The following is a 72,089-nucleotide window of genomic DNA, read 5'->3' as shown; positions in this document are numbered from 1 at the left end:
GGATGCACCAGCCCCTTGTGGGCTAGTGCGCTCTTCCTCTTTTGGCCCATAAGGCCCAAAAGCCTACCGGGTCTGCCCGGAACCCCTTCCGGTGACGTGATAAGTACCCAGTACCACCTGAAACACTTCCGGTGTCCAAATACCATTGTCCTATATATCAATCTTTACCTCTCGACCATTTTGAGACTCCTCGTAGTGTCCGTGATCTCATCCGGGACTCCGAACAACATTCGGTCACCAAATCACACAACTCATATAATATTATATCGTCATCAAACGTTAAGCGTGCGGACCCTACAGGTTCGAGAACTATGTAGACATGACCAAGACACCTCTCCGGTCAATAACCAATAGCTGAACCTGGATGCCCACATTGGCTCCTACATATTCTATGAAGATCTTTATCAGTCAAACCATTATGACAACAGACATAATTCCCTTTGTCCATCGGTATGTTACTTGCCCGAGATTCGATCGTCGGTATCTTCATACCTAGTTCCATCTCATTATTGGCAAGTCTATTTACTCGTTCCGTAATACATCACCTCGTGACTAACTCCTTAGTCATTTGCTTGCAAGCTTATGATGTGTATTACCGAGAGGGCCCAGAGATACCTCTCCGATACTCGGAGTGACAAATCCTAATCTTGATCTATGCCAACTCAACAGACACCTTCAGAGATACCTATAGAGCATCTTTATGATCACCCAATTACGTTGTGATGTTTGATAGCACATAAAGCATTCCTTCGGTATTCGGGAGTTGAATAATCTCATAGTCGAAGGATATGTATTTGACATGAAGAAAGCAATAGCAATAAACTGAACGATCACTATGCTAGGCTAACGGATGGGTCTTGTCCATCACATCATTCTCCTAATGATGTGATCCCGTTATCAAATGACAACACATGTCTACGATTAGGAAACCACGACCATCTTTGATCAACGAGCTAGTCTAGTAGAGGCTTACTAGGGACATGGTATTTGTTTATGTATTCACACATGTATTTAGGTTTCTGATTAATACAATTCTAGCATGAATAATAAACCTTCATCATGAATAAGGAAATATAAAATAACAACTTTATTATTGCCTCTAGGGCATATTTCCTTCATGAAGAACTTGAGAGAATCCTAAGTGAGGAAAAACCCAAACACCCCAAGCCAAAGTGATTGAGCATCACTGAATAGATTGACCTGTGTGATTAGGCGTCATGTTGTGAGCATCCAAGAAGAATTTGTGGAGTACCATAGAACGAGTTTGTGAAGGTTTCAGAAGTCTACCTTGAACACTTACCATGAGTGATTGGGCGAGGTCTGAGTGACCTTAGCTCAAGGGGGATAAGGTGAAGACTTAGTATGTTCCGAGTTATATCTCGAGCCTCCCTAACCAGACGTATAGTTGACACAACAACTGGAACTGGTCAAACAAATCCATTGTCTTCACCGTGCCAACCTGGTTTCAAATTCCTCAACCCTTACTTTCAGTATTTCTACACTTGAGGAATTTGTGTCTCTCACTCTGAAGACTTTGAACAAATGACTTTCATCTTGATGCTTTTCATTTCTTCGGTTCATCATGTATATGTTTGATTGTTTGTTCTTCATCTGTCACTACTGTGTATGTCTGTCTAGTTTCGCTTTGACCACTTAGTTTTCATCCTATTTTGTATTTCGTCACTCTCTTACTCATAAAAAATCCCCACCTTCGACGAATTTATAAAAATCTCCCATTGACCCCCCTCTGTTTGATAACTTGCATTTTCTAGTTCTCATCAAATCTGTGGCCCAAGCAATACCAACTTTTTCTATGTCTTGTTTCAAGCTACCACGTGGCCTCTATTAGCGCATAGAAACTCTATTAAGAGGATTTTGGTGGGGCAACAAAAACATACAGTGGAAGCCATGCTAGGTTGCATGGGAAATCATGTGCATGGCAAAGTACCTTAGGGGTCTCGGCCTTTCGGATATTGAGTTGTTCACCATTACCTTACTTGCAAAACAAGCCTGGAGAATCCTCATGGATCCTAACTCTCTTAGCGCCAGACTCCTGAAATCGGTTTATTTGCCGGAGCATGATCTTGTGAGTGTTGATCTTGGTGGTTGGCCCTCCCAGGTTTGGAGATCCATCCTTGAAGAACGTGATGCTCTAAAGCTTGTCCTGATTAGAAGAATCGACAATGGTGCTAGTACTCGGGTTTGGCAGGACAATTGGCTACCTCAAGAGTCAGGATTCTAAACTACTCCCCATTATTGGTTTGGCACCTTAGCCTCCTTTGTCGATGTCTAAGCTTATTGACCAAGGACAGAGATGTTGGAATGGTGCATTGCTGTAACAATATTTTCTTCCAATGGATATTCAAATTATCAAGTCCATACAGTTGTGCACGACATATCAAGAGGACTCTTGGGCTAGGCATTTTGAGAAATCAGGTAACTTCATGGTGCGTTCTGCTTATAGGCTCTTGGCTGTGACTAAAAAGGATCGAGAAGATTGGTTGGAGGGTAGGCAATCTTCATCTTTGTCTACTTGTGAACGGAAGAAATGGTGCCATATGTGGAGAACAAAGATTCCAAGTAAAATCCGCGTTTTTCTTTAGAGATTGGCTCATGAATCCATCCTCATAGGGTCTATTTGTCATCACCGTCATATGGCTAACGAGGCACAATGTTTCTTTTGTCATGCCGCTAATGATAACTGGCACCACTCGTTTCTAAACTGCCCAATGGCTAGGAGTCTTTGGGCACTACTTGATAAAGAGCTCGTTGAACACATTTCCATCAACTTGTGTGGTGTGCCAATGTGAAAGCACAAGTGCTCCCTAGGTGGTTTTGGTAATTAATGTCAACATATCTCTTGTTGGACTAACACTTTTACCTAGTATGTTTCAGATAAGTTCAACAATGGAGTGGCATGGACTAGAGGATGTGGAACCCCTTCAAGATGCTAAGGACAAAGGATTGGCTCAAGCTTCAAGACCAAGACTCTACATTTTCTATTTTAGTGATGCAAGATCACATTGAGTCTATAGGAAAAGCCAATACTATCAAGAGGGGATGAGGTGTTGCTTAATGGCTTGCTTGCTCAAAATGCTTAGTGATATGCTCCAAAACCCTCAACTACCTTCCCACATCCACATATGACCTAAACCAAAAGTCAAACTCGGCCCCACCGATTCTTTCTATCCGGCGCCACCGAGTTTCAGATGTCATAGCCACTGCCACAAACCCTAGGCAAATCGGTTTCACCGATAGGGATCTCGGTCTCACCGAGATGGGATGGTAATCTCTCTGTGTATGTCAATTACCAAAATCGGTCTCACCGAGATTGAGCAATCGGTACTACCGAGATTACGATGCAAACTTTCTGGTTAGCTTATTACCAAAATTGGTCCCACCGAGTTTGTGTAATCGGTCTCACCGAGTTTGCCTGACCAACTCTCTGGTTAGCTTATTACCAAAATCGGTCTCACCGAGTTTGTGTAATCGGTCTCACCGAGATTACGTTATGCCCTAACCCTAACCATATCGGTCCTACCGAGTTGCATGTCGGTCCCACCGAAAATCCTAACGGTCACTAGGTTTGCTGAATCGGTCCGACCGAGTTTGACTATTCGGTCCCACCGAGTTTGGCAAATTGTGTGTAACGGTTAGATTTTGTGTGGAGGCTATATATACCCCTCCACCTCCTCTTCATTCGTGGAGAGAGCCATCAGAACATGCCTACACTTCCAATACACATTTTCTAAGAGAGAACCACCTACTCATGTGTTGAGCTCAAGATATTCCATTCCAACCATATGAATCTTGATCTCTAGCCTTCCCAAGTTGCTTTCCACTCAAATCTTCTTTCCACCAAATCCAAATCCTGAGAGAGAGAGTTGAGTGTTGGGGAGACTATCATTTGAAGCACAAGAGCAAGGAGTTCATCATCAACACACCATTTGTTACTTCTTGGAGAGTGGTGTCTCCTAGATTGGCTAGGTGTCACTTGGGAGCCTCCGACAAGATTGTGGAGTTGAACCAAGGAGTTTGTAAGGGCAAGGAGATCGCCTACTTCGTGAAGATCTACCGCTAGTGAGGCAAGTCCTTTGTGGGCGACGGCCATGGTGGGATAGACAAGGTTGCTTCTTCGTGGACCCTTCGTGGGTGGAGCCCTCCGTGGACTCGCGCAACCGTTACCCTTCGTGGGTTGAAGTCTCCATCAACGTGGATGTACGATAGCACCACCTATCGGAACCACGACAAAAACATCCGTGTCTCCAATTGCGTTTGAATACTCCAAACCCTTCCCCTTACATTCTTGCAAGTTGCATGATTTACTTTCCGCTGCTCATATACTCTCGCATGCTTGCTTGATATGTATTGTGTTTGTTAAACTTGTGCTAAAACTCCACTTAAACTTAAAGATATTAAAAACTGCAACTTTTGGTACTTAGTGTCTAATCACCCCCCTCTAGACACCTCTTCTCGATCCTTTCAATTAGTATCAGAGCTTTGGTCTCCATTGCCTTGGTTTAAACACCTTTGGAGGAACATGGATGTGTCTACATTAGGGAGTATTAGACATAGAGTGCCTATTCTTGATGGAGAGTATTTTCATGAGTGGAAAAATGAAATGCTTGAGATTTTCAATGAATATAATTTGAACAAGTACATTACTAGCCCTTGTGCACCTCATGTTGATCCTTTGCATCCTACCCTAGATGAAGATATTGACATGGTCCGCAATCTTAGAACTGTTGAGCTTATCATTAGAGGCTTGCCTAGGAACTTTATTGGATGTTTGCCTACTCTCAAGTGTGCCTATACCATATGGAGATTTCTTGAGGAACTATTTCCAGATTATTCCTTGAAAAATTTAGACGAAATTCTCCATAAGTCTATTGCCTTGAGTAAGATGAATTCTAGTGATCCTAGCTTTGGTGATTGTCTATTTGAGCTTACCAATCTCATGTGTGCCATAGGAAATGTTGGGATCATTAGCGATATCATATCCGAAGCTATTAGAATTCATAAAGGTGACCATTGTGATGATCATTTGTCAAATGAATTACCCTCTCTAGGAATTGTTCAATCACAAAATGATGTTGAACATGGATACTATGATGAGGATGATGATAGTGACTATGATCTTGATGATGCAATGAGACACTTTGGTCTTATGGCAAATCTTCGTGGCTACATGGCTGGAGGAAAGGGATGGGTCCTTGATAGTGGATGTACTGATCATATGACCGGAGATAAAGATATGTTCCGTGAGCTTGCTGAAAACGACGGCCCTCGAAAATATGTCACTTTTGGTGATAATTCAAAGGGTAATGTGGTTGGCCTTGGTAAGGTGGCCATCTCACATGATAGCTCCATACAAAATGTCATGCTCGTTGAATCCCTTGGATACAATTTACTTTCAGTTTCTAGACTTGCTTATTTCGGTTTCAATGTCTTATTCACTGAATTAGATTGCCAAGTGTTTCGTAGAGACAATCATAAAATGGTCTTTACCGGTATACGTAGAGGAGATCTTTACATTGTTGATTTCACTAAAAAGGCTCAACCTAGAACTTTCTTAATTGCTAAATCTTCTAAAGGCTGGTTGTGGCATAGAAGACTAGGTCATGTTGGTATGCGAAATCTTGATAAGCTTATTAAAGGTGATCATATCCTTGGAATAAAAGATGTCATATTTGACAAGGATAGACTTTGTAGTGCTTGTCAAGCAGGGAAACAAGTTGGAGGAAGTCACCGCGTGAAGAACATCATGACCACAAGAAGACCACTCGAGCTACTTCACATGGATCTCTTTGGTCCAAATGCCTACAAGAGTCTCGGTGGTAACTCATTTGGTCTAGTCATAGTTGATGATTTTTCAAGATTTACGTGGGTGTTCTTTCTTGATGACAAATCGCAGGTCCAAAAGATCTTCAAAAACTTTGCTAGGAAGGCCCAAAATCAATTTGACGTGAAGATCAAGAAGGTTCGGAGCGACAATGGAACGGAGTTCAAGAACGCAAATGTGGATACCTTTCTTGACGAAGAGGGGATTTCACATGAGTTCTCGGCTACGTACACACCTCAACAAAATGGAGTTGTTGAGAGGAAGAACCAGACTCTTATCGAGATGGCAAGAACGATGCTTGATGAGTACAAGACGCCAAAACACTTTTGGGCGGAAGCGGTTGAGACAGCTTGTCATGCAACAAATCGCTTGTATCTTCACAAGCTACTTGGCAAGACAGCATACGAGCTCCTCATCGGTAACAAACCCCAAGTTGGATACTTTCGAGTATTCGGCTCAAAGTGCTACATTCTTGATAAGCATCGTCATTCTAAATTTGCTCCTAAGTCTCATGAAGGTTTCCTACTTGGTTATGGCTCAAACTCTCACACATACCGTGTCTACAACAATTTCACCCGAAAGGTTGAAGAAATGGTAGATGTGAAGTTTGATGAATCTAACGGCTCACAAGTAGAGCAATTGCCAATTGATGTAGGAGACAAAGACCCTTCGTAAGCAATTCAAGACTTGTCCATTGGCAAGATTCATCCAACGGAGGTGAAGGAGAGTACCTCGTCCGTCCAAGTGGAAGCTTCTACTTCACGACAAGGTGAACCAAGAGTTGATACGGAAGCATCCACAAGTGGGACACACCAAGATGAAGAAAACGAGGAAATACACCAAGATGAACATCAACAACCTCCTTCTCCACCACGACAAGAGAATGACAACGCCAACAATGAAGAAGGCCAAGAAGAAGAACAAGATGAAGAAAATGTTCCACTCCGAGCCAAGCAAAAGCTTTCACGAGTTCGAGCAAGAATTGCTAAAGATCATCCCGCGGAGCAAATCTACAATGATATCCAAACCGGGAGAATCACTCGCTCCAAAACTCGTTTAGCTAACTTTTGTGAACATTACTCATTCATCTCTAGCATTGAACCCATGAAGGTTGAAGAAGCATTGGAGGATCCGGACTGGATAAACGCTATGCATGAAGAGCTACACAACTTTGAGAGAAATCAAGTGTGGACATTGGTCGAGAAGCCCGACAACAACCACAACATCATCGGTACCAAATGGGTGTTTCGCAACAAGCAATATGAAGATGGACAAGTGGTTCGCAACAAAGCACGTCTCGTCGCCCAACACTACTAGGGAAAAGCCTAGCAGCAGCGCGGGTTTTGGGCCTATTAGTAGCGCGGGGGCCGGCGCTACTAATAAGGCGCTATAGCTAACGTATAGCAGTAGTGCTGGTCCACCCGCGCTACAGCTACACAAGTGTTGCAGCAGCGCGCTTAAAGGAAGCTCGCTGCTGCTAATAGCTATAGCGTGCTTCCCCTGTGTGCGCTACTGCTACAACCGCGCTGCTGCTAACTTTTCTCCACTCGCTGCTGCTAATTTTAGTAGTTTTTTGTTTTTTCGGCATATTTGTTTTGTATTTGAACAGGCTTTATAGAAGAATCTTTAGAACATACAAATGTCATCATGATACACATACAAATGCCTGCGAGACCACAAATGTAATCATAGCATATACATACAAATAGTCTCGTCATAATCATCATCCAACACAAAGTGGTATCTTGTCATCATCTCGAAAATAGCGATACATGCAAGTCTCGGATACTTGCAACTACAACGTCATCCATCTAAACAAAGGTATACGCGAGAAGAGCTATCACTATGAGTGAGAGCGGAACTATGCAGTACATGAGATGGCGGTTACGAGTCCTCTCTCGCGCTAGCGTGAACCTCGAGTAACTAGCTTCTCCTTCTTGTATGCTTTTGAAGCCTTTATGGCTGGCGTCCGAGAACCCATTCACTTGCGCCTGACACTCATGCCACTCGTTGTACACCCCCGGAACCTTCCCTTTGTACACGACATAGCAGTTCCATCTCGCCATCAAGAAACTAGGTACCTGTTAGAGATGCATGTTCATGAAGAGGATGTACAATCATATATATGCAACAAAATATACTAGAGAACACCGAAAAAGAAAGGGTTAGCAACTAGATGCAACATACAGTACACAAATTAATTAACTAGAGGTACACAGGTCATCGTACGCAAACTAACAAAGTAGCGTTACGCAAGTTCGGCAGGGATCATGGACATCACAAAGTTTCATCGCTACAAATAGTATACAAGTTCAACCGACACATATCATCATCATCGGCATCATAAATCACTAGAAGTTCCATCCTTCCATATCATCGAGGATGTACCCTAGCTTCTTGAACGGCGTGAGGTCTAGACGTTGCATGCCTATGTGAGTTCGGACGTCAGCTCGCGATATAGGGCTGTGGTGGAACATCCCCTTCTCATCGACGACTTCTTTCATGATGATCGTCGCAATGTCGCTTTGGATGCGAAAGAAGTCATCTCTAAGTTTATAATCCGCTTCTCCATGAGATTCTAGCCACTTGTGGATATGATCATCATTTCTGCTTCTCATGCGAAGTTTTTGGTGATCCGTGTTGAACTGAATCATGAGATGGAGGATGTAGAATCCATCCTTCTTGCTTGGTTTTGGGACATGGATGCAGGAGAAGTTAGTTTTATGCGCGAAACCCATCTTCTTGTTCCTCCGTTTCCTGATCTGCATGTGGCCACCTCTAAAGCTGAAGCCTTGGAGAGCATCATCTAGAATATTCATTATGTGGGTGTAGTATTTTTTCTCGTAGTCTCTGGAAGGGTCAAAATACACGGCGTGGGAGACTTGCGGATAAAGAACGATAAGGACGGCGCGCCCGTTGCTGCAGGGAAAAGACACCTCAAATTATTCCCCATAGAAAGAGAAGGAATGATTGAAATGTATGAAAGGGTTGTTCGAAACTGACTTACTTTGGATGATAAGGCACGAGGACAATTTCCCGGTCCTTATTCTGTACCATGAAGTTTTGGAGGTACTCCCTAGCAGTTTCACGCTCAAAGTCGCCGAGACTCAAGAAAGACTCGTGCATGTAGTACGGATCCGCCACACAGATTTGTGAGACTTCTTCACTGTTCATGACGGAGCTCATATGTAGCGCAAAAAGGCGGACGATTGTAAAATCGAGCCGCCTTGTCAGAAACATCTCAAAGATATGGTCAAACCGCAGGAAGAACACCTCCGCGGGCCGTGTGTCGACGTAGCACTTCCCCTCAGGCACACGAGCCGCGTATGTCGGATATCCTGTATCCTTTGAGGCTAGTAGGCTTTTCTCAGTCGACAGCACATGGTCGTGCAGTCTCCTGAAACCCCTGATAGTGCCTCCAGCGGTTTCGGCGGTAGCATCGGCTCTCCCGTGAGATGGAACATGGCCGCACCTTTCACGGGTACACGCTCTTCAGAATGCATCGTCTGGCTGCTATGTGCTCTGGCTTGTTTGGAGGCAGCTATCTTCCCCGATCTCTTTCTCTCCTTTTTCTTGGGCACACCTTCTAGACCCTTCCTTAACCCCTGCCCCAGTGTTCCCGGGCTAAGTACTGTACGACCCTCGCGCCGGGATAGTTGAACCTATGTTGAGGCGGCATCTTCAGGCGTGTCCTGTGAGGATTTCATGAAGAGAGACTTTTTGCAATCCCTGCTACGACCTTCCTGCAAGGGCATATCATCCATATCCTCATTAGCAAGCTGATAGCCCGATTCTCATATGGTTGACTCATCAAATCTATGTCACAGTCATACGCGTTTGTATTAAGGAAATCCATAGGGTCGACCTCCGTCTCATCATCCATTCTCTGTTCAACAGGACAAATTACATTAGCCAGCACTATTGCACCCCCTTCATCATGTAGTCCGCCGCTCTCACCCGGCACTACAGGAGCTGGTAATTGCGTAGGCGGGGTGGTGGTCTCCGCACATGCTTGTTGATGTGTGGTTATTGGTGTGCTCTCGGCCGGATCCAGACGAATAAGATTCTTCGGCCATAGCAGCACCCAACCCTTGCACCTTCCAATCCGCGGCGGGGTCTCGTCGTCCGCTCCCACATGCTGTACTGGAGGAGGAAAATCCTCGTGCCCCGATTTCACACTGGACAAGCTAACCCTGAAGTGCCCAGCAGGGATCGGCTGGTTGTGGAACATGGGTTGCAAGGGGTCCATTATCATCCCCTTTCCCACGTCCACCTTCTGGCCTTTGATCAAGTAGAGTATGGTGCACGGGGTTTCTTTCGCCTGCAAACACATATGTCTGTGGCGTAAAACATCCGAAAGGCAACAAAAATGGAATATTATATATATATATATATGGTGGTCCGACATGTAATTACCGTGATGGCGTCGAGCTCAGCCAAAGACGAAGGCCCACCGAGCGTGCCAGAGACTGAGGACGGGCTGCTATGAGCGGGAGCAGCTGCGAGAGGAGGCCCGGTTGCGTGGGCAAGTGATGGTGCGATGATGTTGTTGTTCATGGAGTTGCTCCCGATGAAACTGGGAAACGGGAAATCATGTACTGTCTTGTCTGGATTTTCCTTCGTCCAGTTGATGATAACTGGAACCAAGTTAGTAGCAAAATCATTTATGCAGGCAGTTACAGCTGCATTGACTGCCTGCTGTAACAACTCATATTTGTCCTTGGCTGCTTTTTTCGCGTCTTCAGCTGCTTTTTTCTCGACCGCAAGCTTCACCTTCGCGTCGATGTCCGCCTGACTAAACTTCTTTTTCTGCTTCTTGGCCTCCGGACCCTCGTTGTAAAACACCTTCCATGTGGCGCCGTCTCCAGCGCCGTGCACACGACCATATTGCGGCCGCTGGCCCAAAGGGAGTCCCTTAAGTTCGTTCAAGGCCCGGTTGAGAGGGGTGTCCCACTTGGGCCTCATCGGAGAAGTAGGGCTTTCGGCTGCAAGCTGGTGTTGCTTCTCTAGTAGTCTAATCAATTTCCTCGTGATCTGGTCCGTGTAAAAAACCTTTTTCTCCTTGTCCCACTTGTAGCGGGCCCTGATGAAGTCACGCTCCAAGGGGTTGGTGAACTTCGCGAAGGGGTCTGGGAGACCCGCGGCTTCACGTTCCGCGTCCTCCTTATCCCATATGGGCCTTTTACCGAGGTAGCCACGGCTTCCGAGGCGATGCTTCCCCGTGTTCCTTTGCTGAAGGCTCTTGAATTTCGCAGCCTTAGCCTTGGCTGCCTCGGTAGCGCAAGTGTCCTTGAACTTTTCGAACTCCTCTTCCGTAAGTGTCGGATTTTCCTCCAGAATCTTGGACAGGGGTTCATCAGCCTCAATAGCTCGTTTCACCCTCCCTTTCCAGGAGGCCAAATCATTGCTGAACATGCCCATGGCGTGATTGTTAATCTTTCTCATCTTCGGATCATCCCACGGTTGTTCTAGGTTATCATCCCGGTCGGGGAACTTGAATCTCTTGTGCAACTTTGTTAGGAGCAACTATGTCAAATGTTCTTTACTCCTTAAGTCATCGTCGTTGTTGCTCGCGCATTCCCGTAGGATGCATCCTACTTGGTTCCCATAGCACTTGCGAGGTTCTTCCGGCTCTAACGGCTCAAATTTGCCAGGTGCCATCTTTGTGATCACAAGTCGTCCAATCCCTAGTTTGTTAGGTTTTTGTATCCTCTGCTTCTTATGCTTCCTCTTTTCGGTAGCGGCATCGGGGCCGGTACCTTCCCCGCCGGTATCTTCCCCGCCGGTACCTTCCCCACCGGTCTCGGCGCCGCCATCGGTGCCGGCGCCGTCGGTGTCGATGTCGGCGTCAGTACCATCATCGAGGCCGACCTGCAAACCTTGCTTAGCAGTCAAATAGTAGAGGTACTCTTGTTCACCCTCATAATCCATCTCGTCTGCATCTTGGTCAGAAGGCCCAGTTTCTTCGTTGTTCGACATGTTTCCTATGATTAAGTGTCCTCATTTATTTCTAGAAGTATGAATAAATGAGAAATGGCATAAAAAAGAAATCTATGTGCCAGCACTCGATATGCCAACTATGTAGCACAAATCATGCCTTTATTCACGGGAAATTTCGGCATGACCTTTGCTAAAAAAATGGACATATCGAGCACCTGAAATTCACCGGAACGGAAATGAATCAACATTCCGGCGTAACATAGGCCACTCGGATCATTTACCAAAACATGACATGTCCAAAACATGACATATCCACATATGACATGTCCAGTTCAAATTTGCATATAAATTCAGCTAATTTTGAACCTATCTAAATTCATAACTAAATAGATAACCTAATTAACATAACTAAAACCTAAGTAAATTAACCCTAGCTAGCAGAGAGAGAGGGGGGGAGGTGGTTTACAGAGGGTGCAGGGGCGTGGAGGCAGGCCCGGCGACGGTCGAGGTTGGGAGGGGAGGAAGCAGAGGAGGGAGGCGATGGCCGACGGGTCAGGGGCGAGCGCGCCTGGGTCGGGCGCGGCGGGGTCGGGGGCGAGCGCGCCGGGGTCGAGGGCGGGCGCGGCGGTGCGATGGGGCCGGGGAAGAGAGTGGGGATTTGGGGGAAAAGAGGCGGGATGAAGCAGGGAGAGTGAGAATTTTGGGTTAAGTGGACGTAGCAGTAGCGCGTTTGGACAAAACGCGCTGCTACTACCTTCAGTAGCTGCAGCGGTTTATACAAAACGCGCTGCTACTACCTTCAGTAGCTGTAGCGGTTTAGACAAAACGCGCTGCTACTACCTTCATTAGCTGCAGCGGTTTACACCAAACGCGATGCTACTACCTTCGCTACTGCCAGCTTTCCTTTTTATTTTCCTTTATTTTCTCCCACTTTTATTTCCCGAGAGCAGTGAACTAAGGGAAGGCGATATATATTGCATCATTTGACGGTTAAATATGTATGCAAAATAGGAACATATATATCACATCATTGGACCCATGCATAATAATGGCTAAGTGTGTATACAAAATAGGAACATATATATATATATATATTACATCATTTGACCGATTCCTCAGCGCTGACATTTTCATTTTTGAGTCAGCTTCTTTCCCTTCTTGTTCGTCGAAGAATAATTGAGCCCCTCATTGTGACTTTGCCTTTTCCATGGAGTACGATTTTTCTTTGGTAATGTAGTATTGATTCTTCTTTTGACGTATACTTCATCATCGTCGTCATCTTCCCTCATTGGGTTGCCGTACTGATCATAGTCTTCCTTGTTGGTGACTCCATCCATTCCAATGATGTTTCTTTTGCCTTTCCACATGACAACACGACTGGGATTGCATGGGTCGGTTATGAAGAAGCATTGTGTCACGTGCTTAGCGTGTACCCATGGCTCATTTTTTGCGATAGCGTTCACGGTAGCGCTCTTGGCGTCGGGTATAGTCATGGTAGTGAAAATCCGGCTTTCTCTTTCGACATCCTTAGCCCATCTGACACGGAACATCGTCGTGTTGTGCAGTCCGGAGTAGTCAAGCTCCCAGATCTCCTCGACCCTTCCATAAAATCGTTCAGTTGCGCCGTTGTCGCTGCCGGTCATGCATTCCATCGTCACCCCTGAGTTCTGATCATCAATGTTCATATCTTTGGCCTCCGTGTAGAACGTGTATCCGTTGATATCATATGCCTGATAGGTTACGAGGTTGGGCGAGGGGCCATGTGCTAAGGCGTATATGAGCAATCCGTCCTTAGAGCCCTCCTCCGGGGGATTAGCAATAATATGCTCTTTGAACCAATGCAGGAAAGTGGAGTTGTGCTCTCTAGTAACTTCGGCGTTTGTCCTGCATACCCCTCGGTCACGATACTTCTTTGCGATAATTTCTTTGTGCAGTGCCATGAAAGGATCTACCTCATCTAGGTGTTGTAGCACTACCAAGTTTGCTCTGTCAAAGTCGCTGCGTCGATCAGAGTATGCCACGTGCAGTTCCCTGCGATCGTTGCAGTGACCTTCTCCTTCGAGCCTCCCATCGTGCTTGTTAACGGGCAAACCAACACTAACACCAGGCGGCTGGTCTGCGCCATATAGAAAATTCTCACAGAAAGAGATGCACTCTTGTGTCAAATAGCCCTGGACGATGCTTCCATCCGGACGGGACATGTTACGAACGAATCCTTTGATGATCCCATTCATCCTCTCAAACGGCATCATGTTGTGCAGGAATGACGGCCCCAGGTCTATTATGTCATCCACAATATGGACACACAGATGCACCATCACGTCAAAGAACGCGGGCGGGAAGTACATCTCAAGCTCATTCAGTATCACAACGATCTCTTCATGTAGCCTTCGGAGCTGCTTCACACTGATCGACTTTCGAGAGATGACGTCGAAAAAGTTGCAGAGACCAATAAGCGTGTCACGGACGTGCTTGTCCATTATCCCTCTAAGGGCAACAGGTAATATATGCGTCATCATCACATGACAGTCATGAGACTTCATCCCGCTGAACCTTTTCTTGTCCATGTCTAGATATCTACTTATCTTGCCACAGTAACCGGAACTAACTTTGACTCTGGTAAGGCACTTAAAGAATTGATTGATCTCAGCCTGACTTAAGGTGAAGCAAGAAGGGGGGCAATAATCCTCATTCTTTATTTTCTTGCCCTTCTTCTCCCATGCCTCTGTCTCCGTCTCTGTCTCGTCTGACATTTTACGGGGCGGCATGTGCAGATCTTCCCTGATTTTCAAATCTTGCAAGTCTTTTCTTGCCTTTGGCCCATCCTTGGTCTTATCCGGCATGTTCATCAGTGTTGCGAGCAAGCTCTCAAGGACATTCTTATAGATATGCATTTGATCAAGGCAATGAGGTGTATCGAGTTTGTGCCAGTACTCCAAGTCCCAGAACACAGACCTCGTCTTCCATACCTTCATCAGCGGCTCTGGCGCCTTTCTCATCGTCTTTCCCGGCGCAGGGCACTCCTTCCAGTTTTCAACAGCTCATCGATTTCGGCACCACTCCGCTTACGTGGAGGTCCTCGATGCTCAGCATGACCATTGAATAGATCTCCACGGTTTCTCCACGGGTCGTCCTGTTCGAGCCATCTTCGATGCCCCATGTACACGATTTTCCCAGAACCGCCATCTTTCCTTGACGTTAGCTGCTGAGATGTCGTATCATCCATGCACCGCGTGCATCCGCAATATCCATGGCACACCTGGCCTGCCGCATATCTGTAACCAAGATAGTCGTGCACTGTCGTGATCAGCGCGGCTCTCATGTTGAAATACTTGCCTTTGCTGGCGTCCCATGTCTTGGCCGGTGTTTTCCATAACATGTCTAACTCCTCCTGAAGTAGCCCCAGATACAAATTAATTATTATTTCCTGGTTGTTTCGGCCCTTGAATAAGCATGCCCATGTGAATGTACTTCGATTTCATGCACAACCAGGGGGGAGGTTGTACATCCATACAAACACGAGACATGTGCTATGGTTGGTGTTCTGGTTGCCAAACGGATTCATGCCATCGGTACACGCGCCGAGCACGATGTTCCTTGCATCACATTCAAAATAACAATAGAAGCTGTTCAATGCTCTCCACTGGCTTCCATCCTTGACGTGTCTCAGCTTCGGATCATCTCCATCGTCGGGCTTCTTCCTCTCCGCGTGCCAGCGCATTAGCTTTGCTTCCTTGGGATCTACAAAATACCTCTGGAGACGGGGAGTGATCGGTAAGTACCATACCACTTTCTGGGGACATTTCTTCCCGGCCTTCTTGTATCGAGAAGCATTCACACCGGACAACTTGTTTTTTCCGCGTGCTCCTTCCGATAAATTATGCAATCGTTGATGCATGCATGGTATCTAACGTGTGGAAGATCAAGAGGGTACACGATCTTCTTGGCCTCATCAACACTACTAGGACATAGATTACCCTCGGGAAGAACATCCTTTAGGTACTTGAGATGCTCATCGAGGCTAGTGTCGGTCCATTTGTTTTTAGCCTTCGTCTTCAGGAGTTGGAGCGTGAAACTCAAGCGGGTCACCTCAGGATTGCAACCATCATACAATGGAGTGTTCGAGTCTACCACCAGTTGCTCCAGCTTAGCCTCCTCTCTTGAAGCAGCTCTCTCAGTACTCGTCTCCTTGCGAAGCAATGCTTGAACATGAGGGTCCCGCACGATTGAACTTAGTACTGACGAACTCTGCTGCGTGGAGTCCATGTCGTTCTCTCCACCGCCATGTCCGGCCCCTTCTCCGCCGCCATGTCCGGCCTCTTCCCCGCCGCCATTATCGATCATCTCTTCGTCTTGCCCCGTGTCATCATTGCCTGCCCCGTCGGCATCCTCAACATCGTCATCCTCATCTTCAATTATCCACCGAGTATAGCCATCCATGAAACCAGTCATGAGCAGGTGCGCTTCGACACGACCATCGACATGGGGGTCAAGCCAAACTATTCCTTTGCATTTTCGACACGGACATAAAACCTCTGTCAGGTTATTTTCCTTCATGTCCTGCACCGCCGACCGCAACCACCTTTCCACCATCGTTCCACTGACCATCGTCAACTCTGCACGGTAATAATAAACAAATTGATTATAAAAATGCGTGCATTCATCAAAGTCATACAAAAATTCGGCATGACCTTCCTTAAAAATAGGACATATATAGATCTAGAGTTTGCCCAGAATTCGCTGAAACGGAAATAAATAGACATTTCGGCAAAACATAGGCAACTCAAATGCACAATTTGGTGTCAACTCATGCCACACACACAATTTCCATAAAAATATCACACACACATGCATAAACATATTTCCATTTTGCAAAAGCATGAAATATTAATCACACCTCTATCTCGAGATCGAGCACACGGTGGAGATGATGATGTAGGGAGGTCAAAAGTGCACAAAGCTCTTCTTGACAAAGAAATATCTAGTTACACTAGTGCAGAACCGGGCAATAGCACCGGTTCGTAAGGCCCTTTAGTGCCGGTTCCATAACCGGCACTAAAGTGTGGTCACTAAAGCCCCCCCCCCCCTTTAGTACCGGTTCAGCACGAACCGGTGCTAAAGGGCAACCACGTGGCACGAGCCAGCTCCGGGGGCCAGGAGCCCTTTAGTACCGGTTGGTAACACCAACCGGTACTAAAAGGTTTGGGTGGGTTTTGGTTTTATGATTTCTTTTTCATTTAATTTTGTGTTTTCCATTTTAATTCTTTTTCGTTTGCTGGTATTTTACGATACTACACATTGTACATGTTATGCATATATATATATATATATATATATATATATATATATATAGAATTTCTAGTAGAACCAATCATATATATATATATATATCATCAATGTCTCACAAACCACCATATTAATTCACACATACACACATGTATAGCTATATACAATTTCTCCTACATATATGCATGTTGCCTTCGGAGCCAGTGGCATTAGCCTAATTGGTGCCTTTGGAGCACGATGACAATTGGAAGTGTGGTTCATGGGGGCGGTAGCGGGTAATAGTATTCTCCCTTCGGACCTGGTCGAGCAAAAATCCCGCTTTTTCCTCTTGAAGTGCTTCTACGCGCTCCGTTTCTAGGAGCTTGTCCCGCACCTCTTTGAACTGTTAAGAAGGAGATCAATATGCATGTGTATTATTAGTTGTGTGACTGGATATCGATAATGGTGTAAAAATTGTGAATAGTGTTCTGACAAGCGTACCCATTCCTGTCTTAGAGATCTGCTCCTTTCGGATGCCATCATGCGAATGTTCTCGCAAACGCAGAATGCACACAGATCAGTCCCCTGCGCCTGCTTCAGGGCCTTTACGAGAATGGAATTTGATCAGATAATAATTAATCAAGCATGATAATTAAAGAGATGGCAGCTAGCTAGCTAGCTAGTACTACTTAATTACTTGCCTTGGGTCGAAACCATTGCAGCTTTTGTTTCCATTCGCCTTCCGTGACGCTGATGAACCTTGCCCAAGCCCTGCCCGCCGACATAGAAAATGAATAAAGGGGTTATTAAATAGTTCATATCATGAAATGACGAACTAAATAGGCCGAGATATATAGTTAATAATGATTGAAATTACCTGTTGACTATCCCAAACAAGATGTTATAGTCAGCATTTTCCTTGAGTAGTGAGTCCAGTATTTCAACAGTTCCGGCGTCAACTTTAATGATACACAAGATCCAGTGATATTTGCATGCACACACGTTTGCATGTCTTAATTAAGCGGGCATATGTGTAAGCAAAAAACATGTAGCTAGCTAGTAGGCAAAAACAGAGAATTTGTAGTACAAGACAGTGTGACTCACTGGAAGTTGTAAGGAAGTAGTATATCTTCATTGTATTTGAGGCGCTTCAAGAACTCTAGCATGCTGTCCTCTACATTCTTTTCATGATGTTCATTTATTTTCCATGTGTATTCATTAACGGTGTTTGGGTCAATGAACCCAATGCCATAGTGTCCACATATTCTCATTTCATACATCTTCATCCTGCATAATACCACAGAAAAGACTATAGTGAGGATAATTACAGGTAATGATTGATCAAAAGGATCACTAAGCTAGCTTGAGACTTAAATTACAGAAAGAAATCACTTACAGACAATAGCAACTGACGATAGATTTGTCGAGTGCGTCTTGATTGTATAACTGAAACAGTTCAGAATACTCAACGGTCAGAGCTTTCTGATGGTAGTAATGATCCTTCTTGACTTGCACCATGAGGGACTCTCGATTGGATCTCTTGGTAATGTCCATGTACCATTTATGCAATTCATACATTCTTGTCGGGAGCTTCTTGACCTCTTCTGGCTTGACCAAAGGTTCGCCCCGGACAAATTTCCGTTTTATTTCCTCCTCTCTAAGCACAGGCATGGGCTCGATCTCGAGGAGTTGTCCAACAGTGATGTTGAGAATTTTAGCCTGCATTATATGCTCCTGGGTTATTACCACATCGCCCACCTCGGGAACGTAAACTTTTTGCCCACAATAATATTGGGCGCGCGTACTGTCACGTGTTGTTGGCACAACAAGTGGGGGGATCGATTGCGCCGCCTGTTCTCCCAGCTGGGCAACGGTTTTCCCGCATTTTTTGATGGCTTTACGTTGTTTGCTCGAGCTCGAGCTCGCCTCCTTCTGTAGACGTGCTCGATTTAACTTCCTGATGTGGCACTCATAGTCTGTGTCAACAGGCTTGGGAGCTGGTGGTTGAGCCATACGAATGAAGTGGTCAATCTTTTCCTCAGGCACTTTCTCCCTTGGCGGCGGTGGCGGTTTCGGTGCAAAATGGGCGTCCAATTCTGCCCGCACTATGGCATTGTTTTCCTCCTCGGTCTTGTCGTAAGCCCGCTGAGGAAGAGGAGTGATGCTTGGACCATATTTATATCGCTTGCCTCCGCCTGTACTTCCTGTACTACCTCGACTCGTACCGCTATGCACCATAGCTGCGGGGTGTCTCTTCTGCGATTGCTGAGGCGGCGGAGATGGCTGACCTGGCTGAGTTGGACGAGGAGGAGTGGCCTGAAGCTGTGCCGGACTTGGAGGAGGAGTGGCCTGAAGTTGTGCCGGACTTGGAGGAGGAGTGGACGTCTGACGCTGTGTCGGACTTGGAGGAGGAGTGGCCTGACACTTTGCCGGACTTGGAGGAGGAGGAGTGGCCTCACGCGTTGGTGGACTTGGAGGAGCGGGAGTCTGCTGACTCGGTGGCGGACTTCGATGAGGAGTCGGGTGACACGGTGTCGGTGGCCTTCGAAAGACGATGCAATCCTTTCTCCATAGGATGACACGATGTATGGCCTCTCCCAATGTGTGCTCCTCGTCACCTCCAGGAATGTCAAGTTGTAGCCCCGAATATGGGTCCACCACCTCATCAACCAAGACACGAGCATAGCCCGCTGGAATCGGGTTGCAATGGAAGGTTGCCTCGGGGGGATTTGTATAAGCAACGGCGTCCGCCACCTTCATGGATATGTTCTTCATTTTGAAGTGTAGCTCACAGTTAGTGTTCTCCATGATGTCATCCACGGGGTATCTATCCAGCATTGCGTCGCCCGGGGCGGAACCCATGCTGCTTCTCGGCATGGATGGGGCGGTGCTATCCAATGTTGGACCATCCGCTATCTGCTGCAGCTGCTGAGACCCCTTTGCTGGCTAAGTGAGTCGATCTGCTCCTGCTGCCGCTGGAATTTGACTGCCAAGTCCGCGTGCACTGATTCTAGGCCTTGAAGGCGTTCATAGTCCAGCTTCCTCTGCTCCTCCTCCATCTTCCTCTTCTTCTCCTCCGCAATCTTCTTTCTCGCACGGGTTCTGTAGTCGGCGTTCCAGTCTAAAAACCCCTCATACCACGGAATAGCGCCCTTGCCTCGTGTTCTTCCCGGGTGTTCAGGATTTCCCAGGGCACGCGTAAGCTCGTCGTTCTCTCTGTTGGGCTGGAACACCCCCGATCGAGCCTCTTCTATTGCAACAAGTATCGCATCTTTGGCTCCGTTCAGACATGCCTTCTTCGAAACTTTGCCTGTCTTCGGGTCCAACTCCCCCCCATGCGCATAGAACCAAGTCCTGCACCTGGGGGCCAGCTCCTAGTAACTGGAGTGACACCTGCATCCTCCATCTTTTTCTCAGACTTATCCCACTTAGGCATTGCCACCGCGTAGCCACCTGGCCCCAGCTTATGGAATTTATCCTTTTTTCGGCATTCTTCTTGTTTATTCTCGACCGTTCCTTAGCTAATTATGAATCCTTGAATTTCACGAAATCGTCCCAATTTGCACTTTGATTCTCTAGTGTTCCCTCGAATACTGGAGTCTTCCTTCCATCCTTGATGTACTTGTCCCATACACGATTCTTGTGGTTCTTGAATGCAATCGCCATCTTCCTAAGAGCGGCGTCCTTGACTTTCTCCACATCTGCATCTGTGAAATGATCTGGTAGGGTGAAATGTTCCATGAGAGTATCCCAAAGCAGACGTTTTTGTCTGTCGTCGACAAAAGTAACATTTGGACGTGGCTTTGCTGGCTCTCTCCATTCTTGAAGGGAGATCGGGAGTTGGTCCTTCACAAGAACTCCGCACTGACGAACGAACTTGTCCGCAATCTTCTTAGGCGCTAATGGTTCGCCATTAGGTCTGATTGCCTCGATATTGTACTTTACGCCCTCCTTCAACTTTTTGTTCGGGCCTCGTTTCGTCCTGTTGCTTGAAGATTTGCTTGATCCGGATGGCTGAAAGAAGAAAGATCGATTCGTTAATATATCTTCAACTCATTTAAAACATGTGATGATCATCAGATGCCTGCTTATATAAATATATATACCTCGCCGGTCTTTGTTGTTGCAAGATCAACATTTTCTTCGTCATCATCATAATCGTAGTTCATGACTTCATCAATTCGGTCGTTGCGATCGAATATCATATCACCCTCTCCGGTGTTGTTTAGAAATTCGGAGCCGTCATAATCTTCTTCATTCTGATCATCATCTGGCCCGCGAGGATGGCGTATCATATCGAACAGGGTCTGTTCTCCCTCTCTGTCGGTATTGTCCGCCATAGCTTTTAACTAATCCAAAAGAAATATAACACAATTTAGTATTCAAATTACATCGTCTCGAATAATAGATATAATCTCGAATACACGTCTCGAATAATAGATATAATCTCGAATACATCGTCTCAAATAATAGATATAATCTCGAATACATCATCTCGAATAATAGATATAATATTGAATACATCACTGGCTAGGTAGCTAATAAAGATCGAATACTACAGAAGAATCTAGGACACTCGCGGTTCCTGCGGCGCGTGCGGTGGACACCCAAAGAGAAGGAACCCTCACAGGATCATAGCTGAAGTGAGATCCCTGAAGAAACTGCCAGGTATTGGAGAACCTGCCGCCCTCTAATGCAACCATGTAGCGATGGACGTGCTCGTCCTCCTCCCTGACACGGCGACGTACCACCTCCGGCGGGGCCGGCTCCCTCCGCACCGAAAGTGGCCCACGCGAACGCCACCAAACAAGATCAGGGTCGACGACGGGACCCGGGGCCGGGTTCCTCATCAAGCGGCGCGCCCCTCCAGGCAGCACCTCCCAGTGCCAGCCCGGCGGAGCCCAGTCCCGGACATGGGTGAGCCGGACGTCGTCGCAGACGTGTCGACGGCGAGGATGCGGGCCGGGCATCGTCGAGAACAAATACTAGCTATATGCCCGCAAAAAGTGACATTTTTTTAATGATTGGATTGTGATAACTGAAATTCTATATGCAAATTCTAACAATTTGACATTAATCTAATTCATCTAACTAAAACAAATTCTAAAATTTCTAACATTTCTATATATATATATAACTAACATTTCTATAACATTTCTAATATTTCTATAACTAAAAAATAGGAAAATTGCTAACATTTCTATAAATATTTCTATAACTAAAAAACAGAAAAAAAAATTATAACATTTCTATATAACTAACATTTCTATAACATTTCTAATATTTCTACAACTAAAAAACAGAAAATATTTCTCACATTTCTATAGATATTTTAATAACTAAAAAACAGAAAAATTTCTATAACAAAAAAACTAATGTGTGTGTGTGTGGACATGGCGGCCGGGGCAGGAGCTCACCGGCGAGGCGCGGCGACGGGGGGCGGTGACGGGGACGGAGACGGGCAGTGACGACGGGGATGGGGACGGGCCGGCGACGACAGGGACGGGGACGGGCCGGGCGGGGACGACGGAACGATGGGGCTGGGCGCGGCGACGGGGACGGGGACGGGGCGCGGCGACGGGGACGACGGGGACAGGGACGGCCGGGGCGGCGACGGCGACGGGGAAAGCGACGGACGGCGACGGGGATGGCGACGGGGGGGCGACAGGGGCGGCGGCGACGGGGCAGAGGAGAAAGAAGTAGAGGGAGAGATGAGAAACTGAATTTTTTTGAAGTGCTTTCTTATATAGAACACCCCTTTAGTACCGGTTGGAGCCACCAACCGGTACTAAAGGTATGTTTTGGCCATGCCAAGCGGCGGGAAGCGCCCCCCCCCCCCCTTTAGTACCGGGTTGTGCCACCAACCGGTACTAAAGACCCCCCTTTAGTACCGGTTGGAGCCACGACCCGGTACTAAAGGGTGTGCGCTGCCAGGCGAGGGGCGGAGAAGTTTAGTCCCACCTTGCTAGTTGAGGAGCGCCAAGACCAATTTACAAGCCCCGGCGCGGGCACTGCATTGAGCTACTCTCAAAAGCAGGCCTTCTGGGCCTACCTCTCCTAATCTGCCTGTGGGCCTACTGGGCTTGCGGGCCTGCATCTTGGCCCAACTACATGTTGGGTTGCTAGTCGTATGTAGGCCGCTTTGTCCCTGTAGGTGGGCTTTTTTATTTTTGGTTTATTTATTTTTGAGTTGTTTTTTGCTGTATTTAGAGTTTCTTTGTGAATATTTTTTCTTTAGGTACAAAAAATTACAAACTTTCTGTTAGTGCCGGTAGTTTTCAAATTTGAATAGTTTAAATTTTGAATTATTTGAAATTTGTGTGAATCACTAGTTTGTGAATAACTTAACTTTGAAAATAGATTTATCAATGATTCTTTTTTCTTCTATTTAATATTAGTGTGTTTTATCATTATTTTCAATTTCAGGGTCATTTAGCTGAAAAATTCAGTAAAGGCATGAAAGAATTTGTTTGCACATAAAATTTCTTCGCGTTTCAAATGCCAAAACACATAACTACCCTAACTATTACAGAGATTCCCTTCTGGGTGTGAAACACAGAAGAAAGTGATGATAGTGAAGCCGATCACATCCCAAATCTTTGGGTGTGAAACTTTTTCTTTGTGTGTGTCCCTTTGCGTCGTAACCATGGAAAATCTTCATCATTTAACGGGATGCTCGGGTCAATATTCACTGTGAATGGAGCAATTTCATCAAACTTTTCATAATCTTCTGACTTGTCTGTCTTGTCATCCACTCCCATGATGTTTCTCTTCCCAGAAAGAACTATGTGCCGCTTTGGCTCATCGTACGATGCATTCGCTTCCTTATCTTTTCTTTTTCTTGGCTTGGTAGACATGTCCTTCACATAGAAAACATGTGCCACATCATTGGCTAGGACGAATGGTTCGTCTGCATACGCAAGATTGTTGAGATCCACTGTTGTCATTCCGTACTGCGGGTCTTCCGTTACCCCGCCTCGTGTCATATTGACCCATTTGCACCGAAACAAAGGGACCTTCAAACCACGTCGATAGTCAAGTTCCCATATATCTTGTATATAACCATAATATGTTTCATTTCCCGTCTTGGTTTCTGCATCAAAGTGGACACCACTGTTTTGGTTGGTGCTCTTCTTATCTTGGGCGATCGTGCAAAATGTATTACCATTTATCTCGTACCCTTTGAAAGTCATTATATTCGAAGATGGTAACTGGGACAGCAAGTACAGGTCATCTTCAATAGAGGTGTCATGCATGGTACGTGTCTGCAACCAGCTGGCGAAACTCCTGGTTTGTTCACATGTAATCCAGTCATCAGACCGCTCCGGGTGTTTGGAGCGTAGCAAATTCTTGTGTTCATCCATATACGGAGCCACCAAGGCGGAATTCTGTAGAACTATGTAGTGTGCTTCAGTGAAAGAATGTCCATCCATACATATTATTTGTTCCCCTCCTAGCGTGCCTTTTCCATCCAGTCTACCCTTATGCCGCGATTCAAGAACACCAATCGGCTTAAGGTCAGGAATAAAGTCAATACAAAACTCAATGACCTCCTCATTTTGATGGCCCTTGGAGATGCTTCCTTCTGGCCTAGCACGGTTATGAACATATTTCTTTAAGACTCCCATGAACCTATCAAAGGGGAACATATTGTGTAGAAATACAGGACCCAAAACGTTAATCTCTTCACATAGGTGAACTAGGACGTGCGTCATGATGTTGAAGAAGGATGGTGGGAACACCAACTCGCAACTAACAAGACATTGCACCAAATCATTCTCTAACCTTGGTATGATTTCTGGATCGATTACCTTTTGAGAGATTGCATTGAGAAATGCACATAGCTTCACAATGGCTAATCGAACGTTTTCCGATAGAAGCCCCCTCAATGCAACCAGAAGCAGTTGCGTCATAATCACATGGCAGTCATGAGACTTTAGGTTCTGAAACTTTTTCTCTACCATGTTTATTATTCCCTTTATATTTGACGAGAAGCCAGACGGTACCTTAATACTAAGCAGGCATTCAAAGAAGATTTCCTTCTCTTCTTTGGTAAGAGCGTAGCTTGCATGACCCTGATGTATGCCGTCTTTTCCGTGCATACGTTGCTGGTCCTCCCGTGCCTCAGGTGTATCTTTTGTCTTCCCATACACGCCCAAGAAGCCAAGCAGGGTCACACAAAGATTCTTCGTCATGTGCATCACGTCGATTGCGGAGCGGACCTCTATGTCTTTCCAATAGGGCAGATCCCAAAATATAGATTTCTTCTTCCACATGGGTGCGCGTCCGTCAGCGTCATTCGGAACAGGTTGTCCACCAGGACCCTTTCCAAAGACCACCTTCAAATCCTTGACCATATCATGTACATCAGCACCAGTACGGTGGCGAGGCTTCGTCCGGTGATCTGCCTCACCTTTGAAATGCTTACCTTTCTTTCTTACGGGATGCCTGCTCGGAAGAAATCGATGATGTCCCAGGTACACATTCTTCTTACAATTAGCCAAATATATACTGTCGGTATCGTCCAAACAGTGCGTGCATGCGCGGTATCCCTTGTTTGTCTGTCCTGAAAGGTTACTGAGAGCAGGCCAATCATTGATGGTCACGAACAGCAACGCCTTTAGGTCAAATTCTTCCCCCTTGTGCTCATCCCAAGCACTTACACCTGTTCCTTTCCACAGTTGTAAGAGTTCTTCAACTAATGGCCTTAGGTACACATCAATGTCGTTGCCGGGTTGCTTAGGGCCTTGGATGAGCACTGGCATCATAATGAACTTCCGCTTCATGCACAACCAAGGAGGAAGGTTACACAAACATACAGTCACAGGCCAGGTGCTATGGTTGCTGCTCTGCTCCCCAAAAGGATTAATGCCATCTGCGCTTAGACCAAACCATACGCTCCTTGCGTCATCTGCAAACTCCTTCCCGTACTTTCTTTCGATTTTTCTCCACTGCGACCCGTCAGCGGGTACTCTCAACTTTCCGTCTTCCTTACGGTCTTCTCTGTGCCATCGCATCGCCTTGGCATGCTCTTTGTTTAGGAACAAACGTTTCAACCGTGGTATTATAGGATCATACCACATCACCTTGGCAGGAATCTTCTTCCTGGGGCGCTCGCCCTCGACATCACCAGGGTCATCGCGGCTGATCTTATAGCGCAATGCACCGCATACCGGGCAAGCGTTCAAATCCTCATACTCACCGCGGTAGAGGATGCAATCATTAGGGCATGCATGTATCTTCTGCACCTCTAACCCTAGAGGGCAGACAGCCTTCTTTGCTTCGTACGTACTCTCGGGCAATTCGTTGTCCTTTGGAAGCATATTCTTTATCATTACCAGCAACTTTCCAAATCCCTTGTCAGATACAGCATTCTCTGCCTTCCATTGCAGCAATTCCAGTGTGGTGCCCAGCTTTTTCTTGTCACCTACGCAATTCGGGCACAACAATTTTTTGTGATCCTCTAACATGCGCTGCAACTTCTTCTTCTCCAAATCACTTGTGCAGTTTCTCTTTGCATCGGCAATGGCCCGACCTAGATCATCAACGGGCTCATCTGATGCCTCTTCTTCAGCTTCTTCCCGCATTGCCGGCTCAGCTTCTTCCCGCATTACCGGCTCATCTTCATCCCCCATTGTTGTATCATCGTATTCAGGGAACCCATGGCCAGGATAGTTGTCGTCGTCCTCTTCTTCTTTATTGTCTTCCATCATAACCCCTCTTTCTCCGTGCTTGGTCCAAACATTATAGTGGGGCATGAAACCAGACTTAAACAGGTGGACGTGAATGGTTCTTGACGAAGAGTAATTGTAACCATTCTTACAGCCAACACATGGACAAGGCATAAAACCATCCGCCCGCGTGTTTGCCTCAGCCGCAAGCAGAAAAGTATGCACGCCCTCAACGAACTGGGGAGAGCATCGGTCATCGTACATCCATTGCCGGCTCATCTTCATTACACAACACCGAATAGACCAAATTAATACAAGTTCATACATAAAGTTCATACATAAAGTTCATACAACACTTAAATGCAACAAACAAATAACTCTCTAGCTAAAGCATTTAAATGCAACAACAAATGCGATCAAGATCGCAACTAAGGTAACAATTGATCCAACAGCATAATGATACCAAGCCTCACTATCGATGGCATATTTTCTAATCTTTCTAATCTTCAAGCGCATTTTCTCCATCTTGATCTTGTGATCATCGACGACATCGGCAACATGCAACTCCAATTCCATCTTCTCCCCCTCAATTCTTTTCAATTTTTCTTTCAAGTACTCGTTTTCTCTTTCAACTAAATTTAACCTCTCGACAATAGGGTCGGTTGGAATTTCCGGTTCACATACCTCCTAGAAAAAATATCTATGTCAATTTGATGGGCATAATTTGTCATAAACACGAAATGCAACTAGTTTTAAAATAGAATATATATACCACATCCGAATCATAACAAGGACAAGGGCCGACGGGGACGGATATCAAAACCATGGCACTATATGTATAACAAACAACGTACGGGTAAGATAATTATACGAGTAACTATATATCCAAATCACACAAACATCAATTTTTATATAAAATTTCATGAACAAGAGGCTCACCACAAGGTGGTGCCGGCGACGGGACGGTGCGGGCGATCGACGGTGGTTACGACGGAGATTTAGAAGGCACTAAGAAAACCACACCTACATATGCAAACTAAGTGTTATTTTTGACCTCAAATTGCATATAAATCAAATACTAGCACATATATATATTTCCTCCCAAATTACTAAACTCACAAATTAATCACTATATAAAGCATTGCAAGAGCTAATCTAGCAATGAGAGATGAAAGGACAAAGTTGCTAACCTTTGTGATCATTTGAATGGATGGGGGCCTTCAAATCTTGACAAATTTTGGGCAAAATGTGTGATGAGCTCGAGAGGAAGAGGGGAAGAACAGAGCGAGCGCGGGTGGACGAAGGGTTTATGTAGGACGACCTTTAGTACCGGTTCGTGCCAAGAACCGGTACTAAAGGGGCTGGAGGAGCCCCAGTCTGACAACATCCTGCCACCACTCTCATTAGTACCGGCTCGTGGCACGAACTGGTGCTAAAGGTTCGCCACGAACCGGTACTAATGAGAGCGACCCGGCTAGCCGTTGGAACCGGCACTAATGTATACATTAGTGCCGGCTCAAATTCAAACCGGCACTAATGTGCTTCACGTATGACCCTTTTTCTACTAGTGTTAGGGGGCAAATAGGTCACTTAACTAAATGCTACATCTACCTAGCTAGCTAATTTGGGAGGAGACAACTTCAACTAGTGGAGGGGGAGGAAAAAGAGAAAGGAGATGCATTAATGGAGGTGGTGTAGTTATAGCTAGGAGTAATGAAGAGAGAGAAAGGTAGGTAGAAGAGGGAGAGTAATGGGGGGAGAAGTATTGAGGAAGAAGAAGAGTGAGAGAGGGAGGATGTGGGAGGTAGGGGAAAGGGAGGAGAGGAGATGGGGAGGGGGAGGGGAAAAAGGTGGTGGGTGCTGCGTCTTAGCAGTAGCGCGGGAGAAAAAGCGCGCTGCTGCTAAGAGCGTAGCAGCAGCGCGCTTTCCTGTCACGCGCTACTGCTTAACGGGCCAACCCTGTGCACAATTTCAAAATTAGCAGCAGCGAGGTGACAAAAAAGCGCGCTACTACTATGTAATTAGCAGTAGTGCGCTTCCTGGCGCCGCGCTACTGGTAAACTTATGTCGTTGTGTACTATCGGTGGATTTTTGTAGCAGCGCGGTTTAAGGGTCACGCGCTACTGCTAAGTTTGCACCAGTAGCGAGCTTTCCATACCCGCGCTACTACTACTTAGCAGTAGCACCTCTTTTTGTGCCGCGCTGCTGCTAAGATTCTGTGTATAAGGTTTTCCCTAGTAGTGCAAGGCTACACACAAGTCGAAGGTATGGACTATGGTGAGACATATGCTCCCGTTGCTAGACTTGAGTCCATTCGCATCTTACTTGCTTATGCTAATCACCATGATATCACCTTGTACCAAATGGACATTAAAAGTGCTTTTCTAAATGGTGAAATTGAGGAGGAAGTTTATGTTAAGAAACCTCCCGGCTTTGTCAATCCTAAGAAACCTAATCATGTCTACAAACTTCACAAAGCCCTGTATGGTCTTAAACAAGCTCCTAGAGCATGGTATAAATGCTTGACCAAGTTCCTTATTGAAAAAGGCTTTGAAATTGGAAAAATTGATTCTACTCTTTTTACTAAAAGGGTTAATGGAGAACTATTTGTGTGCCAAATTTATGTTGATGATATCATATTTGGTTCAACTAACCCTCATTTTAGTGAGAAGTTTGGAAAGCTAATGTCGGAGAAGTTTGAGATGTCTATGATGAGTGGACTCAAGTTCTTTCTCGGTTTGCAAATCAAGCAAACTAAGGAATGTACCTTTGTCTCTCAAACGAAGTACACCAAGGACTTATTCAATAAGTTCAATATTCAAGAATGCAAAGGTATGACTACACCCATGCCTACTAGTGGACATCTTGATTTGACCAAAGATGGTGAACCGGTTGATCAAAAAGTTTACCGCTCAATGATTGGTTCATTACTATATCTATGTGCCTCTCGTCCCGACATTATGCTAAGTGTGTGCATGTGTGCACGATATCAAGCTGCTCCTAAAGAATGTCATCTTAAGGCTGTGAAAAGGATAGTGAGATACCTAATCCATACACCAAATTTTGGCATTTGGTATCCTAAGAGGTCCTCTTTTGATCTTGTTGGCTACTCCAATTCGGACTATGCCGGAGACAAGGTTGATAGAAAGTCCACTTCAGGTACTTGTCAATTTCTTGGTAGATCTCTTGTGTCTTGGTCCTCCAAGAAACAAAACTCGGTATCCTTATCCACCGCCGAAGCAGAATATATTGCCGCTAGTTCATGTTGTGCTCAATTACTTTGGATGACCCAAACTCTTAAAGATTATGGAATATATGTGAAACATGTTCCATTGCTGTGTGACAATGAAAGTGCTATTAAGATTGCTCACAATCCCGTGCAACATTCTCGAACTAAGCATATTGAAGTTCGTCATCATTTCATTCGAGATCACGTTGCTAAGGGTGACATAAATCTTAAGCATGTTCGCACCGATAAGCAATTAGCGGATATATTCACTAAACCACTTGATGAGAAAGTGTTTTGCAGGTTAAGAGGAGAATTGAACATCATTGATGCTTCAAACTTGGAGTAGAACTCCATTTGATACATGCAAGGCATGAGCCTATGACTAATCCTTGATATTTCTCTTATGATGCTATTCATATGTCTTGGATATATTTGCACCTTGCATGTTATCTAACCCGTGTAGGTACTTGGATGAATCTAAGTCTATGAGATTGCAACACACTCACATCTTGAGCAATTTCTATATCACCAAGTCTCTACACAATGGTGGTTGAAGATAAGGAAGCACGAAACCTTTCAGACATATCCTTTGACAAATTCTATGTTGAGTTTCATGATTGTCATGTTGGATACACAAGTGCTCTTCCTTGCGAAAACTAACCCATGTAGGTAGATGAACTCAAAATCCAAGTGGTGCTCCCAACTCTTGATGAACTACATCAACCTTGAGCAACCCACACAAGTTCAACTACATGATCAAGATCAACACCACCACCCAAGGTATGTTATTCCATCTTAGAGAAGCTTTACTCCAAGTCATGAGTCAAAGCAACTCGACAAGATGTGAATACATCAAGATGCTTAAACGAAAAATGGAAACCCCATTTTGAGCTTAAACGATGAGTATGACCTATGATCAAGTGATCTCACTTGACTCCTAAGTCGATATACTCTAACATAGGTGACTTTGTCACCGCCCAACTCTAGATGAAGTTCTCTTGTGTTCTTTTCTGTGCTCTTGCATTTGTCTCATGCATATTAAACTTTATCTAGATCTTTTAGTTTCTTTTCCTTCTTTTTTTGTTCTGCATTCTCTGCATCCAATTCATTGCAAATCTTTCAGTTAATTCCTTGCAAATCCTTGTTAGATCTTATTCGTCTAGTGAGCTGAGGTGACAAGTGGTTTCACTTTGATGAACTCGGTCACACCGGTTTGTTTTCTTCGGCCCAACCGAAATCTTTCGGTGTCACCGAAGCACACAACTTGGTGTCACTGATTCCACCACAGGAAAACCAGCTTGCCACTTATTCCTGATTTCTGTTTGCTCCAGCTCCACTCAATGATTCTTGTCCTCTACTAGCATCATATTAGACATGCTGCTTTGCTCTGTGACTCAAGGATCAACCCATTTGTATCCCATGTCTAGAAGAGCCCTTCTTGGAAATTGATGTCAAAGGGGGAGAGAGAGATCACATCAAAGCTTAATCTTTCCTATAGGGGGAGAAAGAGAGAATACTCAGGGGGAGAGAGTTTCTCAACAAGGAGAAAGTGATATCATCAAAGGCCCCAGATGCTTGGTGTTCAAGAGGAGAGAAGTCACATGTCTTTAAGAGGGGAAAGACATGTTTGTTTGCTTGCATTAGCTCAAGCTCTGTTGTTTCTTTTCTGTTGCTCTGTTTTTCTGTTCCCTATCTTCTCCCAATATCCCATGTTAGATTCAGGGGGAGCAAGACATCTAAGGGAAGAAAATCTCTGATTTCTTTGCATATCTTTACCTTTGGGGACATGTCTATATCCAATGCGGTACTTAGTACTCACTCTACATGTCATCCCAGTCTTGGTTCTCTTGTGGTTTCTCTTGTTTGCTCTGGTCAGTAGGTGTATCTGTGTTATCTAACCTTGTTTACGCAGGTTCATCCCTTCCTAAGCCAACTCAAGACCACAAGGTAAGTATATGCATCACAATCATGTGAATGATAAGTTCTTGCTGATGTACATACTGTTTGCAAGAAGGACTCATGAGCATGAAGGTACATTTCTCCTGTTCACATCATTTGCTGTGATGCATATAGCCAAGATACATGTAACACATTGCTTACTCTGTCATGCTTATGCATTCACATGCTCCTATATTCAATATTCACATGATTGCATACATGTAGGGGGAGCCTATGCATGTTACATGTCTTTCCAAAGCTTTACTTGCTATTCTCTATATCTTTATCTAAAGCTTTGATGTATGTTGCCATCAATTACCAAAAAGGGGGAGATTGAAAGCACAAGTGCTCCCTGGGTGGTTTTGGTAATTAATGTCAACATATCTCTTGTTGGACTAACACTTTTACCTAGTATGTTTCAGATAAGTTCAACAATGGAGTGGCATGGACTAGAGGATGTGGAACCCCTTCAAGATGCTAAGGGCAAAGGATTGGCTCAAGCTTCAAGATCAAGACTCTACATTTTCTATTTTAGTGATTCAAGATCACATTGAGTCTATAGGAAAAGCCAATACTATCAAGAGGGGATGAGGTGTTGCTTAATGGCTTGCTTGCTCAAAGTGCTTAGTGATATGCTCCAAAACCCTCAACTACCTTCCCACATCCATATATGACCTAAACCAAAAGTCAAACTCGGCCCCACCGATTCTTTCTATCCGGCGCCACCGAGTTTCAGATGTCATAGCCACTGCCACAAACCCTAGGCAAATCGGTTTCACCGATAGGGATCTCGGGCTCACCGAGATGGGATTGTAATCTCTCTGTGTATGTCCATTACCAAAATCGGTCTCACCGAGATTGAGCAATCGGTACTACCGAGATTACAATGCAAACTTTCTGGTTAGCTTATTACCAAAATCGGTCCCACCGAGTTTGTGTAATCGGTCTCACCGAGTTTGCCTGACCAACTCTCTGGTTAGCTTATTACCAAAATCGGTCTCACCGAGTTTGTGTAATCGGTCTCACCGAGATTACGTTATGCCCTAACCCTAACCATATCGGTCCTACCGAGTTGCATGTCGGTCCCACCGAAAATCCTAACGGTCACTAGGTTTGCTGAATCGGTCCGACCGAGTTTGACTATTCGGTCCCACCGAGTTTGGCAAATTGTGTGTAACGGTTAGATTTTGTGTGGAGGCTATATATACCCCTCCACCTCCTCTTCATTCGTGGAGAGAGCCATCAGAACATGCCTACACTTACAATACACATATTCTGAGAGAGAACCACCTACTCATGTGTTGAGCTCAAGATATTCCATTCCAACCATATGAATCTTGATCTCTAGCCTTCCCAAGTTGCTTTCCACTCAAATCTTCTTTCCACCAAATCCAAATCCTGTGAGAGAGAGTTAAGTGTTGGGGAGACTATCATTTGAAGCACAAGAGCAAGGAGTTCATCATCAACACACCATTTGTTACTTTTTGGAGAGTGGTGTCTCCTAGATTGGCTAGGTGTCACTTGGGAGCCTCCGACAAGATTGTGGAGTTGAACCAAGGAGTTTGTAAGGGCAAGGAGATCGCTACTTCGTGAAGATCTACCGCTAGTGAGGCAAGTCCTTCGTGGGCGACGGCCATGGTGGGATAGACAAGGTTGCTTCTTCGTGGACCCTTCGTGGGTGGAGCCCTCCGTGGACTCGCGCAACCGTTACCCTTCGTGGGTTGAAGTCTCCATCAACGTGGATGTACGATAGCACCACCTATCGGAACCACGACAAAACATCCGTGTCTCCAATTGCGTTTGAATACTCCAAACCCTTCCCCTTACATTCTTGCAAGTTGTATGCTTTACTTTCCGCTGTTCATATACTCTCGCATGCTTGCTTGATATGTATTGTGTTTGTTAAACTTGTGCTAAAACTCCACTTAAACTTAAGATATTAAAAACTACAACTTTTGGTACTTAGTGTCTAAGCACCCCCCCTCTAGACACCTCTTCTCGATCCTTTCACAATGCCCAAAAGAGTGGATCTTTTTCCTCATTGAATCATTAACATGGTCAGTTTACCAAAACTGTAGTAACTCCATGGGCAAGCTGGGCAGTGAGAGGCAAGGCTATTCATGAGAATATATTTCAGAGTCCATCATCAGTTTACTCTTTTAGTGGAAGTTTTTTTGGCAGATTTGGAGATCGTACACGAACGAACTCAACACCCAGTAAGGGTCCAACATGCTCCATCGGCCCCTCCAAGATGGATACCCCTCCCTAACATATGATGAAGATTAACGTTGATGCACCTGTTTCGAGAAGCGATAATAGAGGAGTGGTCGCAGCTATCTGTCGGTTTTTTTTTTGCGGAAAAACTTCCAATCTATTCATCGTCAATCATGGCAGTACAACGAATACCAGAAATAAAAATTACATCCAGATTCGTATTTATGATGGCATATATCAGGGTTCTTCAGTGCTTGCTTGTTTTGGAGTATTTGACCCTGCCACTCTTGAATCTTTGTCCGAGAAGCCTCTCTCTAGCGGGTGACCTCCAACTCCGATTCTGTCTTTATTTCGTCAGATTGCCTGCATGTGATTAATACCATCAACAAGGGTAGCTGCCTCAATTATTTCTCTGTCCTCATGGAGACCCATCAACGATAAAGAGATTTCAGCGAAATTCGTTTCATACATGATGGACATGCATCAAATACACATGCTCATAATCTAGCTCGCAATTTTACTGTTGTTAGATATGGTCGTTTCATGTGGCTTCTGAATTCACTATATCCCTTTTCTGTCGAATAATAAAAGCGAGTTAGATTTTTCCTAATAAAAAATAAATAAATACATAAAATTCCGGACCTGCCCTAACGAAACAAAAAACAGCCAATAGGCACCCCCACCCATCATCTCATCATCAATCAAGAAAAAAAGGAAAATAAACCAACCGCTGCTTGTCCAAGCTTCATACTCCGTATGTCCCATATATTACCAGATAACGCACGCACTCGTCTCCTGGTGTTATCCGAGGAGACGCCACCGAACCCTAGATCCGCCGCCGCCGAACCGAGCTGATGCCGCCGCGGCGCAAGATTTCGCTGCTCTCTCCGGAAGCCGTGCCGCCGCCGGCTCGGCGGCCGCGCCGCATGAGTCCGCGGCTCTCTCCGGCCGCCGAAGCGCAGACATCGCAGCTGACGACGCCGGGAGATCGAAGGGGGCTCTTCTCGTGCTTGTACAGCGGCGAGTGCGACGAGCCCCCTGACTTCTGTCTCAAATTCGATCTCATGGAGACCATCCCCGACTATTACGAGGAGGCGATCGACCGGCTGCCCATCGAAGACCTGCCAGCGGACGCCGCCGACAAGCTGATGACATCCATGGGCAGATCCGCCCTCTCCCTCGGCCTCCTCGACCCCGCCTCCAACATCATCCTCAACACCATCGCCCTCCTCCGGCGCGACTTCCCGGATCCGCCTCTGCACGGCACGAGGAGGTCCAGCAGGCTGGCGCGACCCAGCCGGCACACTACTCTCTCCCGCAGAGACACCTGGGCCAGAGTTGCTGGGGCATCCTACCTCGCTCTCCGCAGCTTCATGGTGAGCTACTTCGGATGCCTTAGTGAAGAACAGGCCACACGCTACCTCCACTGGGCACGCGGTGATCTCGTCCGGGCCGTCCTGCTGGTCGAGCACGATCTGTACAATGCCGAGCTTCCGATCCCCAACCCGGCCTCCCAAAGGACGCAAGCCGCCCTCAAGTGTGCCGCAATCTATGTGTCGCACCCTGCGCCTGATGTCCTTGTGCGGCTCCAGGCGTCGCCCCTGCCCCAACAGTGGCTTGACGCCGCCGCCCCGTTCCTCAAGCCGCAAGGGCGCAAGCTCACCCTCGATGATGTTGAGCTCATCGTGCGTATGCTGCGCCACCAGGACGGTGCCCCCCTTGATCTCCAGGTCAAGTTGCTGCCAGACAGTGGTGAACTCACCGTTTACTATCGCAACTTCAATCCAGACGAAGCACATCTATCAACCCACAACACAAACTCTGTGAATCATGGAGGTAACTTCTCCCTGGTCACCTACAAGGTTGAGCGACATGGAAACCGCTTGGCATCCCTATTCCCCCAGTCCCCCCGGGACAGGAGATCCATGATATCATCTTGTTTGGAAGATGCTGAGAAAGCCTATCGAAGGGGCGGTCTGGTGGAGAGTTGCTGTGGCGATGCCTGCGAATACACCGAGTCTCTCAGGATGCGGCTTCACAGCACGATCCACGCCATCTATCTAAAAGTGTTCACCATGCTGCCGCGCTCTATGCGGCTCATCCGCGACATCTTGTTCGCTGGCCACTGCTATGGCCCCATGGACCCTGTCTCCAACATCATTGTCAACTCCATTTGGCACAGCATTGTCTACCCGCTACCCTTGACCGAAATCGAAGAGTATCACATCATCGACGCCCTATCTATGCTTCGCGTGGAGGTCCGTTCCTTGGAAGGCCTCATCACCCTTGTCCGAGGAAACTTTGATTCTGGCTGCTCGACGCAGCAGGTGATGGAGCACCTCTCCTTGAAATGCTGTGACCTTTCCCAGGAGACGCACACCTTGCAGCAGTTTGCTGCCGCAGCCGCAGCCGCTCGACACCCACAACATGCTGCACTAGGGTCATTCCTTGCGTCCCTGACGCCCAATGTGCTGTATGACCTACGGCGTTTATTGACGACTGGCACCAATGGTGTGATCTCTCCTGAATCTCTTGGCCAAATAGAGCAGTTCCTCCGATATAAAGCAGTGACGTTGGATCCCGAACCTCGCAAGGTGTCCGAATTGTGCGAGGAGGCTAAGGTGACTCTGCAAAGAATGAAGTCATATTATGACAGCATGAGCTTGTACCTTTGCTCTAAGCTTGAACAACTGCTGCAGAAATATGCCTCTGAGCATCCTCTGGTACGTGGCTTTGCTTTTATTCATCCTTGTTTACTTGGTACATATTCATTACATCTCACTGTCAGCTGCTTCATTTGACATTGATGTTGCTTGTTTTAGGAACCAAAATATGTGCTAACTGTTATCTGTGGTATGGTGGCTGGTTCCGAGTCCTTAGACAGGGAGTGCTACCACGTCAATTTTGTGGCTGCTTCCAAATCAAGGACTGCTGGTAACAAACTCTTCTTCGCTGAACTCAATTGGTCGTGTCCTGGTGAGCAGGCAAAACCAGATTTCTGCTGCCCTCTACCCCTGATACATACTGGTAAGTCCATATTCCTTCCAAGTAGCATGAGCAGCCATCTAGGTTTAAAACATTAGAGAGACACCCCCCCCCCCCCCCCCCCCCCCCTGGTTTCATTGAAGATCCTTTTGATTTCAATTAACGGCTTTTCGTCTTACAATCCTAAGATGCTTGTTTGTTTCATCCAATCATAGAGATAGCTCCCATAAAGAATAACTTATTTAGGAGCACTGAGTTGGTGCTCAGCCACCAACAGGTCATCCATCAGTGCCAGGTACTCAGCCACCAGCTCATCCACAAAGAAATCCAGCTTTTTCTGTACCCTATGAACAGACACCCCACGTGGCCTCTCTATCACCACCTTCCACTCAACCTTCTCTAGTCACCTTGTTTATCATATTTTGCATACACCCAGGGATGCTGCTTCACATTCCACTTCACACCATTGTCTAGACTGTGCATTAGGCTCTAGTATGTTACCTACTTGAGTCACTGTTCCTAGAGTCCTTCTGTGATCACACTTCAGTTATTTTTTGTGTGCACCAGACTAGCAGGTATTCTATATCTCCCATACAGAAGACCTTATGTAGGGTACTGCATGCACATTCACTGCCTTCTCTCTTTTCTGCATTCTGCTCCTCGCATTTTAATTGGTACACCATTTTCCATATATGCAAGATGATACAGCAAATTAGTGGCTATGCATACACTCACTATCGACAAACTTGTGAATCAGCCACCCAGGCAATCAGCATTTATTTGTAAAAATTAGTTCATGTCCATTCAGATTTTGCAGTCAACATTATGAACTTTACAAGCAGGAAAATACATCATCCCATGAATAATTAATTTAAGTATAAACTGAAGAGTCCATTGAGTGGTTTTTAATTTTGGCAAACACGATGGCCCTGCAATTGTTTGACGATATTCAGCTTCTACTCTCCATTCTGGCCCCTTATCCATATCAGCAAGCACCTCCTCCTCTCCCAGCAGTCATCTCCTTCCCACTACATCGACTGCACCATGCCTCTCCTTGACCACAGCAGGAATCAACTACCCCTCACTGTCTGCGTACTATGTTTCACCACATCAGATGACCTTAGCAGCATGTCAAGAAGCCGAGTATCTGAACCCAATTTGCTATGCATATTGCTCCCTTTTAAGTACCGAGAAAGTCACCCTTCGATAGCTACCCCATTTAAAATGTGTATTCTTCTGGATTTGCAACCCAGTTTACAGTTCTGCCGCGATTGTACACCTGTTTATCATCTCGAATGGTGATGTATGAGTTACAGTAATCTCTAATCTACATCCTTTCCGCAATAGAAGCCACAAACACATGGAACAGAAAACAAATGTAAGGACATATCTGCACCAATCTCAGGTCACATTTCTTCCGTTGAAACGGCCATGCGCTCATACTCATGTAGACATTTACCCGCAAAATTGCAAGATTTAAATACACCTCTGAATTCTGGTACATATCATGTGCATAGGATATGTTATAGATTAGTACCGCTTCGATGTAGCAATTTTGACATAAATTGAACATTTATGTCCTCTTGTTGCTGATCGTCTGTAAAAAAGGACTAAACATCTTAAGATTCTTTTGAGATACACTTTCTCTACGTTCCAAAGTGTACTTCTAACCTTCTTTTTCCTTGTCAAGAACTGCTGTTTAAATTTGTCATTGTTTTCTATTGCATACCATTGGTCCGGTGAGTGAAACCAACGCAAATAGACATCATTTGCCAAGCCTTTCACTTTGAAGAATCGCTGAGCTGTCTTGTTGTGATTGATACAATAATAAATCAATTTTGGTTTTGGTGACAGGCCGTTGCTACTATGGAAAGGGAACCGCGAGGAAGATTGTGTATCCAGATTCAGTAGACTTTCTTGAGTGTGATCATGATATTACCGCCGATGGAACCGAGCACACGGACGGGATGCTGGACGTGGATTTAATGTTCGATTTTAGGAGTGACGCCCAGTTTGCAGACGATATGATGGAGTACTGTGAGCATCAAAAAAAGTTGTTGCAGGAGGGCGATGAGTATTAACCTTATTAGGCCTGATGTAGAAATACTTACTCCCTCTAATCCATATTAATTGTCGCCAGACTTAGTACGACTTTTAGGGCGATGAGTATTAATTTCAAGAGCGGGAGGAACTAGTATTAGGTCTTGAACCTTATTAAGCCTGATGTAGAAATATTACTCCCTCGGATTCCATATTAATTGTCACCAGCTTAGTAACAACTTTTGCACTTAAAGTTATACTAAGTCGGCGATAATTAATATGGATCGAAGGGAGTAGTAAATCAAGCTTGTTATAATATTGCTGTATTTTGTATTCCGTCTTGCCTGAACCTTTGTTGTTATCTGCCACTATGTAATCACCCGAGAAATTTGTTTGGTCATCAGAGGTTCAGTTTATTTCCTTTCGTCCGTAACAGATTTCTACTCCTTCTGTAAACAAATATTAGTGACACAAAACGCCTTATATTTGCTTACAGAGGGAGTACCAAATTTGTTGGACGGTGCGCCCTGTCCAAAGAGTAGAACACCCCGGCCGCATGCTTCTTGAATGATTAGTTAGGGGCCACTCACATTTGTGTGATATAAAAAAGTATATAAGCATAAATAAATATACAGGTTTATTTATCAATGCGTAGGGATCTTAAGATTTCATTCGGAGGATCCTTAAAAATGGCAGCAGCCACGTCCGACTAGGGCCCACCATTAGTCATCGTGCTGATCACTTCGATGCTACTATTTGAGTTTACGTCAGTTTTGGTGCACATATCTTAGCATCGTCGCTTCTGTAGTTAGAGCATCAAAACCCTATGAACTTCCCGACAGCTATGAACTTCCCAGTAGTGTCCCTGAGAACATCGCCATTCAGCAGTATTTCTGATTTTTTGTTCCATTCATGTCCAAGCGCGCCCGTGCATGCGTCCTTTGATTATGTCACTAGGTGGCAAAACTGCTAGTATCATGAAACTTTGTATTCTTTCATATCCAAAAATGGTTATGTTATTCTCAAGCTTACATTCAGAAGAAACTTTGATGAGGAATGATGAAGCTCTGGTTTGAACTTGAAGAAATTGCCAAGAGCATCTCTTTTACCGACTCTAGTGAATTTTCTTATCCGGCAACATGAAAGTTCAAGCCAATAGCTCTCTTTATGCGATCATCAACTTTAGAGGGGTTGTTCCTGCCTTTCCTGCCATCTGATTGGAAATTAGTAGCCCCCGCTCCCCAAGAATTCATGATTTGAGTAAAATATTGGACACCCCTCGCGTCATCTCCTCCAGGGTGACGGGCTCAACCCCTAGCGCCCGCTGCCGCTACCCCCTCCTCCCTCCCCTCTCCCATCGCCGTCCCTAGAGGTGGCCGCCGGGAAAGCCTATGCGTCGCCAGTGAAGGGGATGGCGGGGATTTGGCGTTCGGCACCCGTGGCGCGGTTGTCTGTAGGGCCAGTGCACGGCAGCACGATATTTTTCTCCTACGGATGCTCCTCCCGGCGGCGCTCCGTGACATTGCAGGGATGGCGGACTCGGTAGGGGTGTGACCGATCTATGATGCAAGGGCTCAAAGAAGCGGCTCCTGGCACGACGCTAGTGGCGTAGCCTTTGTAGGGAAGAAAACTAGTTCTGCAAGGCTGCGTGTAGGCCTAAAAAGTGATTAACTTCTTTTCTTGAGAAAATAGTGGTCAGATTTTTCTTTGAGGGGTATCAAGCCACATGAAGTGAAATACAAAAAGGATCATGGGGTTGGACCAGCCAAACATGTCGCCCCTGAACAAGAGAATGAGAAAACTCGGCTAATCTATTGGAGTCACCCTCTCTCAATATCATTCACATTCTGCTTTGAATCTGATGCAGCAATGAAACTTTTTATGTGTTCGTAGGGAGTATTTTTTGGGACGGAGGGAGTATTTTGTTTTCAATCAATTTTTTTTAGAAAACAGAGGGGAAAACGTTGTGGGCCGGCGTGCAGTAACGAGCCCGGGCCACACACACGGAGGGGGGAGTGGGCCTACGCAAGATTACCGCTGGCCCACTTTGCTCGATCGAACTAGCTCCAAAAAAACAAAAGCTCGATCGAACCCTAACAAATAGGGGGTCACTCGCAAGACTTCTCTCCCGTCGTCCATCCCTCAACTCCGGCGGCGGCCGCCACCAAGTCAGATCCTCCCTCTCCGGCGGCGGATTTCTCTCTGCGGCGGCCAGTACGGTAGCTATTTTTCATGCCCAGCCCGCGCGGATCTAGTTTATGTGTTGGTTACTTTTCGTTCGTTTTTGTTTGCCCTGCCCCTGCCCCTGCCCCCTGCGTGGCCGTGGGAGTAACTGGTTGGTTGGTAGTACAACTCCTGTCATTCATAGCGGCTTCACACAATCTGTTCGATGCTTTGCTGCATTTATTACACTCAATTCACTGCGAGCATTTATGGCTTTGCCGGAGCCAGCTTTGGGCTGAATTTGTCTAGCACGAGTAGTCAGTCGTCTTCCTGAGATCTTATTGACTCTGATTGAATGCTGCATCCACTGTTTTAGATGTCGAGCAAGAGCAAGAAAGGATCTCCTCTGAGCAGGAAAAGATCTCTTGCCGAGTCTGGCGAAAGTTCCAAGCCAAAAAAGAGTAGGCGGGGCCCCGATCCCTTGGACACCATTAGGTTTCGTCCACTAAAAGATGGACCGATGATTACTGCAGATCTGGTGGAATGTTATACACGTCAGTTTGGTCAGGTGAGCGTTTTCTTTTTATTCTTTATTATCAATATATGTACTATGAATGGACGTTGTAATGCGCTAACGCTTTAATTTTGTAGGATCTTTTCATGAAAGTGAATAAGAAGGAACGCTATATTGATGTGCGGTTTGCCGACAAGGAGTCTGCGGACAGTGTTAAACGAAATTTTCAACTTCCTTGGCAGATGCCTCCTTTCGACATGGTTTTGACAAATACCATTGATGGGTCTCAGATAATTAGTAAGTCCAGTCCCCTGGTTTCTCAATAGATACCACAAGGCTGTTTTAAATGCTGCAGCTAAGATTTGTTAAATTAGAATTCTGCACATGCACTACATCAAATAAGCTTGTCTTTACGCTAACGGCTAAGGGTCTCATACTTTTCAACGGCTAGTTCTGTATTCAATTGCACATGCCTGGTACATCAGAGCTGCTTAGGCCTTGGTGTTAGTCATGTTTTTAGCATAAGAAGAGTGAAGTGATGTGTATCATGCAAAACTGATGTTATCGTTTCCTGGAATCTTTTGTTTTTGTCCTTGCCGCAAACTTTGCTTGAGGCGATAAACAAAATCAAATTTTTAAGCATTCTTCACCTACCGTTTATAATGCACACAAAGAAATTTCACTGGTGACCAAGAATTATTTCGTTGTACATGAAAAAAAATTCAACTTTGTAGTCATAAAAGTAACCAACCTTATAATGTAAAAAAAGAAGAAGCAAATACAACCTTATAGCAGCATCCCCAAAAGAATCTAATAAGCGTGCAGCAAAGTGCTAGTAGCTTATAAAGTTATCTTAGGAAATCAAAATGATCTACATTCCTAACAGTGATTTGACGTTCATGCTCGTACAGGATCAGTACATGATACATATTTGAAAATTTTATAATGCTACTATAGTCGAGCATTAGGCTATTTGCTACATAATTGGCATTTGTCCATGATGATGGTGCATGTATTCCGCAACATGCAGGTCTGATGGTTTTTTTTTCCTTGGTTTAATTTGATTCTGCAATATTTTATCTTGAAGCATGCCACTGTAAAATGTAAATTCAAGTACTTCGAAATATGCCATTGCGTACCATTTTAGAATATTTGCAAGAAATATGTACATATCTGATTTCGTGATTTTCAGAGACAAAAATGCCCTTGACCAACCTTATCAGCTACTCATGATCCCTATCTTTCTCTCTGGTGCGCTCAAAGGATTGTGGTAATGATTAATAAATAATGCTAACACGGTCATGATGTTATGCAGCCCCTGGAGAAGTTAAAATGTACCAGCCTCCCCGTGATCTTGATCATGATAATACACAGGTAGGTACATGGTACCATTTTCTCTCATTCAAAATGGGCATTTTCTATCATTGGCCGAAGCTTTATCTCTGTTTTTGTTTCTCTGCAGCCAAGTGTTCCCCTGTGTTGGAACAACCCACACCCTGTTATATTTGAATTTCCTGAGAAGAAGGATGAAGAGGCTGATGATGCAAGTCCAGCGGCTGATGAGTCAAGTCCAGCGGCTGATTTGCCTCCTCGGGTGCAGAAGCCTAAAAGTACCAAGCCACGTCGTCAGCCTCGGGTGATAGCCAAGTATCCTCCAACTGCTCAGCCACCTCCTCCATCTTCACGCCCTCCCTTCCGTGAACCTAAGTGGCCGACTCCACCTCCACATATTACTGCATGACCTACATTCTGTAGTAGTACTACACCCTACGGGGCAATTATATTTGGATGTAGGCATTCGAGGCATTTGCATTGAATTGACTTCAATGCTAATTTTTGTATTTGGATGTTCATTGACTTAGAAATTAGAATCTAAGGGGAGCAACAACTTCAATTCTTGTTTGGATGGACAAAACGTAGAATTAGAAAGTTTCGCAAATATGCACAATTCTTTGCTGCACATGTTTCAAAATGAAATCCGCACAACATGTGCATCTATTTGAATGATTATATATTACAAAAAGTTACAAAACATGCAAATAATATTGAAAATGTCCACGACATAGAAATGGCCTGACAAATTTGTGTAACAGCAACAATAATGTGGTAGACTTGGCATCAACTTAAGGGCAATTCCAACACGGAACCAAGCCACCCTTGAACGGCCTGTCTGAACCTTTTTTGTCATCCAACATAGTCCCTTGAATGCGTGCGTCTGACTACAGGGGCCACCCGAAACCCTTCCTGCATCTTCCGCTCTAGAAACGAAACCCTTCCTGCATCTTCCGCTCTAGAAACCTCACTGCACAGCCTGTTTGCGGACGTCCGGACTCGTGCCATGTTTGTGTCCCACTCTAGGGGCCCACCCAACACCCTTCCAGTTCCAGCACCTTTCGCTCTAGAAACCTCACCGCACATCCATGCCACTCAAAGCAGATGCAAAGCGGATGCGACCGGACAGTTGCCTACCCGAATTGATGCTGGTTGACAACGCTGGCATTCACACCAATGTGGCGCCCAAAAAACCTACTATGACTGTTGTGCCGCACTGAAGCGGCGTTAGTCTGCTCGCCCTGGCTATTTAAGCAGGTCGACCGCATCAGCCAGCCCCATCTCCTCTCATGTCCTCACACCGAAGCGTCTCCTCTCCTCACACTGTCCCATCTCTTCTCCTCAGACCGTAGCTTGGCCTCTCCTCTCCTCAGCACACCACGATGAGCAAGTCCGGTAGCAGATGGTTCTCGGCACCTCGTTGCACATAGTCTACATGTCGTCATCCTCCACCACTCCGCCGATGAAGTAGGTGTAACACCCTTGTAATTAGCTACAATGAACTCACCCTAATGATGCCTTGTCATCTTATTTTGCTAAGCTTAATTGCCACTTAGTTGGAACTCAACTCAAATTCAAATTCAAATTACAAGTCAATTTTTTTAAACAGTAAATCAAAAGTGGTTGTCATGTAGAAACCAACATCATTTGAACTATTAAAATGACCTTAACTTATTTAAAACAGGGCCAGCATCACTAAATTGAGCCATTTCAATTCAAGCAAATATTTAAACATTTCAAAATAAATTTGAACTGTTTGTGCTAACATAATATATGGCCTAGTAATTATGTGCCAGTTTTCATATGCAACAAAAAATATTGGACGCCGATATCCACCACACGTGTGGCATAATAGGCATTCGCCAACACACCGTGTGTGGCATTGAGCAAGGGGCAGCCCACACGGACCGTGTGTGGGCGAACAGTAGAATTGCTCACACGTGTGGGCGCAGCTACTTCATGCCACACGCCCAACAAGTACTACTCATCCCCACCCCGCACGTATGGCATGAAGCAAAAATGCCCACACGTCCTGGCGCAGCTACATTAGGTACCCACGGGATGATGATTTAGTTGCCATCTGGGATGGCAGATGTAGTTATTCGGGATGGCAAATATGGTTGTAAAAGCATGACAATTCTCTCTGTTTTGGTTAACTATAGTTGCCATGTCTAATTTATGGTAGTTGCCGCATACAATCAAACCATAGTTGTCGTGTGTGAGTAACTACTTGCTACATATGGTCAAACAATAGTTGCCATGTGTGTTTACCTAGTTGCCACGTGTGGTTAATCACAGTTGCCATGTATGTTTATCTGATTGCCACGTACGCGCAACTGCAGTTGCCGTCTAGCAAACGAATCATAGTTGCCATGTGTGTTTACCTAGTTGCCATGTACGCGCAACTGCAGTTGCCATCCAACACATACGACTGTCGTGTGGGTGAAAAACAGTTCGCCCACACACGCGTGGTCTAGGTGGTGGCTGTGTGGGCAGAAACTAGTTCGCCAACACAGCGCAGCTGGCAACCACGTGCTGTGGGGCGTGTGGGCGACCTCTCCAACGCCCACACACCGGCCTTGTCCTACGTGGCATGCGAAAACTGCCTCGGTGTGTCAAGATTCGTGCAAACTTAACTGGACGGTGATCCAGACGTGTGGGCGAGTTGCAATGTTGCCACACGTGTGGGCGTTAATGTTTTTGAAAATATTTGGTACTTGATTAAGTTGCAATACAGAAAAAGTAAGAAACATAAAAAAGGAAAACAGGCACAGTACAGTTGCCGCAGCTGAGGCAACAGTGCAGCCGAGCCGAGCCGAGCCGGTCTTTTCCTCTACCTCTCGCCAGGAGAAGCAGAGGCCATGGCGTGGCGCGCATCCGCGGCCACCCTGGCTCGATGCTCTCCACGCGATGCTACAAGAGCCGGGAGAGGATAATAGCAACATCCCGCACCCCCTGGACAAACCCTAGGTCACTTCCCCCTCTCCCCCGTTCGCTCTCTTCTCCCTGCTCTAAATGTCGTTGTTATCGCCACGGACCCCCCTCGCTTGCGTGTCCATCGAGCTCCCCGGTGTCTAGAATCTTGTCCAGGAGCTCCATCTGCCTCATCTACTCCGTCTACGGGCAGCAGTTCGAGCCCCCTCGCGATACATCGCCCGGATTGAGTCGTCTTCCACCTTCGACCACTGCGACTCCATCACCGATTTCGTCGCCGCTGCAGCTCCTAAGCCACCAACGGCCCCTGTGTGCCTCCGTGGTGAGCTCCGCCATCTTTCCCCTCCGTCTATTTGCTCGTGTGTGCCCCCCCCCCCTAGCTAGCTCCCTCGCCATAGCCGTGAGCTTCCGCCGCCGTGTCTCGTCGCCGCTGCCATTTTAGCTTGCTAGAGCCACTGCCAAGCACGCAGTCGTGCTCCTAGGACTCCCAGCAGGCCGAAGCACCGCAGCCTTGCCTGCGTCCTTCCCGTGCTCTAACCGCCAGCGTTTGCTATCGTTGCCGTCGTTCTGGTCCGCCCTGACACCTGCAACACCCACGGTTTGACCCGGCTCGTTCTCAGGAGCATTTGGGACAAAGCCGCACTTGATTTGGCTCACCTAGCGCATTTCCGGCCGACTCCGGCACGTTGCCGCCGTCGGTTTGGCGGGCCTATAAGGACGTGTTTGGTTGCCCGCATTAGGCCCAGCCTGACACGTGCGGGAAGAAAGTGGCGCATAGCACGAACCTTAAAGCACACTTGGGCCTGGCTCGCTAGAAACGCTCAGATCTGCAATTTCTAGCGAGAAGATGGGAGGGATACGAGGTATGCAGCCTGAACCTTCCCTCTAATTCTGTTCTTCCTAGCCCCTTTCGATCTACACAACGGTGCTTCGATTCGAGGTAAGCTCTACATGAAAAAGATGCACCTCGATGCTACGGTTCCATTCAGACGATTGGTTCGTAGTTTCGTCGGCCGTAAGTTCTTAATTCCGTCTTCCGGTTTGAAGCTATTCTTGACGAATTTTGTCAGATTCATCGCGCACGATCGATCGTTTGAAATTTCCTTTGACCAGCAGCCTAATCTCGCAGTTCCTCACAACATTCATGTTGTAAGTTTTTGGTTTCGACGATCGTAGCTTCATCTCTCTTTGAGCAGCAGTCTACTGCACTGACGCCGCCATGTCGAGCTCCTCTGTCCTCTACTCAGAGTCCTCCTATTCGTCCCTCTCGACGCCGACTCCCCTTGATCTCCTTGCCCACGCCCTACTACACTAGAGTCGTTTACGGCGTCACTCATCTCGGCCTACTCTCTGTCGTCCTCCTACTTGCACTGACGCTGCAATGGCGTGCACTCTGCTTTCTTGTGTCCTCTGCCTCCATGCACACTGCAGTTCGGCGCGCCGCTGACAGGGTCGATCATCTTGGCCTCCTCTCTCTCGCCCTACTACACTGGAGTCATTTCCGGTGTCGATCATCCCGGCCTCCTCTCTCGTCCACTGCACTGACGATACCATGGCGCGGGCACCGCATTCTCCTCCTCTGTCGACTGTCTTTGCGCGAGCACCGCAACTAGTTCGCCGACGGTGTTGCTCGCCGTGCCGCCGACGGGGTCGCTCGTCCACAACTCCATGCTCGTCATGTCGGACACGGCGCCACGGCCACTATCCACCGCAGTCGCCATGGTCCGGCGCACACTGCATTTCTTCTCCCACTTCCTCTGCTATCTCTTAACCCTGTGCGCTAAGTGCAAGTGCTAGCTCTTAATCATACCCCATGCGGGCAACCAAACAACATGTAGTTGCATGTGCCGAGACAATGCAGGCAACCAAACAACGTGCCAAAGTTGATCTCCTAATGCAGGCAGTCCATATGCAGGCAACCAAACAATTCGCAGATGTCGCATATGAGGCTGTTTTTCTAGAGCCAGGTCGAGTGGATATGTGTATGCAACACGGGTACTGTAGGCGACGGCAACCAAACACGCCCTAGGTGAACTAAAATTAGTGGCGGGCACCGTGAGTCACCCGCCACAACTATTTTGGAAAACAAGTTGTGGCAGGTGACAAAAGATGCCTGCCACAGCTACATGGGGAGCATTCCGCCCGCCACAGGTAAACCATTGTAAATCTGACCTCGTGATGAAACCTAATAGCGGCAGGCTACCCTCCACCACTTCTTCTGTCAACAGTGACGGGCAATTTGTTCGCCCCGCCACAGCTAAATTGCGGCAACCTCCATTCGGGAAGATACATGAGGTCATCTTAGCAGTGGCGGTTTCTTGGTACCGCCCGCCACAGCTTCTTGCCATTCGCGTGGCAGGCGTTAAGCCGCGCCCATCACTCCTACATCCATGAGGCTGGCGGTTTAATTTTCGCCCAAAAACCGTTCACTCCCAAAACTTGCCATTTTCCTTGTGTCGTCTCTTCTCCCCTCAAATCTCGTCTGAGTCGCCGCCGCGCTCCTTGACGCCGTGCCCCTCCTCGCGCCACCGCGGGCATGGGCTCCTCCTCCAACACCAGAGGAGGCATCTTATCGCCGCCGCCACCGCCACCGTCGAGCTCCACCCCGTCGGCTAGCCGTGCGGCCATGTCGCCCTTCCCCGCCAATATCGGAGACCTTGGGCCACCTTTGAATGCCAAGCGCCCCACCCCTCCTGTATGCATGGTCAGATTGGTGTTTAGGGTAAATACTAGTAGGTTCAAAATACATGCCAATGTTTCTTAGTGTTATTTTGTATGACGGCAAGATCTGTTGTAGTATCATCAGATCTATGTTTAGGTAAGTACTAGTAGTTTAGAAATACATGCCAAATTTCTTGCCTAGGAACCCTTCTAGTGTGGTTGACTTATAGTTACAGGTTATGACATGAGTGCCAATGTTTTTGTGAAACGTCGATTCATTTCCGTGCCGAATTTCTGGCACTTGCTATGTCCTCTTGTTAGCAAAGGCCATGTCAATATTTTCTTTAATTTTTTGCATAGGATCCCTTCTAGTGTGGCTGGCTTATAGTTGCAGGTTATGACATGAGTGCCAATGTTTTCGCGAAACGTCGATTCATTTCCATTTCGCCGAATTTCTGGCACTCGCTATGTCCTCTTGTGAGCAAAGGTCATGTCGAATTTTTCTTTAATATTTTGTGTAGGAACCCTTCTAGTGTGGTTGGTTTATAGTTGCTGGTTGTGATATGAGTGCCAATGTTTTCACAAAACGTTGATTCATTTCTGTTTTGCCGAATTTCTGGCACTCGCTATGTCCTCTTTTTAGCAAAAGTCATGTCGATTTTTTCTTTAATTTTTGGTTTTTTATGATTTTGACTCATAATTGCCACACTAAATGTATTGCGAAGAACCATCTTATATGGACCCCTCAGCTCAGCATCGTAAAAAGGGTAGAAAGAGAAAGAAGAAATCAGCTAATGAACCTACCACCAGTAAAGACCACAAGAAAATGCGGTGAATGTTCCTACTAGTTCGCGCGTATGGCAAATGTTTATGCCCGGTGAACCAATGTTACCAAAACACAAGTTGAGTACACTAAGCATTGAAATTCAGCTTCTATAGTAGTATCTAGGTCCAGAAAAGGGTGAGATGTATTATACCGCCAATGTCATAGACTGTCTTGGATTTGTCAACCCGTTCCATGCTGATAAAATATATCACGGGTTTGATAGTGTGGTCAACGGCAATATTTTCTACCTGGACATAGTCAATCCGTCTTTAATGAGGCTTTGGTCGCTATGGCATGCTACAAATCCATTACTCCGGAATGAAGAAGTTGCCTTCCTTGATCCGTACACTGGTGCGCGTCGGTCCTAAACAAACGGTTTTTAACCCCTTTCCGCGACGGCATTTGGATCCGTCGCCAAGTGAGTGTGGGCGATAGGGGGGTCCTTCCCACACGACCCAGAAACCGTCGGGGATAGGGAGCCTTGATATGCATACAGTTGTCCCTATATAACCGTTTCCGATATCTCGAATATCCCAAACACTTCATCCTTGCTACTCGTTTGTGCTCGCATTGCCATCGCAGTCGGAGTTTTGTGGTTCTGCCTAAAACCAGGTAGATTCTAGGCACGGGAGCTTTCCAGGAAGATTCCAGGCGCGGGAGATTTACGATGCCTGGCACATCACAAACAGTTCATGATTATAAACCATGTACGATAGGTAGACAATCACACACATTTAGTTTTCCCGCACCATATGTGATAGTGTCTGACATCACACACACTTTGCGAACGGCAACTGTGTGCATGCTTGCACACGTTTCCTCTCTGTGAACCGTCTCGGATTATGGTGTATATCGCAAACATTTGTGTTTTACCAACCGTGTGTGCCGTAATGACCTGCACAATGTAATTTTGCCCTAATTTAATTGCTGCTATTTAAAATTGTACCTAATTTAAACTTGAAAGTAGGCTATAGCTTTATTCATACCCATCAGGTTCAAACAACCAATGCATTATTCGATTCACAGGTACATATGTTTAAGAATTACAGAAGCACCAAATAAAGAATGATGTACCAGGGTTCTATACTTGTACTATTACAGATGGTAAAGAAAGAGGCGACAAACATTCCAGTTGCTGAACAAGGTGAAGTGGAATGGCCCTATTGTGCTCTCCTGGATGCAGAAGGCATGTAGGACTCTAGTCCAACCCCTTGTGATGGCCGGCAACCAATCATGTGGTTTGAGAGGTAATCTTGAGTAAACTGCTTCAGGATCCACTGCAAAAGAAAAAAGAATCAGATATTGTCATCTAACACAACTCATTACGGGCAGTAAAAAGAAGGCTACATGGTTCTTACTTACCATCCCGCAGTTCACTGTTGTCTTGCATAAAGTGTAAACAAATAGTTCGATTGACATCTTTTGACCCATTTTAGTAACAATCTTTATCAATTTCCTCACTTGATGCTGGTTCATGAATATCTCATTGCCCCATACGCAGAAAGGGTCGAAGTGTGGACCTTTGGCAATGATATATGTACCTAAAAGCACCAAGTTAATATTAGAAGCTAAACAACAATTGAAAAATGATGTAGTACAACACTTCATCCATCTCATTATATAAGATTTTATTACATGTATATCTAGACATCATCAGAACATTAAGGGAACACTCTTCCTTGTTGCTATGTAGCCTGGGATTGTATATTTAGTCATTCAGTACAATGCATGTTGCTAAATAACAATTGAAAAATGAAAAGACATGTTAACTGCAATATCCTTAACAACAACCAAATATCGTAATTCATAGTGGTATTGTTGAAACTGTTATTGATGAAATTGAACTGCACAACAAATAGTTGCACATATAGAGCATCACATTGTGAAGAACTAAAATAAACAAGTCATAAGGACATCTCTAGGCGATCCTTAAAAAGTTAAAGGACTAAAAACCTTAGTGGATATATATATATACTCCAGCAATTTTTGGCCTTTTCTAGTCGATCCCCTAAACTTAAGGTTGTAAACTTCAATTTGATCAAGTTCAAAGCAGGTTCAACCGAAAGTAGCATGCATTCAAACATAAACATAGATAGTTTTGCATAACCGAACATAGAATATAAATTTAAACTAAGCTAAACTACTTTTGGTCGAAGTAGAGGTCGAGCCAATCCTTCCTTGTCATGTACGGTGTGCCGCGAGCCGGGTCCGGGACAGTACCGTCATCGGGGTCATTGGGGAAGGCACTCCTCCACTCGTCGACGTCGATCTCCTCGTCCTCGGGGCCCATCTTGACGCCCTCCAAGCTGCCGCCGCCGCCTTCGACCTCGTCATCAGAGGAGAGCGTGATAACCTCGCCGCCCTTCGTGCCGCCGTCCTCGCCGCCTTCGACTTCGTCATCGGAGGAGAGCACGATAACCTCGCCTCCCTCCGCGCCGGCAAAGATCGCCCGCTCCGCCTCCATGAGCTCCGGGTGCTGCCGGCGAAGCTCTTGCATGTAGGCCTGGTTGGCGGCCTCGGCCTTGAGACGCTCCCACGCCTCGCGGTCCTCCCGCGCCATAGCCGAGCTCACCACCCCTGGCTCCGACGAAACGAGGTGGACCGGACGTGTGCCGAAGGGGAAATCGAGCCTAGCCGCCGCGCCGTGGTAGCGGACCTGCCAGCGGTCGTACTCCATGGCCGCGAGCTCGGCTGTGTGGAAGCTACTGAGCCACCGGCGGGTGTGGGTCTCCCGATCTGTAATCTCGGCAACCCACATCCCCCACCGCCGCTACCGAACCCCGTGGTAGGACTTCGTCGGCTGCCGGGTCTGGGGGAGGACGGGGAAGTCCTTGAACCGGCGTAGGGGCGTGGCGGCGGGCGGACCGGGGGACCGGCGATGGCGGATCGGGCCCGTGGAGGACGACGGGAACACCTCGGCGACCACCTCGCCGGCGTCAGGCGAAAAGGCCGCGATAAACCTCTTTTTGGCCATTGGCTACTCGAGCTCCCCGGCACACAGGCTGAGGATGGAGGCGCCGGCGAGGGCGGCGACCTAACAATGGTTTCAAGGGTTGTGTGTGTCTGTGTGAGCGGAGGTTGTGTTTGAGGAAATACCGTGGCAACTAAAAATTTTACTAGGCGGGAGTAACAAGGCGGGGCTACTGAAAATTTGGATCAAGGGCGAGAAAATATTTTTGAGATTGCGAGGGATGCAGAGGCGGGAGTAAAATGTCGGGGCTACTGAAAATTTGAATCAAGGGACTGAAGCAGAGCGGGAGTAACAGACATCGCACACGGTCCGCACATACTAATCGTGTGCTATCAAACATTAAAACCTTCCAGGCGGTAGATATTTTCGAGATTGCGAGGGATGCAGAGGCGGGAGTTTTGGGGGAGCGAGCTAGTGTGCTTGACACGCCGGTTGTGGACTGTAGCTACGCACCTTCTCGCGTAAGCCATAGGTGTACTATACACCGATGGTGCTCCAAGATATTTTGTACTACATCTCACACGGTTGGTGAGAATAAAATGTGTGGGATCTACTTGATTTGAATTACAAAATGGGGTCACAGCGGCAATGGACGGTGTTTGAATTGCTAGACCTTCTATCTGCAGTGAACATGCAACTGTATGTGTGTCGTAAAAGAATTGGAATTATTCAGGGTTCGTTTGGACATTTCATACATTAAACTGGTTTTCTAGCCATTTCAGGGGCACAATTCAAAATTCAAGTACATGCACATGCTCCGGTGCATACAAATTGGTTGAAAAATCAAATCTGTGTCCTTCAGTGCATGCTTAGGTCCCATGGAAGAAATGGGAATGAATTTTTCGGGGTTCGTTTGGCCTTTTTTATACATTAATTGGGTTTTCTAGGCATTTTATGTGCATAATTCAAATTTGAACTACAAGCACATGCTCCAATGCACTAAAGTTGGTTGAAAAATCACATGTGTGTCCTTGGGTAAATTTCTAGGTCCCATGCAAGAGATGGGAATGAATTTCAAACACCAGGGCACTGTTGATTGCCGGCAAAACATTGAGATACCTGGTTTTTAAATTCTAGTAAATCCAAAACTCATTTGAAATTCATGAAACTGGGCATGCTATCATGGAGCAGCATCAACATGCCATGGTGAAAATTTTGTCCCAGTTGGGGCAGGTTTGGGTATAAGCTTCTCACAAACCAGAGCTTCTCACAACAACCATGATGGTTTCGATAGGGAACGTACCACCTTTGGTGACGGGACGATATCCGTTGCCTCTTATTACTTTCAAATTTTTTCTAGTGTCAACATAGAACAACAGGAGTGTTGTGTTCAATCTTGGAATTTTTCGGGGTTCGTTTGGCCTTTTTTATACATTAACTGGGTTTTCTAGGCATTTTATGTGCATAATTCAAATTTGAACTACAAGCACATGCTCCAATGCACTAAAGTTGGTTGAAAAATCACATGTGTGTCCTTGGGTGAATTTCTAGGTCCCATGCAAGAGATGGGAATGAAATTCAAACACCAGGGAACTGTTGATTGCCGGCAAAATGTTGAGATGCCTGGTTTTTAAATTCTAGTAAATCCAAAACTCGTATGAAATTCATGAAACTTGGCATGCTATCATGGAGCGGCATCAACATGCCATGCTAAAAAATTTGTCCCATTTGGGGCAGGTTCGGGTATAAGCTTCTCACAAACCAGAGCTTCTCACAACAAGCATGATGGTTTCGATAGGGAACGTCCCACCTTTGGGGACGGAACAATATCAATTGCCTCTTATTGCTTTCAATTTTTTTCTGTTGTCAACATAGAACAACAGGAGTGTTGTGTCAATTTTTGTGATTTTTCGGGGTTTGTTTGGACATTTTTATGCATTAACTGGGTTTTCTAGGCATTTTATGTGCATAATTCAAATTTGAACTACAAGCACATGCTCCAATGCACTAAGGTTGGTTGAAAAATCTAATATGTGCCCTTGGGTGAATTTCTAGGTCCCATGCAAGAGATGGGAATGAAATTCAAACACCAGGGCACTGTTGATTGCCGGCAAAACGTTGAGATGCCTGGTTTTTAAATTCTAGTAAATCCAAAACTCGTCTGAAATTCATGAAACTTGGCATGCTATTATGGAGCGGCATCAACATACCATGTTAAATTTTTTGTCCCATTTGGGGCAGGTTCGGGTATATCTTCTGACAAACCAGAGCTTCTCACAACAAGCATGATGGTTTCGGTAGGGAACGTCCCACCTTTGGGGACGAAACGATATCCATTGCCTCTTATTGCTTTCAAAAATTTTCTCGTGTCAACATAGAACAACAGGAGTGTTGTGTCAATATTTGTGATTTTCCAGGGTTCTTTTGGACATTTTTATGCATTAACCGAGTTTTCAATGCATTTATGTGCATAATTCAAATTTGAACTACATGCACATGCTCTAGTGCATATAAATTGGTTGAAAAATCAAATCTGTTTCCTTGGGTGCATGCTTAGGTCCCATGCAAGAAATGGGAATGAATTTCAAACACCAGGGCACCGTTGATTGCCGACAAAACATTGAGATGCCTCATTTTTAAATTCTAGTAAATCCAAAACTCGTCTGAAATTCATGAAACTTGGCATGCTTTCAAGGAGCGGCATCAACATGCCGTGGTAAATTTTTTGTCCCGTTTGGGGCAGGTTTGGGTATATGCTTCTCACAAACAGAGCTTCTCACAACAAGCATCATGCTTTCGGTAGGGAACGTCCCACCTTTGGGGACGAAACGATATCCACTACCTCTTATTGCTTCCAAATTTTTTCTCGTGTCAGCATAGAACAACAGGAGTGTTGTGTCAATATTTGTGATTTTCCAGGGTTCTTTTGGACATTTTTATGCATTAACTGAGTTTTCAATGCATTTATGTGCATAATTCAAATTTGAATTACATGCACATGCTCTAGTGCATATAAATTGGTTGAAAAATCAAATCTGTGTCCTTGGGTGCATGCTTAGGTCCCATGCAAGAAATGAGAATGAATTTCAAACACCAGGGCACCGTTGATTGCCGACAAAACATTGAGATGCCAGGTTTTTAAATTCTAGTAAATCCAAAACTCGTCTGAAATTCATGAAACTTGGCATGCTATCATGGAATGGCACCCGACATGATGTGGTATTTTTCGTGTCCATTTTGAGAGAAGGCGCACTCGAATAATGACAGCCAACAAAGGAATTTTGAAAAAATAGCTGCCACTTTAATATCTCAAACGTTTGTATAATTCAAAACGTGTGCGTTCTTTTAACCATTCACATGACGCCACGTGTCTTGGTTTTAATGGCTGTAGGAGGTGCCGTGCAGACAGCTGCTTGACCTTTACTAAACGGGAGGCATGCGAGCGCAGTCCGGTGCACAGGCTGACCGAGAGGCATGCAAGCTGCCCTCCAATGCGCAGGCTCACTGGGAAGCATGCGAGCTGTACGCTGCGTAGGCTCACTGGGAAGCGAGGCCTTTGACTTCCATGGCCGCCCACCTTCCTCTCCATTAATGGCGCCCGAGCCGCTGTTTAATACAGGCGGCCTTACTGTTTGCCTCCCATTCTCCTCCCCCCGCAGACCTCCACCGCCATGGCGCAGAATGATCATCTGCCACTAGTCTTCAAGTTTGGTGAAGTCGACTCTGAGCCGGAGGAGATAGAAAATAAGGAGGACTGGGGCCTCATGGACATGGCCCAGAGTGAGCTGGCCGTGGCGGTTGCTGCCCCCGCTCCCGTCCCAGCTCCCATCCCCGCGCCCGCGCCAGCAACCATCCCCGTAGCATTGACGGGCTGGTCGGCGAGCACTATCGCAGAGCTGGAAGCCGCGGGCGTCAGTGAGGTCTCCGCGGTCCCGCGCGAGCTCGTGTACATGCCAGCGCTAGTGCCCGTGCCCGTGCGCGCCCCTCCACCCACCGTGGCACCGGCCCCCGTGCGTTTGGTTGCACCTGCCGCGCCCGTGCGCGCCCCTCCACCCACCGCGGCGCCGGTCCCCATGCGTTTGGCTGCACCCGCCGCGCCCGTGCCCGTGCCTGTGCGCACCCCCCCTCAGTGGCATGGGATGCTGCCATCGAACACTACCTCTCAGCGGCGCCAGTTGCCGTCCTCCCGCGCCCTGCTCGTCGATCGTGCGACGACATGATGTTTGATTTACAAGTGAAGAACATTTTGTGCTGCCTTGAAGACTTCAACAACGGCGTCCCGGAGGACGACAACGACAACGACGGCGCGGCACGCCGCCTCCGCCGCCGCCGGAAATAGTTTTTTTGGGGTTTAATACTGTATCTCGAATTCTCGATCATATGAATATAAATTCGCAGTGTGACTGAATGAAAGATATGGTTTGAACGAACTTGCGTTTTTCTCTCTTAATGTACAGACTTATCAAATGATTTTCTTTTAAAAAAATGTCAATAGTTTTTAAATATAAAACACTCATCGCAAACGTTTTAGTTAGAACACCCGTATGCAAATCGACAGCTTCCCCAGGAAGCCAAGGGAAAATGTGCCGAGCAGGATTTCTGCATCCCTTCAACGCAAATGGTTGTTTTGCATGACCCATGTGCAACCACATACAAACAATTGGGTAAGATTTGCATACTTGTCATTTTGGGTATGTCCCATTTCTCAAACTGGAAAGATTGACATTTGTTTATCTAGTAACATTGCTATTTGTCAACCTTGTAACACTGCGATTTGTCAAAATATGCAGCTACAAATCACTAGCACTATCTAATTTTTGCAACTAAAATCACTAGCACTGTTCATATAGACACCACTAGCAGGCGTGAGTTCATGGATGCATATGCAAATGTACCATTGATTACACACAACAAGTCATCAACCCACAACGGCAACGAGGATACATGTTGGATTATCGATCATTTCCAACAAAACATTCTAGTAAAGTTTTTCTCACACAACAAATAACAAAGCGATGAAATGAACTTCAGCTCAACCACTCATCGGCGTTGGAAACGCTTGCTTTGAACCAGAAGTGATTCTCTGGGAAGGGTTAGCTACTATCAATCTCGAGACCAACGCAGGACTGATCATCGAGGCTGAAGCGGCCTATGTCAGGACCCATATTGGGACAGTAGGGAAGCATAGTAATGTCCGAGGTATAGATACAGTTGCTTCTCATAAATGGTAGTAACGTTGTGTCAACATCAGCTGGATCACCTTCCACCATCATTGGATAGTTTTGTCCAAGGAAGAGCGAGTTTCCTCCAAGACTTGCAATACTGAACCAGGGAGAAGGTGTTGGCGCTAGTACACTAGTATCCATCCCGAATACCCTGCAACGGATGTTGGAATAGGTCCGGAGAGTGCGACCATATGAGACAACACCTACTTCCTTAGTAACATCAGCAGTGCCCCGTATACAGACAAGAAGAGGTGATCCATCGGAATAAGTTTCCAGGCGCCACTGAGTATATGGGTCCTGCTCGTCCTCATGCTCTTGAATAAAATTTTCAAGTATAGGTGGTGGAATGTTCACAGGACCTTGGAAACACAAGAAGGTTAATTAGTAAAGGGAAACTAGCTAACCCGCATGCATGTGGATGAAACAATTATAATTACGGTGGAAGACAAACGTACCGAAATCATAAGGATTCCATGCAAAAATAGTGCCACGAGTGGTGGCAGCAAACACAAGACCCTCGTATTGAATTTCATCACAGTACTCATCCGTGTATAGAAACTGATTTTTGAGCAATATCCATCGAGTCGAACCATGAAGGGCGGCAACAAGCTTGTCGAAGATAGCGACAACATAAGCATTCCTATAACCCCAAGAGGGGTTGGGAACTCGACAAATTGCTATCTTTCATAGACGACAGTCAGCATGATCATATTTGAACTGACGTAGAATACCGGTGTACTCAACCTCTGGGCAGTCGTCTGAGATTTTTTGAAGTGGAACCTGGTGATGAGTGTACACATTCACAAGTTCCCATTCGCAGTTGTACCCAATATAAACAACCCAATCTCCATTTGCGCCTGCCCAAGCCTTGCCCTCAAGCGATGGCATCTTAACATCATATGTATCATTATCAAGCAGCATCAACTTACACAAGGCGAGGCTTCCCTCGTCCCCGCGCCAGTCAACAGGGTCATGGCAAAGAAGATAGGGGAGATCAAACCGCTCCTGGACCCTTGGGTTCCTTGTAATGATGTTATTAGTTGAGTCGAGAATGGTCTTGAACGAACCTGCCATGCTAGCTGAGGTGATGACGTTGCACCGATCAATGAGTTCCTCCACCGCGTCATCATTCTGATCGGGGCAAGAATAACAGGGTCATTTCCGGCTTGTTCCCTCCATGGAGAAGACGATCAAACAATGGCAGAAGGAAGGGTGAAGGCAAATGGAGGAGGGAGGAAGAGCTAGCGTGCGACAGCAGCTCCAAATCGAGAGGGAAAGGCGAAGAGTCGGTGGACGGTTGCCACGGTACACGAAGAGGCGCCTGGGGAGCAAACGGTTGCTACAGAGGTCACACACTAATGACAAGGGCCGAGTGAACCGCATGCAATCCCATCGCACAACACACACGTCTTGTTAAGTTGAACCATTTCTGTTCTCTTGTGTCAACGCAAACAACTCATCTGAGTGAACCGCATGCCGTATATCGCACACACCTTGATCTGGCTGACCGTTTCTTTTGTGTTGCCTAATCACAAACAGTTCATCCGAGTGAACCGTATGCTGTGTATCACACACGCCTTCATCTGGCTGCCCGTTTCTTTTGTTCCTCCTCACCGCAAATAGTTAATTGAACTGAACCGTATGCCCTTCATCGCACACGCAACTAAAATCTGAACCGTGTTTGATGCATCCTCCATCGCAAACATTTTCACCTTTTTTGATGGTTTTCATACACCACCATTTGCGATTATTACATCGCATACAGTTTCTCGAAGGGTCTCTGATCGTAGTTTTGCGTTAGCAGCATCCTGCCGTAGTGGTATATCATGCATTGTGGCAATATTGATTCTGATAAAGGCCAGTGTCTTATCTTGAATTACCTCCACAGGAACATTCTTCATAGTCCTCGGCACAAGCACAACTTTATCGTGCCTTACTTCGAAACGTAAGTTCATTCCTTTATGCTTCCAGATATATGCCTTCCTATTTCGATATCAATCTCATTCCTGTTACATTGTTGAATTGTTTTTTAAGTGAATCTAGTGCCACCCCTAGTTGGTTTTGGACTATTCACGACAAACGTGGTTGAGAGACTAATGTGTATGTGAGATTCACAGGAGAACACAGGTAGAAGTCCCTATTGATTTGGTTTACCCATCGAAGATGACCCCTAAAAATGTATAAAGACAGTGAAGACAATGGTAGTTCGCGAAGGCATTTGTGTCGAAGATAATGACACATGAAGATATTCTTTTGAAGACAATGGAGCACGAAGACATAGTTGTTTCGTAGTTTCATTTTCTTCTTTCTTGAGTCAAAGGAACCATCGAACTGTCAAGTGGGGTCCAAGTGAACAAAGTCAGAAACTGACGTGATGCTCAACCGAAAATCCTATGTCTTCGAGCAAACACAATGAGAGAAAATCTTATCCAGAGTTGGATGAGTCATCTTTACTTGTAGCCCAATTCAAGATGCCGCGTGTGTTTGAAATCCGACCGTTGGACATGTGTCGATTCCTTAATGACCCAGGGTCATTTCGGACATATCATGCCGGGTTGCCTCCTGGCTATAAATAGCCTACGCCCTCCACCATAAATTGGTGGCTGCTCAGAGTTAGTGCACGACTTTTGTCATTTGAGAGAAATCCACCTCCGAAGCGTTTGAGAGAGAGAATCCTTGCGAGGACAAAACCCAAAAACACCCAGAGCCCAAAGAGTGTGTGGCATCACTAAAGTCTTTTTGTCCGTGTGATCTGAAGACTTATTACACTTGAAGACTGTGATCTTCAAGTCAGTTACGCGTCGCATTCTGAGGATCCGAGAGTCATTGTGGATCGCCGGTGAACGAAGTCTATGAAGGTTTGGAAGTCTACCTTGAAGACTTACCCGACTGATTGGGCGAGGACTAAGTGACCTTAGCCCAAGGGGAATAAGGTGAAGACGTGGTCTTCTGAGTTCAATCTCAGCCTCCCTAACCAGACGTATAATTGTCACAACAACTGGAATTGGTCTACCAAATCCGTGTCTTCATCAAGCAACTGGTTCTATCACTTCATCCCTTACTCACTGTTTTGCTTAGTGAAGTCATTGCTTGCCTGTTCTCATTGACTTCAGTGTTTGAAGACATTCACCCCTGATTGCGTATTTGGCTTCATACCGTCTTCCCATTCTAATCTGTTCTACCTAGCTGCTATTTGTCTTCGTGCGTATTCTGTACTGTCTCTTTGATTATGGCATGACTAGTGTAGTTTATCTTCCGTTGCGTCCTATATGGGTGTTATTTGATTGTTTGTCTTCGAAGATTTGCTTCTTTCGAAGACTTCCATAAAAAACGCCGATTCACCCCCCTCGAGTCGATAACTAGCACTTTCAATTGGTATCAGATCAAGGTGCTCCCTTGTTATGTGTGATTCGGTTTAACCGCCTGAAATTTTAGCTATGTGGACTGCAGGGATAATCAAGGTCTCCGTTGCGTGCCTGTTCTTTGATGGCACTAATTAGTGAAGGAAATATGCCCTAGAGGCAACGATAAAGTTGTTATTTTATATTTCCTTATTCATGATAAAGGTTTATTACTAATGCTAGAATTGTATTGATCGGAAACTTAAATACATGTGTGAATACATAAATAAATACCATGTCCCTAGTAAGCCTACTAGACTAGCTCGTTGATCAAAGATGGTCAAGGTTTCCAAACCATGGCCATGTGTTATCATTTGATAATGGGATCACATCATTAGGAGAATGATGTGATGGACAAGACCCATCCGTTAGCTTAGCATATGAGTGTTCAGCTTATTGCTACTGCTTTCTTGAATTTCAAATACATGTTCCTTCGACCATGAGATCATTCAACTCCCGGATACTAGAGGAATACCTTGTGCGCTATCAACCATCACAACGTAACTTGGTGATTATAAATATCTCTACAGATATATCCGAAGGTGTTTGTTGAGTTTGCATGGATCGAGATTGGGATTTGTCACTCCGAGTATCAGAGAGGTATCTCTGGGCCATCTCGGTAATACACATCATAATAAGCTTGTAAGAAAAATGAATAAGGAGTTAGTTACGAGATGATGTATTACAGAACGAGTAAAGAGACTTGCCGGTAACGAGATTGAAATAGGTATGAAGATACCAACGATCGAATCTCCGGCAAGTAACATACCGACAAACAAAGGGAATTACGTATGTTGTCATAACAGTTCGACCGATAATGATCTTCGTAGAATATGTAGGAACCAATATGGGAATCTAGGTTCCGCTATTGGTTATTGACCGGAGATGTGCTTCGGTCATGTCTACATAGTTCTCGAACCCGTAAGGTCAGCACGCTTAACATTCGTTGATGATAGTGTTATATGAGTTATACGATTTGGTGACCAAATGTTGTTCGGAGTCCCAGATGAGATCACGGACATGATGAGGAGCTCCGAAATGGTTCGGAGGTAAAGATTGATATATAGGACGATGCTATTCGGACACCAGAAAGGTTTTGGAGTGAACCGGGTATTCATCGAACCACCGCAAGGGGTTCCGGGAGGCTCCGGGAGGTCTATGGGCCTAATGGTCCAAGGGGAGGCACACACCAGTGATACGTCTCCGTCGTATCTACTTTTCCAAACACTTTTGCCCTTGTTTTGGACTCTAACTTGCATGATTTGAATGGAACTAACCCGGACTGATGCTGTTTTCAGCAGAATTGCCATGGTGTTATCTTTGTGCAGAAACAAACGTTCTCGGAATGACCTGAAACTCCACGGAGATTATTTTTGGAAATAATAAAAAATACTGGCGAAAGAATCAAGACCAGGGGGCCCACACCCTATCCACGAGGGTGGGAGGCACGCCTGCCCCCCCGGGCGCGCCCCCCTGCCTCGTGGGGCCCCTGGTGCTCGACCGACCACAACTCCAACTCCATATATTCATGATCGGGGAGAAAAAAATCAGAGAGAAGGATTCATCGCATTTTACGATACGGAGCCACCGCCAAGCCCTAAACTCTCTCGGGAGGGCTGATCTGGAGTCCGTTTGGGGCTCCGGAGAGGGGAATCCGTCGCCATCGTCATCATCAACCATCCTCCATCACCAATTTCATGATGCTCACCACCGTGCGTGAGTAATTCCATCGTAGGCTTGCTGGACGGTAATGGGTTGGATGAGATCTATCATGTAATCGAGTTAGTTTTGTTAGGGTTTGATCCCTAGTATCCACTATGTTCTGAGATTGATGTTGCTATCACTTTGTTATGCTTAATGCTTGTCACTAGGGCCCGAGTGCCATGATTTCAGATCTGAACCTATTATGTTTTCATGAATATATGTGAGTTCTTGATCCTATCATGCAAGTCTATAGTCACCTACTATGTGTTATGATCCGGCAACCCCGAAGTGACAATAATCGGGACCACTCCCGGTGATGACCATAATTTGAGGAGTTCATGTATTCACTATGTGTTAATGCTTTGTTCCGGTACTCTATTAAAAGGAGGCCTTAATATCCCTTAGTTTCCAATAGGACCCCGCTGCCACGGGAGGGTAGGACAAAAGATGTCATGCAAGTTCTTTTCCATAAGCACGTATGACTATATTCGGAATACATGCCTACATTACATTGATGAATTGGAGCTAGTTCTGTGTCACCCTATGTTATAACTGTTATATGATGAACCGCATCCGACATAATTATCCATCACCGATCCAATGCCTACGAGCTTTTCACATACTGTTCTTTGCTTATTTACTTTTCCGTTGCCACTGTTACAATTGCTACAATACTGTTACTTTTACCATTGCCACCGTTACCGTTACTCTCATACTACTTTGCTACTAAATACTTTGCTGCAAATATTAAGTTATCCAGGTGTGGTTGAATTGACAACTCAACTGCTAATACTTGAGAATATTCTTTGGCTCCCCTTGTGTTGAATCAATAAATTTTGGTTGAATACTCTACCCTCGAAAACTATTGCGATCCCCTATACTTGTGGGCTATCAAGACTATTTTCTGGCGCCGTTGCTGGGGAGCATAGCTCTATTCTTTGAGTCACTTGGGATTTATATCTGCTGGTCACTATGAGGAACTTGAAAGACGAGAAAACCAAAATTTATCCCTCAACTACGAGGGGAGGTAAGGAACTGCCATCTAGCTCTGCACTTGATTCTCCTTCTGTTTTGAGTAAACTCGCGACACCTAAACCTGCTTGTAAGTGCATCTAGTGCCACCCCTAGTTGGTTTTGGAGTATTGACGACAAACCTGGTTGAGGGACTAATGTGTTTGTGAGAATTGCAGGATAACACAGGTAGTAGTCCCTCATTGATTCGGTTTACCTACCGGAGATGACCCCTAAAAATGTATGAAGACATTGACGACAATGGTGGGATATGACGACATTCATATTGAAGACTATGACAGGAGAAGACAATGAGTGAAGACTTTGGAGCGCGAAGACTTAGTTGTTTCGTTGTTTCCTTTTCTTCTTTGTTGAGTCATAGGAACCACCGTACTGTTAAGTGGGGTCCAAGTGAACAAAGTCAGAGTGACTGAAGTGATGCTCAACCAAATCCTATGTCTTCGAGCGAAGACAATGAGAGCAAATCTTATCCAGAGCTGGATGAGTCAGCTTTACTTGTAGCCCAAGCAAAGTTGCCATGTGTGTTTGAAATCTGACCGTTAGAACACGTGTCAGTTCCTTAGTGACCCAGGGTCGTTTCAGACATATCAGGTCGGGTTGCCTTGTGGCTATAAATAGCCCACCCCCTACACCATAAATTGGTGGCTGCTCAGAGTTAGTGCACGACTTTTGTCGTTTGAGAGCAACCCACCTCGAAGCCTTTGAGAGAGAGAAATCCTTGCGAGGACAAAGCCCAAACACCCAGAGCCAAAGAGTGTTAGGCATAACTGAAGTCTTTCTGTCCGCGTGATCTGAAGACTTATTACACTTGAGGACTGTGAATCTTCCAGCCGGTTAGGCGTCGCGTTCTGAGCATCCAAGAGTCATTGTGGATCGCCGGTGAACGAAGTCTGTGAAGGTTTGGAACTCTACCTTGAAGACTTACCAGAGTGATTGGGCGAGGACTGGGTGTCCTTAGCTCAAGGAGAATACGGTGAGGACTGTGTGTCCGGGACTTTGTGTCCTCGGGTTTAAATACCTAGCCGCTCCAACCAGACGTACAGTTGTCGCAGCAACTGGAACTGGTCGAACAAATCACTATCTTCCCCAAGCTACTGGTTCTATCTCTTCTCTCTCTTTACTTATTGTTTGTCTTCGTGAAGTCATTGCCTACTTGCTTTATCTGTTTGACTTCACTGTGAGACTACTTGTTCTGTCCGGATTCATACTATCTTCCATCCTGATCCATACTACCTAGCTGCTATTAGTCTCTGTGCATTCACCTCATTGAATACTTGACTATGGCTTGTCTAGTGTAGTCTATCTTCCGCTGCATCTGAATGGCATCGGTTTTATCGTTTGTCTTCGAAACTTCCATGTTTTGAAGACATTCATAAAAATCGCCTATTCACCCCCCTTCTAGTCGATATAATGCACTTTCAATTGGTATCAGAGCAAGGTACTCCCTTGTTCTGTGTGATTCGGTTTAACCACTTGGAGTTTTAGCTATGTCGACTGCAGGGATAATCAAAGTCTCCGCTGCGTGCCCTGTCTTTGATGGCACCGAATACCCCTACTGGAAGAACAAGATGCGCATGCACCTTGAAGCCATTGATGTGGACCTCTGGTATGTCGTCACGAACGACGTTCCCAAAACTGGTGAAGGTGTCACCCCTGCTGATGTCAAGAAGTTCGTTCAACTGGATTCCACTGCCAAGAACATCATCTGTGGTCATCTGACCAAAGGGCAGTATGGTCGTGTGAGTGCTCTGGAAACGTCGAAGCTAGTCTGGGACTGGCTCTCCAAGGTCAACGAAGGCGTCTCAACTCAGAGAGATCAAAGGATCAGTGTCCTTCGCAACCTCTTCAATCACTTCAAAAGACACGACAATGAGAATGTCCAGCTCACATTCGATCGTCTCACTGACATCACAAATGAGCTTCAGGCACTTGGCGCCACTGAGATCACCAAGCATGAAATCGTCAAGACACTCCTGAGATCACTTGATAGCTCATTTGACACCCTTGCCCTGATGATTCAAGAGCGCCCTGACTTCAAGACTCTCGATCCGTCTGACATACTTGAGAGGCTCAATACACATGAGTTTCAGCTATCTGAGAAACGCGACATCTATGGTCCCAACTATGGCCGAACTCGCGCTATGAAAGCAAAGGCTGTTTCCTCATCTGAAGAAGAATCTGACTGCAGTTCTGGTGATCCTGAAGACATTGGAAAGGAGCTTGCTATGCTTGTGAAGAAGTTCCAAAAATTCACTAAGAAGAAAGGCTTCTGAAAGTCTTCACGATCCAGCTCAAGAAATGATGAAGCTTCTACCCATGACCACAAGAAGAGAACATGTCACAAATGCAAGAAACCTGGTCACTACATCTCTGAGTGTCCTCAATGGGACAATGAGAAGAAGAAGAAGAGCAAGGAATATGATTCTGATGACAAGAAAAAGAAGAAATCCTCAAAGTCTTCTTCCAAGTCTTCATCAAAGTCTTCATCATACAAGAAGAATTCATCTGGCAAGGCTCGTGCATTTGTTGGCAAGGAGATGGATTCAGAAGAGGAGTCTGCTTCAGAAGAAGCGGAGGTGGAGTCTGAGGAGGAGTCCGATTCTGGTGTGGCAAGTCTGGCTCTAGCCACAGCCTACGTTGCCAAGTCCATCTTCAACACTGAAGACAATGGCTCCGTCACCAACACTGATGCTGATGACAACGACGACTCCGCTCCCACTTACTGCTTCATGGCACGTGGTCCCAAGGTAAAATCACGCGATGCTTACTTTCAAACATCCAGTGAAGATGACTCCGATTGTGAATCCAAACCTAGCTACAAAACACTTGCTAAAATTGCCACTGAACAACAGAAAGCTATGGAACATATTCAAAAGCTGTTAGACAAAAGTGATGACCTGTTGGACGCGGAAATGACCCGTTCTCAGTCCTTAATTGAAGACATTAAAAATCTTCATGTTAAGTACGAGGAACTTGAAGGTCGTCATGAATCGCTCTCAAAAACTCATGAAAAGCTTTCCTACGATTATCTTCAAAGGAAGCAAGAACTTGAGAAGTTGAAAGCGGCTCATGAAGATCTTCAAAAAGAAAATGAGTCACTCCATGCTCAACAGATCAGCACCGCTCAGGAAGGATTTGAACCACCATGTCTAAAATGCATTGAACGTGATAACGCTACATCTGTTGCTGAATGTTGTAATGCTGCTACTGTCGCAATATCTTCAACTGCTGATGTGGTAACTAACCCCTCTGCTGAGGATACCACTACTATTGCTGATGAGAATGCTAGGTTGAAGACTTTTCTTGAAATAGGGATGTACAAAAGCCTCAAAGGGCATTAGACATTATGTTATGTCCTCAAAAAGCAGATTCTGAACCGAAACCCTAGGAAAGAGGGTGTAGGGTTCGAGAGGAAAATGAATGTTGATGGTTCATACTGGACGCCTGAGCAGTACCCTAAAACCACATGGGTTGCTGCAAAGGAACCTTCAGTGGATCCATCTACCTTATCTGGCTTCACTTGTGCTAATCCTATTATCATTGATGATTCCTTTGATGCAAACTATAAATTGTTTAAGAATCAGAATGGTGAAGTGTTTGCCAGGTATATTGGTACTAACTGCAGGAATGGGCCACCTATGAAGAAGATCTGGGTACCCAAAAGTTGTCTTGAGAAGCTTCCAGTAAATGTCATCATGACACCACCTGGAAAGAAGACAAATTCCAGACCTATGGCATCATATGGTCCAAAGGCTTCATACAGACAAAGGACTCGTCTGAGTCACCCTAACGCCAATGTTTTGCAGGGAAATCATAATCAGACCCATGAATATGAGCGTGTTTCCTCAAACCGCTATGTTCATAGAACAAAGAACTTTTCTGCTTATACTTATGAGTATTATTCTCCTCCTGCAAGGCTATTTGCTAGGGCTTCGAAGCCAAAGTTCTCAGATGCTGCACTTAGACTCATTGCTTCTAAGCCACCCCTGAAGATGTGGGTGGTTAAGAAGAATTAACTTTCTCTTTTGCAGGGAAAGGTCTCCAGCCGAAAAACAAAGGCGTCTGATGCTATTGCTGGGGACCTAAAACATCTTGTTGGGCACAAGATCAAATGCCCAAATGGTCTCACTATGTATTTTGTTCCTCAATCGTTTGCCATCCATCCTATCAGTCCTAATCTTGATCTGAGCTTCCATAATCCTCTTGTCCATCAAATGTTTATGCTTCACAATGCTCTTGGTGAAGCCTATCCCCCTAACTGTAATGCAGAGTATGACACCTCGTGCTTCAGAATGGATTATGGACAGCGGATGCACTAATCATATGACTGGTGATCGAAGTCTTCTCATGGACTCAACTTTACGTCCATTTGATAAAAGTCACATCACTTTTGCTGACACTGGTAAAAGCAAGGTATTGGGTCTAGGTAGAGTTGCAATCTCGAGGGATCAGCACATGGATAAAGTCATGCTTGTTGAATCCCTTGGTTTCAACTTAATGTCTGTCTCAATGCTTTGTGACTTAAACATGATTGTGCTATTTGGAAAATATCGGTGCCTTGTACTAATGGAATCTGACAAGTCTCTAGTCTTTGAAGGGTACCGGAAAGGTGATCTGTACGTAGTAGATTTCTCAGCAGGACCACAGCTTGCAAGATGTCTCCTTACAAAAGCTTCTGAATGCTGGCTATGGCATCGGAGGCTAGGGCATGCTGGCATGAGGAACTTACATACACTCGCCGAGAAGAAGCATGTCATAGGCATCGAGGACGTCAAGTTCAAGAAAGATCATTTGTGCGGTCCCTGCAAAGCTGGGAAGATGACTAGGGCCAAGCATCCTTCGAAGACAATCATGACGACATCTCAAATTTTCGAGCTGCTTCACATGGACTTATTTGGCCCTGCTCACTACTCTACGCTCACTACCACAGCTTGTCTCTATGGCTTCGTCATTGTTGATGATTACTCAAGATACACATGGGTGCACATAATTCTCTACAAGACTGAAGTGCAAGATGTCTTCAGACGTTTCGCAAATCGAGCCATGAACAATTATGGAGTCAAGATCAAGCATATCAGAAGTGACAACGGCACTGAGTTCAAGAACACTGGACTTGATCTTTATCTGGATACAATGGGAATCACTCATGAGTTCTCTGCTCCTTACACACCTCAGCAAAATGGCATCGTAGAGCGCAAGAACAGAACCCTCTTGAAATGGCTCGAACGACGCTCAACGAATACAAGACACCAAGAAAGTTCTGGGCCGAAGCTATTGATACAGCATGTCACATCATCAACCGTGTTTACATTCATAAGCTTCTGAACAAAACATCCTATGAGCTCCTCACTGGCAAGAAGCCAAATGTCAGCTACTTCAGAGTATTTGGAGCAAGGTGCTGGATCAAGGATCCCCATCACAAGTCAAAATTTGCACCAAAAGCTCATGAAGGCTTCATGCTCGGTTACGGAAAGGACTCACACTCTTACAGAGTCTTCAATCTCTATCTTTACAAAATCGTCGAAACTGTGGACGTGCGGTTTGATGAAACCAATGGTTCACAAAGAGAACTCCTGCCAAGTACACTAGACGAAGCTCCACCAAATGAATCTATCAAGCTAATGGGAACTGGAGAAATCATGCCTACTGAAGCACAACCTGAAGAGGAACTTATCATTTCTGCTTCAAATCAACCTGAAGACAATGCTCAGCCTGAAGATAATTCGTCCAATGATGACAATGATCAGCAAGAGCAAAGTCTTCGTCCAGTTCATCCTCGTGTTGCTAATGAAGTACAAGTCGAGAAGATTATCCACATCATCAATGCACCTGGTCCACTCACTTGTTCAAGAGCAACACAACTAGCAAATTTCTGTGGGCACTTTGCATTTGTATCAATATTTGAACTCAAGAAAGTTGCTGAAGCCTTTATGGAACCTGAATGGATTCAAGCTATGCAAGAAGAGCTTCAACAGTTTGAGCTGAACAATGTATGGGAACTTGTCAAGCGTCCTGACCCACGCAAGCACAACATAATTGGAACAAAATGGATATATCGCAACAAGCAAGATGAGCATGGTCAAGTCATCAGAAACAAAGCTCGTCTTGTTGCACAAGGCTATACTCAAGTGGAAGGGATTGACTTCGATGAAACGTTTGCTCCTGTGGCTAGGCTTGAAGCCATCAGGATACTGCTAGCCTATGCTAACCATCATAACATCCTTCTGTATCAAATGGATGTGAAGAGTGCTTTTCTCAATGGCAAGATTGAAGAAGAAGTGTATGTTGCACAACCGCCTGGCTTTGAAGATCCAAAACATCCTGATATGGTGTACAAACTAAACAAAGCACTGTATGGCCTCAAACAAGCTCCTCGCGCTTGGTATGATACGATCAAAGACTTCCTGAAGAGCAAAGGCTTCAAACCTGGATCCCTCGATCCCACACTCTTCACGAAGACATATGATGGTGAACTATTTGTCTGCCAAATCTATGTGGATGACATTATCTTCGGCTGCACCGACAAAAGATACAGTGATGAGTTTGCTCACATGATGCAAGAGCAATATCAAATGTCCATGATGGGTGAGCTGAAGTTCTTCCTTGATCTTCAAATTCGTCAGCAAAGGAATGGCATCTTCATATCTCAAGAAAAATACCTCAAAGATTGCCTGAAGAAATTTGGAATGCAAGATTGCAAAGGTTACACGACGCCAATGCCAGCCAAACACCATCTGGGTCCCGACGACAATGGTAAAGAGTTCGATCAAAAGGTATACCGCTCCATGATTGGTTCTTTACTTTACCTATGTGCATCTAGGCCAGATATTATGCTTAGTGTTTGCATATGTGCTCGATACCAAGCGGCACCAAAGGAATCGCATCACTTATCTGTGAAGCGAATTCTTCGATATTTGGCTTACACCGCAACACTAGGATTATGGTATCCAAAGGGCTCAGAGTTTGATCTGGTTGGATTCTCGGATGCTGATTATGCTGGAGACAAAGTTGATCGCAAGTCTACATCAGGCACATGTCACTTTCTGGGACGATCACTTGTCTGTTGGTCTTCAAAGAAGCAGAACTGTGTATCACTCTCCACTGCTGAATCTGAATACATTGCTGCTGGATCTTGCTGCGCTCAGCTTCTCTGGATGAAGCAAACTCTCAAGGACTATGGTATCCATCTGAAGCATGTGCCACTCTCCTGCGACAATGAAAGCGCCATCAAGATTGCCAACAACCCAGTTCAGCACTCGAAGACAAAGCACATTGAAATTCGTCATCACTTTCTCAGAGATCATGTCATGAAGGAAGATATTGATATCATACACGTCAACACTGAAGAGCAGCTGGCAGATATCTTCACAAAGCCCTTGGATGAGAAAAAGGTTTTGCAAGTTGCGGTGTGAGCTAAATATCTTGGAATCCTCGAATGTCCTGTGATCAGGCACACATCCTAACACTTATGCATTTTGATGACTTAGATGTGCAACACACGAAGTAAAGTATATCTTCAATCAATGAAGACTTACATTCTAAGTGTGAATACATTAACGTGGAATTTGACTTCGGAGCGCCACGATAATTGTGCGCCGTGTCTGAGTCTAATACTTCCTATACGGTGGGTAACGCCACCACCAAATCTTTGTTTGAAGTGTTTCTCTTGGCGTTACAAATTGCTGTGTCTTCACATTTGATTTATCTTCTTGTTTGTCTTCGCATATCGATTTGATCTTACTCAGATATATATATATAGACTTATGTTCTGTCCTCTACAGCATTCACTTATAGCTAAGTCTTCTTGTTGAATCTTTTGAACTAAGTGAATGTGATCGGACCCTAACCCTTCTATTCTTTCTACCTCAAATTCTATCTATCCAAATCATATGCATTCTGTTGGAACCGTTGAATGTCTTCTCTGCGTCCTTGTTAGCAGAAGATACAGAGACAAACATTAAATCTGTCTTCAATGATCAATCCTTTTTTTGCCTGAAACCCAGAGAAGCCGGAACGACCACCCCGACAATCCAGGCGTGCGTGGAAACATGGAACAACTCCCTATGTGTTGCATGTACGCCACGTGTCTCTTAGATGTGAATCGCCAGGGGCACCTGCGTAATTGCACTGTGCCATGCCCCTTCCTTATAAATGCACGTCCCGTCGCGGTCAAAACACTTCCTCCACCTCTCCACCTCGACAAACCCTAGCGCCACCGCTAGCTCTTGACGACGCCGGCGACGAAGCGCTTAGCTGCCGCGA

General features: G+C 45.7%; 2 protein-coding genes across 3 annotated transcripts; both read left to right on the top strand.

Moving 5' to 3' along the window:
• The first annotated feature begins 34,844 nt into the window (after window positions 1-34,844).
• On the top strand, window positions 34,845-39,540 carry LOC125506923 (uncharacterized). The gene is made up of 3 exons (XM_048671631.2): window positions 34,845-36,822; window positions 36,922-37,126; window positions 38,939-39,540. The coding sequence occupies exons 1-3, from the start codon at window positions 34,954-34,956 to the stop codon at window positions 39,163-39,165; spliced, it is 2,301 nt and encodes a 766-aa protein (XP_048527588.2). The 5' UTR covers window positions 34,845-34,953; the 3' UTR covers window positions 39,166-39,540.
• Window positions 39,541-41,216: 1,676 nt separating this feature from the next.
• On the top strand, window positions 41,217-43,749 carry LOC125555435 (uncharacterized). Of its 2 annotated transcripts, none has more exons than XM_087522475.1 (5): window positions 41,217-41,338; window positions 41,664-41,855; window positions 41,939-42,098; window positions 43,117-43,175; window positions 43,264-43,749. In XM_087522475.1, the coding sequence occupies exons 2-5, from the start codon at window positions 41,664-41,666 to the stop codon at window positions 43,540-43,542; spliced, it is 690 nt and encodes a 229-aa protein (XP_087378601.1). In that variant the 5' UTR covers window positions 41,217-41,338; the 3' UTR covers window positions 43,543-43,749. The 2 variants fall into 2 exon arrangements, with proteins under 2 accessions (XP_087378601.1, XP_048574351.2); XM_048718394.2 differs by having other exon boundaries at window positions 41,217-41,343.
• Window positions 43,750-72,089: the final 28,340 nt, after the last annotated feature.

The sequence above is a fragment of the Triticum urartu genome, chromosome 5A, assembly GCF_056163025.1.
Source record: "Triticum urartu cultivar PI428250 chromosome 5A, HENAU_Tu73, whole genome shotgun sequence".
NCBI lineage: Eukaryota > Viridiplantae > Streptophyta > Magnoliopsida > Poales > Poaceae > Triticum > Triticum urartu.
Note: the sequence above shows the minus strand (reverse complement) of the source record. Positions and strands in the feature narration are given on the sequence as shown.

What these genes read in the sequence shown, in the direction of transcription:
- LOC125506923 (XM_048671631.2), top strand. Translation starts at nt 34,954, where the DNA reads ATGCCGCCGCGGCGCAAGATTTCGCTGCTCTCTCCGGAAGCCGTGCCG. An exon ending in ATGCCTCTGAGCATCCTCTG is followed by an intron (nt 36,823 to 36,921) that starts GTACGTGGCTTT and finishes TGCTTGTTTTAG; the next exon opens with GAACCAAAATATGTGCTAAC. An exon ending in TCTACCCCTGATACATACTG is followed by an intron (nt 37,127 to 38,938) that starts GTAAGTCCATAT and finishes TTTTGGTGACAG; the next exon opens with GCCGTTGCTACTATGGAAAG.
- LOC125555435 (XM_087522475.1), top strand. Translation starts at nt 41,664, where the DNA reads ATGTCGAGCAAGAGCAAGAAAGGATCTCCTCTGAGCAGGAAAAGATCT. An exon ending in ATACACGTCAGTTTGGTCAG is followed by an intron (nt 41,856 to 41,938) that starts GTGAGCGTTTTC and finishes TTAATTTTGTAG; the next exon opens with GATCTTTTCATGAAAGTGAA. An exon ending in TTGATCATGATAATACACAG is followed by an intron (nt 43,176 to 43,263) that starts GTAGGTACATGG and finishes GTTTCTCTGCAG; the next exon opens with CCAAGTGTTCCCCTGTGTTG.